The sequence below is a fragment of the Pinus tabuliformis genome, chromosome J, assembly GCF_031772625.1.
Source record: "Pinus tabuliformis cultivar Carrire ecotype Pingquan chromosome J, CPIR1, whole genome shotgun sequence".
NCBI lineage: Eukaryota > Viridiplantae > Streptophyta > Pinopsida > Pinales > Pinaceae > Pinus > Pinus tabuliformis.
In genome coordinates this window covers 1,376,039,570-1,376,111,658 of record NC_142295.1, presented here as the reverse complement: position 1 = coordinate 1,376,111,658, position 72,089 = coordinate 1,376,039,570, and positions in this window count along the sequence as shown.

Here is a 72,089-nt window from a genome sequence, read left to right as displayed (position 1 = left end):
AGTTCCACTGCGAGATTTTTTGGCATAGCAATTTGTTTTGGTGTGTGAGCTAGGAATTGAGGCTGAGTGCTTCGGTAAAAAACTAATCGATCTTTGGGTTGTCCTTATGCAGATCTGTTATTCTCCGTATCTGTGCCTCCTTACCTGCCAAGATGATTTGATGTTCTATTTGAATTTGTTGGAACTCCTGTTGTAGCTTAGCCAATTGTATTTCTGCTTGTTGGTTGGTTTTGGCTTGCTATAGTTGCTGTTCTAGTGACAAAATTCTGTTTTCTTTTTCTTTAAGCAACAATTGTACTTCTGTTGCTTTGTTAATGGTTGCCGTAGCGTATGCACCTACGAACTGCGAGAGCCAGGTGAGGTTGGATGATGGGTCGGTGGATGAGTCTTTCCAGAGGACATCCATCAGCTCATTTTCTGGAGTGGTAGCAGTTGTAGATTCCAATTTTCTTTTCTTTCTTTGTCTCTTAACAACGACCTTGTGCTGTGGGCTATAAAATACATCAAGAAGGGGAATTTCTTCTATTCTTAAAACAATCTCAGAGGTGGGGGTAACAGGAATGTGTTCTATTTCTTGAGTATTCACAGTTCCCCCTGTTATAATTTATGGAGTTGTTTCTTGATGTTGTAGAGTCGATAATATGCCATTATTATTGTCACTTGTGAACGTTTATTTCACCCATTTCTACCATTCTTCATCATGCCATTTATTATAATTTATCATTTAAATCCATTTTATTAATTATTTTTATTTATTCTCCTTTATTTCTAATAAATTGATTATTATGCATTATTTTACCAATGATAGTTCTGATAAGTTGGTTGTAACCTTATTTACCATTTTTAGCCTCCAAAGTAACTTCCAGATTGAAGATTTGATTTTTAAATCAGCCAACTTAGAAATTTGCTGGTTTAAGGAGTGACAGTTTTGCGGTTAATATTCTGAGCAAATGAAGACGAATTTGGAAAATCCGGAACATGGGTTTTGTCCAGAACGGGCCCAATTATCTTCATGAAGAACAGTTTTCCCAAATTCGGCTTTTACAGGGAGAAACGCGGGGTTCTTTGAGCACGATTTTCTGAGATTTGTTGTTGCGGCCGCCCTCCAAATCTTAGCTGCAAACCCAAATCCGCCTTGTTCTTGTTGATCAATGGGTTAGAATCAACCTAAATTTGTAAGAGAAATCATGATTGTAATTATCTATGCTCTGATCTTTCTCTATTTAATGAAACCAAAGATCAGAGGGCTGGGGAGACGACTGTTGTTGTAATTATAAGTTTCAGAACAACTTTGATCATGGAGACTTGTTGAGATCTGATTTTGTATACTTTTGTTAATGCAATCAATATAAAGGATTTGGTGTTCAATTCATCCCTGCATCTGAAGTAAGTTACGGCGGTGCCATTGGAAGCTACGGGCCCGGCTCCAACGGACACTTGTCGTTGTATTGTTATACGGTAAATTGTGTTTGGTTTGCTTATTTCTATTGTTTCAGCAATCTGATATATCTTTCATATGATAGATTATGCTTTATACTTAATATCTGAATCTGAATAAGTTCTTTAACTCATGTCTCTGTATTACGCGAAGTGAATCTATTTGAATTGCATCTATTTCCATAGCAAGATATTTGTATAAATGTTATCATCATTGGATTCATATAAAATAAGTATTTGCGAGGCTTGAAGACAATATTACTTTATTCAGAAACGTAATCATATCATTCAATACTTTCAGATTGCTATATTAATGTAAATCATGTACATACGGGAGATAGTTGTTGTTTCATAATTCATTAAGGATTGCTGTTCCATTTGATTGCTGTTGTTCCATTTGATTATTGATGTTCCATTTTACTGCTGTATCATTTATTGCTGTCCCATTTCCATTTCGCCGTTCCATTTTACTTTCTGCTAATTTATTTACTTGCTTTTATTGCTTTGGTGTGAGAGAAGGTCTAAAGCTGTAGTGAGTCAGCAAGCCGCTGCTTAGCTCCCAGATCTTTGGTCCATGCTCTAATTTCCATTCCATTTACTTGCATTTACTGTTTTAGTGTGGGAGGAGGATCAAGGCTGTCGTGAGACACAGCAGACGCTATTATGCTCCCAGATCCATGATCCATACTCTAATTCCTTTTCCTTCATCAATTTCTAGAGGAATGAGTTATTGCAACTGTATCCTCGATTGATGGTTATTTGAATGAATGATTTAGTTTAGAACATTTCAGTTTCTTGCTTTAGATTTTGTTTCCAGCTTTCATTTACTTTTGGGTTTTAAGCACTATACTGCGAAACATTACTCCTAAGTAAATAGCCGCCTCAGACAGAGTACACTCTTGAAATAAAAAGTCGTCCCTGGATTGATAATTAATGTGAGGCAATTAGGAGTTCACAAGACACCTTTTTATCGCTCCACATTTTGGCGCCGTTGCCGGGGAGAGTGTAGCTATTTCTAAAGAGTAGTGTGAATCTGATGAGTGCCTGTTAGGGAAGAGTTGGATTTTAAAAACGGAAGGTAAGAACCTGCATACAGAGCATGTAAAAGCCCTGCTCCACTGTCCGCTTTCCTAACAGATTTGCTCTTGCTTTATTGTGTAGAAGTAGATGTTTGAATTTTTGTGAATGACTAGAAAAAAATAGAAATTTTAAAAAAATGAATCACATGATCTCACGCAAGTGGTGATGTAAGCACCACCCATTTCACTAACCGATTGACAGGAACATTTGAAGAAGGAGACTCGAAGAAACACATGAAGAACATCTTCTATTATGGTAAGAAATGGCTCACGTTTCTACTTTTGAATTTCCTATCAAAGATCTAGGAGTGACACAAATGCACATAATTCCCCCATTTTTACCAAATTTTCATGGTTTAGCAAATGAAGATTCACATACATTTATGTTTGAGTTTGAAATACTTTGTAGAGGATATGATTATTGTACTAATGATCAAAGATTGAAAGTGTTTCCTCTTACTTTAAAAGGAGCAGCTCTCCGATGGTTCATGAGCCTAGGTGGGAATTGCATCCAATCATGGGAGGACATGAAGAACATATTCTTGAAGAAGTACCAAAACTATTGCAAAGCCAATGAAGATATTCTCGATATGATACAAGGGGAAGATGAAAGTTTGGAGGACTATGTAGATCGATTTCATTACAACCTTCAAAAATCAAAATATAAGCATTTGGAAAAAGAGATCTTAAAAACACTCCTCCTTAAAGGAATCAAAGATGAATTTTTAGAACTTTTAAATCTAATAGGAAAAGGTGATGTTTTTCAGTTATCATATGATGATGTTTGTGAGTTGTGCATAAGGTATTCAAGAGGAATCTCTAAGGCTGGTAAGAATTCTAGAGATGTTTTTTCTTTGTTTTCCAAATCTGCTACAAGAATAGGAGACATAAGAGCTGAAATCAATGTTTTATTTGAAAATTTTAAAGTTGATTTTATTAGCTCTCTAAATGAAAAATTGGATGTTTTGCAGGTTCATAAAAATCAAGAATTTGATGAAGTGTTTTTCACTCATGATCGAAAGGAGCATACCGTAGATGGCTACTCTTCCTCATCTAGGACGGAAGTATCATATCAAAGAGGTGAGGAAGCTATAACAAGGTCAAAACCATGGAAATCATGGCCTACAGGTATGGTTCAAAACACTTCTTCTCCATTCTCTTACTTGCATAATCCATCATGGAATACTAATGTGTTAGGGCAGCCATGTCAATCTCAATATAACCACCAGCAATTTTCTCTACAAGTTTGGCACGGTTCACCTTATGGTTGCATGACTACTCTCCCTCATCTTGTAGCACAAGCACATTCTCCATATTCTCCACCGGCTCTTTTGCAACATCCTACTTGCATATCAAATTTATCCACTCAACCCAACCAACCACATCATCACAATGCTCCATTCTTTACACATTTTCCTGCTCAACTAATTCCACACCCTCACCATAATAAACCAGTACAACATGCTTACAATGTTGAGCTGGAAAATTTACCCACCCTTCCCACCCATTCCACCCTTCCCACCCATTCTATCTCACATGTGTTATTAGAGAAAACCTACAATGAGATTCAGAATGTTTCAAATGCAAAAATTGTAGAAGATATGGAAAAAAATGAGGTTTCTTGTAGGATGCATCAACAAATTATTTTAAAAGACCAAGGACTTCATGATTTGATGGATATGAGAAATCAACAAAGTAATGCATACATTGAAGGTTGGTTTCACTCCATCACTTGTTTGCAACATTGCTCCATACTTCAACAATTTTTGACTCCATCTTTTCAAGGGAAGTTGGCTTCTCATACCCTAATTTTTATCAACATGTATTTTTCAAATTTGGGTATGTGCATACTAGAGGCCTTATTTCTAACATGGTTCCACTGGAAATACTCTTATACATAAACATAATCAATTCTCAAAGAAGAGTAGGATAGTGGAGAAAATAAAATAAATAACGAAATAAAACAAGCACATTTTTTTATTTTTTGTAAAAAACTAGGGTTTTTGTTGCAACATGCTATGCAAATCAACATCGGTGATAATTTTTTTATAATTTGTGTATGTGGATGAATCATAATTGAAATAATAAGTTCTACAAACACTCATTTTCATTTTTATCACCAATTTGAAAAAATGCTTGAATTTCATTTTTTTTGGCTTGCGGGCTTGATGAACTTTCTGGAAAAACAGTCGGGACAGTCATGTTTTGAGGGACCAAAAATGAATATTTTTAAAACTTGTTTCAATCCTAAGTAGCCCTTGATGTCTACTTTCCAATACAATTTGAATCACTCAATTTGGATTTGAAACGAAAAAGTTAGAGCCAAAACATTGACCGGATGTCTAGCGGGCAGCATAGGAACAGAGTTGGGACAGTCAGTTTTTGGAGGCCCAAATGAATGAATTTTTAAAACATGTTTCTATGGTAGGTTCCCCTATGAATCTAGTTTACAATGCAATTAGAATCACTCATTTTTGATATCGTATGGGGAAGTTATGATCAAAATACTGACTGTCTATCGTAAATCAGCACCCTTAAAACTATGTCTTTCCAGCTGTTCCTTAAAGTATTTGACCTATCAATTCTTCTTGTCTTCAAAACCTGTTTCTATTGGAGATCAATAAATGAATCTATCTTCATTTCCAATTTGAATCATTCGAATCCGACATCAAACGAAAAAGTTATGCTTGAAATATCAACTGTTGGTCTAAGCCGGGTAATCGAAAATGACTCTATTATGCAGGTTGTTCTAAACAAATTTGACATATCATATGATTGAATTTTTAAAACCTGTTTCTACTGGAGATAAACCTTTGATTTATCTCTCATTTGGCTTTGGAATCACTCAATTTGGACAAAAAATAAAGAAGTTGTGATTAAAACACTGCTGGTTAGTATGGTCGACCACTGCTCTCCCGCAGGTAACAAATAAATTTTACTTTGTTATTTTCTCTATGGATTTGTTATAACAGAGTAACTACTTGTTGTTTTTTGCATAATTCTTGGATTAGGGGAGCCCGATCACCTCTCTTTCTCCATGATTGAATGTTTTATTGCAGGTAGACACTCGTTTTTTACAGGTCCTGGGAAAATAAAGAAGGTCAATTTATGGACGAGTGATTTTTCAAAGAAATTTTTATAAAACAAAGGAATTGTATCCAAATCATTACCCAACGGATTCATAATAGAACAAATGAAGAATTGATTTCCATTTGAAGATTCATGTCATGTCTTTGCTGCCAAAACATTTTTCGAATAGATCATTTTTTTGACATAACATCATAGCTGTTGCAACTCAATTTATTTTACATATTGTTTTTAAATAAAATGTTGTTTTTTTCTAATTTCTTTTATATTTTGTGTTTCAGGTGTTGCTTCATTCAAAGTGCAACTCATCCTCAGCATCAATGCAGTGAACAGCTAATTCATTCTTTGCGTGTTTTTGCTATTTTTGCTGTTCCTTTTCGAAATGGAACAACATTTGTGTGATTTTGCTGTTCCTTTTCGAAATGGAACAGCACTTGCGTGTTTTTGCTGTTCCTTTTCGAAATGGAACAACACTTGCGTGTTTTTGCCGTTCCTTTTCGAAATGGAACAGCACTTGCGTGTTTTTGCCGTTCCTTTTCGAAATGGAACAACACTTGCGTGTTTTTGCCGTTCCTTTTCGAAATGGAACAACATTTGTGTGTTTTTGCCGTTCCTTTTCGAAATGGAACAACATTTGTGTGTTTTTGCCGTTCCTTTTCGAAATGGAACAGCATTTGTGTGTTTTTGTCGTTCCTTTTCGAAATGGAACAGCATTTGTGTGTTTTTGCCGTTCCTTTTCGAAATGGAATAGCATTTGTGTGTTTTTGCCGTTCCTTTTCGAAATGGAACAGCATTTGTGTGTTTTTGTCGTTCCTTTTCGAAATGGAACAGCATTTGTGTGTTTTTGCCGTTCCTTTTCGAAATGGAACAGCATTTGTGTGTTTTTGCCATTCCTTTTCAAAAAGGAACAGCACTTGCGTGTTTTTTTGCTGTTCCTTTGCGAAAAGGAACAGCACGTGCATGTTTTTGCTGTTCCTTTGCGAAAAGGAACAACACTTGTGTGTTTTTGCTCATCCTTTGCGAAAAGGAACAACATTTGAGTGTCTCTATTGTTCCTTTCTCAGAAGAAACAGCATTTGTGATTTTTCGAACGACATTTGCATTTTCACGTTTTTGTATGTATTTTTGTTTTCTTGGTGTGCATTTTCTTTGATGTTCCTTACACGAAACACCGCTTTGTGAGTGTTTTTGCTGTTCATTCAAAAGAGCAACACTTTGGGAATATTTTTGAGGGCAACCCTTTCCTTTCTCTTGTGGGATTATTCATAGTCAGCTCAACCACATTCTCCTGATTCTCTTTCATGGCATGAAGTACACTATTTTTATGAGGACAAGAATTATGGATTCTTTTGAAGCAAGTATTATCATTTACGTTATGATCTTTAACAGGACAACTCTTTGATGACAGTTTTTTTTTTTTCAAAAGAGACACAATTATTTATATACTACTTTACTGCATTGTTTTCTGTTGAACATGATATTGATTGATCATCTTAATACCATGTTGGTTCCATCATCCCTGGTTATAATCTTCTTTGTCTGTAATAAATGAGATTATGGGTATATTTCTCTCTATTGACATCTTCAACTTCTTTCGCCATCCCTGCTCTTATGGAGTACTGAGCCTCCCTCTTTTTATCATAAAAATGTGTAATAATAACAAAATTTTGTTCGCAGATGGAGGATAGGGGGTCTCATTACGAGCCAACCTACCATGTTCATAAGGTTGTAACAAAGTGACATTCCCATTATGGCCACCACACCAGGGTTATGATCCATTGGATAGCCAAATTATCCTTGGAACAGGAGGTCTCATCACGAGCCGACCTGATCACTTTTGCTACCTCCTAGTGAATGGCAGTGTGGTTATCTGGTTACCACGCCAGCACACTGATCTCTTCTGTAGAACAACACTAAAACTCTCGATTTATAAATTGAGGATCCTGGCTCATATGGGTTAAAAAGCAACCCTGCCGAGGCTATGGACGCCTGCTGGCAGCAGCGGCTCTGCTTATGGTATTGAATTTATATATTTTCGTCAATTATTATTATAATACCCTTTTCTTATTTTCTTTTTATCAGAGAAGTTATTTCCTTAACTTTTTCCCTGTTTGAACCTTTATGCATGAGAAATTGTTTTATGATCAATCACATCATTTTCAGCTAGAATACCGTCAGCAAAGCATCTTTTTAGCATATTGTTGTCCTTTTTCGTTTTGCATAAACTATCATCACTCCAAAGCGTCCTATCTCTTATTCATAACTATCTTTACACACTTTGCTCTCAAAACAACCATAACTTTCACCGTCCTATCATTGATAAGTGTACTCTGCCTCCCTTACTGATATATTGTTCATTCCATTGCCTTGCCGTCAGCACCACCCCTTTCATATGCTTTATGGTTATGGAACCCATTTTCCAATTGGAGGGGGGAATGTATGCATTATGGGATTGCATGCGATATGATTACTGCACTTTGCCATACCTCGTTGATTTGAGTTTTTCTAATTGCAATTTTGCATGCATCTTATCTGTTGCTATTCAAAGCTAACACTATGGATTCAAGAACATTGTATGCAAAATAGTGCTTTGTTTACAGGAGAACAACAAGTATGCAGGGGAAATTCTATTCGTAGCATGACCACACTATTGCACTTCACAGTAGAGGCTCGTGAACGTGAACAATTCTTCAGATATGATGTGCTTCTCTGGATTCCACCTTTTGCATCACTTTCAACACCAACTCTATCTACATCAGCTTCAACAACTGTCAGTCCATATATGTCATTCCACATTTTTTTTGGAGGTAAAACTTGAGGTAAAATCGCATAGTTTTCTAATTTATTATGAATTTAGGAGAATTTCATCAAAATCTATTTTGAGCATTATTTGTCATCTTTCATTCCACATCTTTACCACTTCCCCTTTTTTCAGCAGCATATCATTTCCGAGTATGGGGGAATGTTCCTTCATTTTTTCTGATCACCACGCCATTTATATCCTTTATCATCCATTGCTATTCTTATTCACTCTCAACACCTCCCTTATTCCTTGTTGTTTTACACCAAGCATAGAATTCAACAGCTGGTAGTGTTAGCTACCTATACCAATAGGTTTCATATTTCATGATTGGCAAGGGAAGGTCCAAATATGCTCCGCTTTGATCATGCAAAGATCACATATTTCCAAGGAAGTGCAAGGTGTGTAAATAGATTAATACATCCCAATTTTGATGGAGGGTCCAACAGTCTAATCTGGATCATTCCATGGTTTAAATTTGCAGTTGTAGATTAGAGAAGAAAGTCTGTCCAAACTGTTTAATCTTGGCAGACAAGTAGTTCAGGTAAGAAGAAAAGGCTCCCAACAGCTTAATCTGGGACCTTGGAAGAGATAAGGGTAGAAGTAGATAGCAAAAACAAAAGAAAAGCCAAAGAAAAGAAAAGGCAAGTAAGGGTTTGCAAGTCCAAGTGCACCCTTCAAGAAGAAATAAAAAATGCTAGGCTAGTAGATGGGTAAGTAGTTGAGGTTGCAGAAAGGTTATCTTTACCATTGCAAATGTGTTAACTATATTTACCAAAGCAAAGTCAATCAGTTGACAAGGTGTTCTTCTTCATCAAGTTGCAACAGAAAGCATGACTAACTTCCCTTTTCCCTTTTTCATGTCATTTACTAACATCCCCTCATCAGCTGAGATTCATGGAAAAATTATGGTTTCATAGTGGTTCTTAATCTTTTAGAAGCCACATTTCTTGTCTAAAATCTTTTCATTTTGATCTACTCCCTAAACTAAGTGAGTTTCAAGTAAACTTAGTGTTTTCTCCCTCCATTCACTTCCCCCATCCATATTAACTCTAACTCTACTATGTAAATCCCCTATATTGCCTTTCTCCTACTAGTATTAACACCATGGTGTATAAACCCCAAATTTTGTATAAATATCCCCCCCTTGGCATTATAGCCATATGCTCTCTAAAGGGATCAAATGACATCTGGTCATTGTGATAAGCCTAAGCCAAACCCCCTTTCCCCTTTACAAATCCATTTTTTCACTTTTAACCCCCATTTACACATAAAATATCCTAAAAAGCCTTGTTTATACCCTTACCCGCTTCAAATGGCTAAAAACATGGAAAACCCACTTTTTCCCTCTTACCCAAAGTCCAAAGGGCGGGCGCATTACCACAGAAAATTCGTGAAAACCCACCATACCAAAGTTTTCCGCCCATGCACAGATCCCCAGAATAATTATTAAAATAATCCCCGCCCCTCCCCTTACCTGTCGATCCCTTCGTCCTCCCGACGACCGTCCGATTAAAGAATTGAAGATCCAACGGCTCTCAAGGCATCAGATCCTTTCCGACGACCGTTGGTTACCCGCCTTATTCCCCTATCACATCAACCCTCCGATAGCCGTCCGATCATGCCCCCCCAGATCTGACGGCTATCACTGCATCGGAGCAGATCCTCTGTCCAGGCGATATCTTCCGACGGCCGTATTTTGGTTACGTCACGCGGCATCCACGCGTCCCCTCCACGGCTTATCGGAGGTACAACTGACACTTACCGCCACCGTACCGTAAGCGGTGCGATATGAAACCGCCTCCGGTTTCCGGTTTCCCTCATCCCACCTATATTACGTCGGCTCCCCGTCACCTCACGTCACTACCACCGATGCCGCCACGTCAACCTTTGCGCTCAACCATTGGCCGATCTGTCATGCCACTTCACCATCCCCGTAGACCAATCAGAACCCGCCACCTGGCCTGATGACGTCATGCTGACGTCATCCGACCCTGACCCCACCTATGACGTCATGCTGACGTCAGCACAAAAACGCGCCAAAATCGCCAAAATCCATATTTAGACCGAAAATTTCGCGTTTTTTGCTATTTTTGGCAAAAGCGACACTGTTTGCTCTGCATGCAATTTATGTATAAAACCTGCACCAGCCTGCTGAGGAAATTTCGAGACCGCCAGAGCGTCCATCACTCGCGCATTAGCAAGATTAAGCCGACCAAATTCACCAGGTATTCTTCATTTTCGCTCTGCAAGTCCATTTTTCCGTGAATTCCGGGTATAGCCTGTGAGCAGACTTTAAAATGCCAATTTCACCATTAAAACTCCACCGAACCAGCATTCATACCCACCCGGTGCATCCATTGCACTCCTATAAGGCCACATTGGACAAATTGAACTAAAATCTGTAGATGGTTCGCGCAGTCGTGAACCAGCTACCTTCAGTAACCAAATTCACCACAGTAGTCACTCTGCTCGGTCCTGCTACTGGTTTATTGGCTCAGAGCAGTATTTCAATTGCTGCAACCTTCCCATGCACTCTCTGTCCTCTACAATTCATATCTTTCATTGAAGAAAACCTGATTGTGTTGCTCTGCATAGCAACTCTACCCACAATCCTAGAAAATCCATGGACCCATCAGCCCCTCCTGTAATACTAAATGTTCAGCCTCTGAATGCCCCTCAAAGGAACTTGGAATGGCAAGCCCTAGCAGATATGGATTACCAAATTGCAGAAGAGAAGCTTATGAGCAGCAAATTCCACCTTCATCTGTTGAATGAATTAAAAGCCAAGCATGAAAATGGGACAGATATACTGGGCTTATGGGACTCTTTCCTTCCTATTTTTAAGCTCCCTCAGGTCAACCAGTTCCCTGAACTAATCCACCTCTGTGCTGAACAATATGATGTTTCTCAGCGAGCTGTTGTTGACCCATCTGGTGCAGTACTTTTCTATGTTACCCCTCAAGCTATCAGAGACATGCTTTGCTTCAACCCTCAGAAGAAGTTGGTTCCTTTATCACTGATAAATCTGATAAAACAAGGGGATAAACTCACAGATGCTCAAATTGCCAAATTCAATCAATTATACATCAAAACTAACATTCTAATGGCCCCTCCAATTATTCATGTATACCTCAATGAGCTGGGCAGAGACCTTGCAGATATGATTTCTCCCATCTTGGGATATAGTTCAATCGAGCATATTGATGCAACCGTGCTGGTAATGATGCTTATGTTTACTCCTGGCAAGTCACCAATCTGCTATGACTATGCCACCTACATATCAAACAAGATTCATGAGCAATTGACGAATTTAAGGAGAGATAGGGTGTTCAGATACACCTCCTACATTTACCATTTGATCTTGTATCATCAACATGAGAAGTTTCACTTTTCAATCAAAAGAATGGATGCCCAAGGCAACCCCAGATTAGTGGTCTACTGGTCATCTGTCTTCCACATTAGACCTGAGTCTCCATACACTTCCTGTGAATTCATGGATCTGTTCATCCATCCAGCTATGGCAATGCTGATGAGCTCACCTCCTCCGAGACTCACTGATGACATGCAGAGAATTCTTCAGCTGTTCAAAGTTTATAGCATTGGGGATTGGTACTTCTACCAAAACCACACTGTCATCAGGATATATGGGTGTGATCTACCTCCTTTCAAATTACCCAAGTATGTGCCTATGAGGCTATTTGCCCTAGAGTACTTTAGGCAATTTGGCAGAGTTGATGTGCTACATTTTTCAGGGAAAGGAAAAAAGGCACAGTTGAAGGTCAAAAGCCAACTTGGCCATCTCATCTATAACGAGAGGGAGCAAGGATGGAGGGAAGCAGATAGAATGCTTGAGTCCCTTGGCCTCCAAACAAGTTTCCCATGGACACCCTATGACCCTAATCATTTTATAACAATGAGGAGGCTCAAATATAAGTTGTCTGCCTATGATCATCATAGTATCCCTCACATTGAAAAATATGCTAATCAAGACAAATGGAGGAGAGGGACCCTAGAAGAGCCTGTATCACAAGAAGAGCTAAATCTGAGGGCAGTAAGGAATCTAAGAAAGATGGCTGACCTTGAAATTTGTTCACAGGTGAGCTCACTTCCAAGCACACAAATTGGAGCAGCTGCATCCTCCTCAACTGCCCAACAGCCAACTACAAAAGCTGTTGAAAACATATCAGAGAAGGGAAAAGAAAAGCAAATGGAGAAAGAGCCACAGCAGCTAGATAAAGAACAGCGGCAAGCAGAGCAGCAACAGCATCAACAACAGCAGGAAATGCAGCATGAAGAAGGGCAACATGACATACAGCAGCCCTTGCAGCAAGAGAGGGTGATTGATACTCCAACTTCCACTGAGCAACAGGCTCAGAACATAGTGCCTCCTAGACCAGAAGTCACCACTGATGCCTCGGTCCTCCAAACTCCTCAAAAGGAGGATACATTTGTTTTTAGGAAGAGGGATAGAGAAACTCCTCTCACTTCATCTATCAACCAGGGAGAGAAGAGACAAAGATTAAATGACTTTTCTGAGGATGATGCAGCAATAAGACAAGCATTGGGCATGGGCCCACCCAGCAGAGAAGCTTCAGCAAGTTCCTTCCAGCAGGAACAGGACAGGACTATGGGAGGGGAGGTCAGCTCCTCTAGCCAACAAAAAGAAGGACAAATAAGCATCAAACAACAATTTATAGACATCAAAAGGAGGAATGATCCTATCAAAGTACAGCTGTACAATCACCTGCTAAACATGGCTCCTACCAATCAGCAAAGACTTATGTCTGCTTTTGATGTAGGTGAAGGAAAAATGATTATGAGCCATTTTTTGCCCACAGCACTGCAACCCCAATCTGCCTCAGATTATCTCAGGACTAACCTGGAGGTCATGGCCAAAGACATACACCCAATGGACAAAATTGAACTGCACAAACAAACTGGTGAGATGGTGTATGCCTCCTTAGCAGATGAAACATTGGAAAATTATAAGCTAAAGAGTAGCCTCAGTGCCACAGCCTCTCAACTGGAATTGGAGAAGGCATCATCCCAGGCGAAAGACAACAGAATAAGGTCCCTGGAAGACATAATCATTGAAATTGGGCATAATCCCAAAGATATTTCAGGAATACAGGAAATCTTGAAATTGAGGGATGCTGACATGGCTGCCTTGAGGAAGAAAATCAAACTCCCAGCCACCATGCACCCTCAGACAAACGAAGTAGCCCAACAAAGGCAGGAGAAAGACACCACAGATTTGTTGATCTCCATTTATAAAGAGCTTGTTCAAGCACAAGAGAAGTTAGGAGAATCAGAGGCTGCAAAGGCAGCATTGCAAGCAGCATTAAAACGAAAAGAAGAGGGTCGGACCTCTCAGCCTCCTCCTCAAATCATAAATCTTGAGGAAACTGCTCCTATCACTGCTCCTCCTCCTCAACAGACTGAACAGACAGCAACATCTACTTCAGCAGTGCCAACAACTACAGAGCAGGCCCAAAGCCTAGATATGCAAAAGCTGAAGAATGAAATCCAAATCCTCGAAGCTCAAATGACAGAGTTAAATGAGACCAAGGATAAGTTGGCCAAGGTAAATGACAGACATGATAAATCAAAGAGAGAAGTGGCAGAAAAGGGCAGGGAAATCAAAGCCCTCAAAGACAAGATCAAAGAGCTAGAGAATGAGCTCAAGTTAGACAAGGTGGTGGCTGAGCTTAAAATAGTGCTGTGGGCTAACATTGGTCAATCTATCAATGTGCAATGGCCATATATTGAGACAATCCATGAGCAATTAGAGCTCATCCCAAAGGCACAGAAGGAGATTTACAGATCAAGAGCTTCATTGGGCAATATGCCTGAAGTGGCCACCAGAATGATCAATGTACTTAACCATAGAACAAGTTCTCAGTTGGCTACCATGGCAATTACAAGCAGAACTGAGACTATCCAAATGGTCAAAAGGGTTCTCACACTGAGAAACTTAGTGCAGACATTGGAGAGAAGAACCCAGGATATGCAGACTGAGGTGAACAAGTTTTTGGAAAGGTTTCAAGTGTTAGAAAGCAGAGGACTCCCTGGCTTACTGAACAGTGCAGGGAGATTGTTCACACATGACCAGTATGCTAAAAGGGTCAATACATTTGCCACTAGCCAGATCAGTGATAAGCCCAGCACCTCAGAGGAAACAGGGCCAGCCACAGGACAGTCTCTTTATGACAGAGTCGAGAATCTGTTTTTCATAATGAATGAGATCAATCACCTGTTTGGGGTGGCTCCCAATTTCTTCAAGTACACAGAGGCAGAGGAGACAATGGATGCTATTCTCAGGCATCAACTCCCTACGCAAGAATGGTGGGCAAACGCAATACAGAAGATTTTGTAAACAGGGAGTCACTTAACAATTTTGTTTCTTAAAAATATCAGCGGTCATGCAAAGCAAAGTTTAACAAAATCAACATGCACGATGGATTAAAGCTGAGCCAACTCAGCAGATGGATCAGCCAACAAAGCAGAGATAGAAGACTACAGCTGGCAGGGCCGAGAAAATATAGCGCAGCAAGAAGTAAAGGCGCATTTATCAGCATTAAAGCTAAGCGTTGCAACCGACTCAATGACCTCCAAAGGTCAAAATTATCCTCTGACAGACATAAAGGGCATTTATGCTGCATTTAAAGTTGCAATAACTTCTTCTCTACTTTCTGAACAGATTTATGAAGATATTTTCTCTCTCAGATGACTCAATGCCTGAGATATTTTGTATACGCATTCCTATAAAGCCCCCTTCGCAAGAGCTTGCAAAGGTTGTTGTTGATTTCCCCTGAAGAATTTCTTATGCTGTAATCCTTTCAGAAGTTAATAAAGAAAGGTGATGGAATTTCTCGGATTTCTGAGGTGTTGGATGCGTTCTGGTGTCTGTTGATAACTGCTGGATTCCTGTATATTTCACCATACAATAAGTCTCTGTATCTCTCTTTGTCAATTAGTTGTTTTGTTAAAATACATATATGTTATCTGATTTCAATACTAAACAACAAGGAAAAAGAATAACTTTCAGTATTTACTCACTGAGTACCCTGAGTTCAATCTGGGTTGTTTATGAATGTTTTCTTCAGCTGTAATCTAGATAAGTGTAATTTCTTAATTGCTGCACTTTCAGAATACACCTTTCACAATGGCCTTTGTCACAGGAATTCAAGCATTGCTCCTGTGCAGTGTGTTCACTTTCACTTCACCAACTTAATAGAAAATTCTTAATTGCTTTCTGTTGGTTGACATACATCACTATTTACGCTAATTTTGTTTGTCTAAAATACGCAATAGGCCCTGCAGTTTGAACACCACCAGCCAGCGTATCAAATCACTTCACAACTCCAGACTCCATTGCCCAATGGTATTACACTATCTAAACACTATATCATAAGACCTGAAAGAAATCCTTCAACCAAAACATAAACCAAAACTTGAGCATAATAGCTAGCCTAAAACACCATCATAACAGAGACAAATCATAAAGAGAGAGCCCTCTCTGATCACAGTTGGGCTAGAAGCTGTGATCCAAAGATTGGTTAGTGGTTACCCCGGCCGTATTCCCTTGGGAGTCATAGGGAACAACCTGGGTGTTAACATAATTGGCGACTCCGCTGGGGACTGCTTGAGTTTTTCAATTCCCATATATTTTCATAGCTACTATCAAGCCTGAAATCATCCAAGAGGCCTTTAATCTGTTTCTGCATCACATTAACAGCTTTAAGGAGGAGCTTGTTTAGGGAATCTTCATCTTAGCTCTGAGAATATATAGCCATTCTAAAATCTCCATTCAGTCCTTGAAGTTATAAAAACTTCCTACAAAATCCCAAAAACAAGTTGGAAGCTGGCTCCTAAGAAAAATCCACGGCACACTAGGGCAAATCCTGACCCTAATCCACCCATCATTGTTGATAATCCAAATACCATCCCTAGAAACATTAGGAGGCAGCAAAGGCAGGAGCAACCTGCTGATTTGACCTCAGAGTCAGATCATCCCAGCCTCATCCCTACTCCATGCAAGGTCCTTTTCCGGTCCACCCCTAGTTCCCCTAGCTCACCATCCACATCTCAAAGTCCCCCTCTCACATCTTCATCCACTGCTCATATCCCCTTGACCAACACTCTAGGTTCATCCTCACTTGTCACCCCTGTCATACCTGCTGTTCCTATTATCCCAGCCGCCCCTGTTAATCCTCTAAATCCTGTAAATATGGCTAACAGATATACGCCCTTGCAGATACCAGCTAATGCTGCAGCTTTACCTCAAGATTACCAAAGCAAAATCTCATATTTTGACTCCAATGGTTCTCTAATAGTTGTCCAGCATGCCAAGAAGATGCAAGACCATTTTGAGACCTATGAAATAGATGATGACAGTGTCCGAATGAGGATGTTTGTTCAAATCCTAACTGGGGATGTAAGAACTTGGTTTAGATCCCTGAATGCAAACTCCATTGTAACTCTTGATGAACTGTATCAAGCCTTTACTACCAGATGGGAGAAGAAGAAAGATCCCCTGCACATACTCGCTGAATATGAAACAATCAAGAGAGGTCCGCAAGATACCGTTCTGGAGTATTGTGCTAGATTCAACAATGTGTACAATGCAATACCACAAAACCTAAGACCTCCTCCTGATTTGGCCTTGTACAAATTCCCTGATGGATTTGATCCTGACATGGCATATCAGTTGAAGGAAAGAGAACCTGAAACCCTTGAAGACGCTCAAAAGGCTGCTGTCACAGTAGAGGCAAACCTGATTGCCAAAAGAAACAGGGCAAGGTTAGAAAAGAGAAGCATATACAAAGAAGAACCTACAGCCCTTGATCAAAAACTTGATGCAATACTTAATGGTATGAAGAGATTGGGTGATAGGGTAGAATCGGTTGAGAGAAAAACATCATGGGAAGCACCACAAAACAATCCTCCTAGGAATCCAAATTTTAGGAGAAATCCAAACCCAAACATTGGCAAGGCCAGTGCTAACCAAGACATAAGACCCCCTTTCCAAGAAAATTATGCAGAAACTTCCACATCAGCTGAGCCTAATGAAGATCCTGAGATTAATTTAATGGGTCTAGATGGTGGAAGTCAAGTTTTTTTAACACAAGAGGATCATGAGGATGATGAAATCAAACTATTCCAAACTAAATCAGGTGAATCCTTTGACTTCAAACAAGGCTATGACACTGCTGTTTATGAAGTCCATAAACAATACAAGCTGAGGAGCAGAACTGTAAATGTTAACCAGCCTGAAAAGAAAAAGGATAATCAGCAGCCCAAAAGAGTCACATGCACAGAACCTAATGACAAAATGACTTCACATACAGAAGAAGTGATTGTTGAAGAGATCACTGAGCCACTGTCCTTAAAACAGCAGTCTATGGTCACTCCCCCCTCTCATCCTTATTCAACTATTTCTCCTCAAGAAATGAGTAAAAAGGATAAGTCCCAAAATCAAGATAAAAACCAAGAAGAAGATTTGATGAATAAGGAGAGGACTGTCACCTATAACCCTAGGACCCAATCTGAAAAATCCTTTGATCTAGAAACCGAAATTGGCAAAATAAAGATAGCTATTCCTCTTGTGGAACTAGCCAAGCATGACATCTATAAACTACAGATCAAAAGGTCCCTTCAACTCACCAGCAACATAGATGATGTCAATGTGTTGGATGACACTCCAGAATTGTTATTTGGCCCAGAAGTGAATGGAAAAACAATAGTCACAAGGGTACTACCTTTTTATGTCAGCCTACATATTCATGACAAAATACTACACAATGCAATGTTTGATTCAGGTGCTTCTCACAACCTCATGCCAAAAGCAGTCATGGAAAGACTGAATTTGGACATAACAAGACCATACAAAGACCTGTTTTCCTTTGATTCCAGCCAAGTCAAGTGCCTAGGTCTCATAAAAGATTTATGTGTGTCTTTGGTTCAATACCCAAATAAGACAATCCTAATGGATGTGGTAGTTGCTGATATCCCACCTAAGTATGGGATGCTGTTATCTAGATCATGGGGAGCTAAACTCCAAGGTTCCCTATAATTAGACATGTCATATGCCACCATCTCTGTGTTTGGGCAACCAAAAAGACTGTATAGAGAAACACTAATGAAGTACATGGTCAGCAGTGAAGAAAAACCTCAAAATTTTCCTATATATGATGTTCATTCAGACATAGACTCATACATTCTCTTCAATGATACAACCACTCCCTTAAAAGGTGAAGTTGAAACCAAGGTATTCATACAGGAGGAAGATGCAAGTGAAAGTAGTATTACTCATGAAACAACAGTCAATCAAACACTTGTTAGTACTGCTGCCTTAATTGTCAAGAACATCCAATTAAATGATGAGACTGTCCTAGAAGACAAGCTAGAGAAAAAACCCCAATTGCTACTTACATTACCAGCCTATGAACAGATCATAAAACCTCCTCCCCAACAAGATATTTTATGGTTTCTTGAATTTGATGGCTCACTCAACAAATTAGGGGCAGGGGCCGGAGTTTGGATACACAATAAAGAAAATAGTCACGCAGAAGGCAGAGCCTACAGATTGAATTTCAGATGTACTAATAACATGGCTGAATATGAGGCTCTCTTACTAGGTCTCAAGTTAGTAAAGTCCCTACAAGCGATAAAAGTAACAATCCTAGGAGACTCAGACCTAGTCATCCAACAAGTAAAGGGAAATTTTGTCACCAATAATAAAAGATTGAGGTCTTATAGGTCTGCTGTTGCAGATGTACTAAACTCCTTCTTTGAATTCCAGATCACTAAGATTTCTAGGACCCACAATCTACATGCTCATAGTTTAGCCACCTTTGCAAGTACCTGCAAGCTGCCTTTCGAGCCCCGTCATTGTTTTACAGCTGAGATAAAACACAGACCATCTGTCCCAAACAATGTCAATGATTGGCAAGTGTTTGATGATGACAAGCAAATAAACAATTTCTTGACTTTGCAGCAAGAATTTTCAGGACTAAATATTGACAATGACAAAGCAAGTCAATCACGAATACTTGACAAAGCAAGTCAATCACAAATACAGTTTCAGGAGATTACTCACCCAATATCACCCAGGACAGCAAAACAAATGCTAAATCCAACTATTTTCGACAAGGACAGCATTCAGCAAATTCAATCAATCAATTGTGAGGAAGTGGCCAATGCTGAAACTGAAATCATAGAGCTAAAACACAACTTTCTACCAACAGGCCTAACTCCCCTAGAGGACATCTTTGATTCAAATGATATTCCTAGAAAACCAAAAATGCAACCCTTAAATGCAGCCATTGAAGAATACAACATAGGTACAATTGACAAACCCAAAATAATTAAATTGTCTACATCTTTACCTCCTGATCAAAAGCCAAAATACATTGACCTTTTTAAAGAGTTCCAGGATGTCTTTGCATGGAGTTATCAGGACCTAAAGTCCTATGACACCTCTGTTATCCAGCATACTATCCCTCTCAAGCCTGATCAAAAGCCCTTTAAACAAAAATTGAGGAGAATCAATCCTATGTTTCTCCCAGCCATGGAACAAGAAGTACAGAAAATGTTTAAGGCAGGCATAATAGCACCAATTAGATTCTCTGAATGGATCTCCAACTTAGTCCCTACAAGAAAGAAGACTGGTGAAATTAGGCTGTGTGTGGACTTAAGGAACCTGAACCAAGTATCTCTCAAAGACAACTATCCCTTACCTAAGATGGATCATATTCTCCAAAGAGTGGTAGGGGCCTCAAGGATCTCATTACTTGATGGATTCTCGGGTTTCAACCAAATCCTAGTACACCCTGATGATCAAGACAAAACTGCATTTACAACCCCATGGGGAACCTTCAAGTATGTTAAAATGCCTTTTGGGTTGAAGAATGCCGGGGCAACATTTCAAAGAGCAATGGACATTGCTTTCGCGAAGGAGATTCATGATTTCCTTGTCATTTATTTAGATGACCTCACACCTTTTTCCAAGTCTGACCAAGAACATTTGAAACATTTGAGACAGATCTTCCTAACATGTAGGAAATATGGAATTTCGTTGAATCCCAAAAAATCCCTGTTTGGTTTAGAGGAAGGTAAACTATTGGGCCATATCATCTCTAAAGATGGCATAAGAATTGATCCAGATAGGATACAAGCTATCCTACAAATGCCCCACCCAAGAAATATAAAAGAATTGCAAGGATTCTTGGGAAAAATCAACTTCTTAAGGAGATTTATCCCAAATCTGGCCGAGTTGATCAGATTGCTTAATAATATGCTAAAGAAGGATTCAAAGGTGAAATGGACAGTTGAAGCAAATCAAGCCTTTGAAGGTATAAAGCTGGCCCTCACTCAAACCCCAGTGTTGACCAATCCTCAGTTTGACAGAGAATTCATCATCTTCTCTTTTGCCTCCCAGCATACTATTGCTGCTGTTTTATTACAGAAAGATGACCAAGGAAATGAGAAGCCTATTGCCTTCTTCAGCAGGGCTCTTAGGGATGCACCTCTAAAATATCAAATCATGGAGAAACAAGCCTATGCTTTGGTTAAGGCCATTAAAGACTTTAGGATTTATATCCTTTACTCCCATGTTGTGGCTTATGTACCAAGTCCTATTGTCAAAGACATTCTCACCCAAGAAAACTTAGAGGGCAGAAGAGGAAAGTGGATTGCCAACATATTGGAATTTGATATTGAGATAAAACCAACTAAACTAATAAAAGGGCAAGGTTTGGCCAAGTTGATGACAGAAGCAAATTTCCAAGCCCTAGATATCAATCAGCTGGACAGTGAAATAGAGCTGGCGACTCCAAAGATCAATGTAGCCTTTGAACAATCTCTTTGGTACTCTGATATCTATTATGTCTTAGAAAACCTGTGTGCTCCCCCAGGACTGTCCAGAACTAAGTGTAGGTTCTTAAAAATGAAAACATCAAGATTTTGTGTAATGGATGGCAATTTGCTTTGGAAAAACCATGAAGGTATATTGCTGCACTGTTTAATTGAAAATGAAACTAACAAAATCATGGAAGAATTTCATGCAGGTGACTGCGGTGGACACTTGTACTGGAAGTCCACTGTGGATAAGACACTAAGGGCTGGATACTACTGGCCCACCCTGTTCTCTGATGTCAAGAAATTCACAACCTCATGTCATAAATGCCAAGTGTTTGAGGGGAAAAGAAAGCTACTGCCTCTTCCCTTAAAGCCCATTGCAACAGACAGACCTTTTCAACAATGGGGCTTGGATTTCATAGGCGAAATTCATCCCTCCTCTTCAGGACAACACAGATGGATTTTGACAGCCACAGACTACTTCACCAAGTGGATTGAAGCTGCCCCATGCAGACAAGCAAATGATTCAATAATCATTCAGTTTTTGGAGAACAACATACTGGCTAGATTTGACTGCCCTGACAAAATAATAACAGACAATGCTGCTGCTTTCAGATCCAGGAAAATGGTGAATTTCTGTCATAAATTTCATATTACTTTGGGCCATTCTACTGCATACTATCCCCAAGGAAATGGCCTTGCTGAATCATCAAATAAAAGCCTAGTGAACATCATAAAGAAGGTGTTGGAAGAAAATAAAAAGAATTGGCATAAGAAACTAGTCAATGCCTTATGGGCAGATAGACTAACAACCAAAAGATCAATTGGGACCAGCCCATATGAGTTGGTTTATGGATTAGAGGCCAAGTTCCCCTCATCCTTAGGAGTGCCTGTTATGAAGCTTCTTCAAGAAAGCCAAGCTGAGCCAAATGATATGCAAAGAAGGATAAATCAAATCATATGTCTGCAGCAAACCAGAGATCAAGTTTTCAGCAGAGTTCAGGTATTACAAGAAAAACTGAAGAAGGCTTTTGATAGAAGAACCAAAGCAGAAGATTTTAATGTTGGTGATAAAGTCCTCAAGTGGGATGCAAGAAGAGAAGAGAAAGGAAAACATGGAAAATTTGATTCCTTATGGAGAGGACCATTTGCTGTCCAAGCAGTACAAGGTAATAATACCTATTTCCTTAAGAGTCTCAATGAAACTGATTTGGATGAAGGTCCTGTCAATGGCAGGATGCTGAAGCACTATTTTGACTATTTCCCATGAGTGCAATCTGGGGTTCCCTTGTATATATGCAGATGTACATATTATTTTCTGTTTAGATTGTAAAAATGCAGTCTTCCAAGTTATTGATTGACCAGCAAAAGGTAAATAGAACCAAAAGTCTACCAAGAAGAGAAGCACAAAATTTGGCACTTCAAAGCAGCAAACTTCAAGAATGATTTGGGCAGCCATGGACCAAGGCAATCTGACCTACTGTCCTTGGTCTTTCAAATGAAAAACCATCCCCATGTGGAGCCACTGTTAGCTACCTATACCAATAGGTTTCATATTTCATGATTGGCAAGGGAAGGTCCAAATATGCTCCGCTTTGATCATGCAAAGATCACATATTTCCAAGGAAGTGCAAGGTGTGTAAATAGATTAATACATCCCAATTTTGATGGAGGGTCCAACAGTCTAATCTGGATCATTCCATGGTTTAAATTTGCAGTTGTAGATTAGAGAAGAAAGTCTGTCCAAACTGTTTAATCTTGGCAGACAAGTAGTCCAGGTAGAGAAGAAAAGGCTCCCAACAGCTTAATCTGGGACCTTGGAAGAGATAAGGGTAGAAGTAGATAGCAAAAACAAAAGAAAAGCCAAAGAAAAGAAAAGGCAAGTAAGGGTTTGCAAGTCCAAGTGCACCCTCCAAGAAGAAATAAAAAATGCTAGGCTAGTAGATGGGTAAGTAGTTGAGGTTGCAGAAAGGTTATCTTTACCATTGCAAATGTGTTAACTATATTTACCAAAGCAAAGTCAATCAGTTGACAAGGTGTTCTTCTTCATCAAGTTGCAACAGAAAGCATGACTAACTTCCCTTTTCCCTTTTTCATGTCATTTACTAACATCCCCTCATCAGCTGAGATTCATGGAAAAATTATGGTTTCATAGTGGTTCTTAATCTTTTAGAAGCCACATTTCTTGTCTAAAATCTTTTCATTTTGATCTACTCCCTAAACTAAGTGAGTTTCAAGTAAACTTAGTGTTTTCTCCCTCCATTCACTTCCCCCATCCATATTAACTCTAACTCTACTATGTAAATCCCCTATATTGCCTTTCCCCTACTAGTATTAACACCATGGTGTATAAACCCCAAATTTTGTATAAATATCCCCCCCTTGGCATTATAGCCATATGCTCTCTAAAGGGATCAAATGACATCTAGTCATTGTGATAAGCCTAAGCCAAACCCCCTTTCCCCTTTACAAATCCATTTTTTCACTTTTAACCCCCATTTACACATAAAATCTCCTAAAAAGCCTTGTTTATACCCTTACCCGCTTCAAATGGCTAAAAACATGGAAAACCCACTTTTTCCCTCTTACCCAAAGTCCAAAGGGCGGGCGCATTACCACAGAAAATTCGTGAAAACCCACCATACCAAAGTTTTCCGCCCATGCACAGATCCCCAGAATAATTATTAAAATAATCCCCGCCCCTCCCCTTACCTGTCGATCCCTTCGTCCTCCCGACGACCGTCCGATTAAAGAATTGAAGATCCAACGGCTCTCAAGGCATCGGATCCTTTCCGACGACCGTTGGTTACCCGCCTTATTCCCCTATCACATCAACCCTCCGATAGCCGTCCGATCATGCCCCCCCAGATCTGACGGCCATCACTGCATCGGAACAGATCCTTTGTCCGGGCGATATCTTCCGACGGCCGTATTTTGGTTACGTCACGCGGCATCCACGCGTCCCCTCCACGGCTTATCGGAGGTACAACTGACACTTACCGCCACCGTACCGTAAGTGGTGCGATATGAAACCGCCTCCGGTTTTCGGTTTCCCTCATCCCACCTATATTACGTCAGCTCCCCGTCACCTCACGTCACTACCACCGATGCCGCCACGTCAACCTTTACGCTCAACCATTGGCCGATCTGTCATGCCACTTCACCATCCCCGTGGACCAATCAGAACCCGCCACCTGGCCTGATGACGTCATGCTGACGTCATCCGACCCTGACCCCACCTATGATGTCATGCTGACGTCAGCACAAAAACGCGCCAAAATCGCCAAAATCCATATTTAGGCCGAAAATTTCGCGTTTTTTGCTATTTTTGGCAAAAGCGACATTGTTTGCTCTGCATGCAATTTACGTATAAAACCTGCACCATCCTGCTGAGGAAATTTCGAGACCGCCAGAGTGTCCATCACTCGTGCATTAGCAAGATTAAGCCGACCAAATTCACCAGGTATTCTTCATTTTCGCTCTGCAAGTCCATTTTTCCGTGAATTCCGGGTATAGCCTGTGAGCAGACTTTAAAACGCCAATTTCACCATTAAAACTCCACCGAACCAGCATTCATACCCAGGCGGTGCATCCATTGCACTCCTATAAGGCCACATTGGACAAATTGAACTAAAATCTGTAGATGGTTCGCGCAGTCGTGAACCAGCTACCTTCAGTAACCAAATTCACCACAGTAGTCACTCTGCTCGGTCCTGCTACTGGTTTATTGGCTCAGAGCAGTATTTCAATTGCTGCAACCTTCCCATGCACTCTCTGTCCTCTACAATTCATATCTTTCATTGAAGAAAACCTGATTGTGTTGCTCTGCATAGCAACTCTACCCACAATCCTAGAAAATCCATGGACCCATCAGCCCCTCCTGTAATACTAAATGTTCAGCCTCTGAATGCCCCTCAAAGGAACTTGGAATGGCAAGCCCTGGCAGATATGGATTACCAAATTGCAGAAGAGAAGCTTATGAGCAGCAAATTCCACCTTCATCTATTGAATGAATTAAAAGCCAAGCATGAAAATGGGACAGATATACTAGGCTTATGGGACTCTTTCCTTCCTATTTTTAAGCTCCCTCAGGTCAACCAGTTCCCTGAACTAATCCACCTCTGTGCTGAACAATATGATGTTTCTCAGCGAGCTGTTGTTGACCCATCTGGTGCAGTACTTTTCTATGTTACCCCTCAAGCTATCAGAGACATGCTTTGCTTCAACCCTCAGAAGAAGTTGGTTCCTTTATCACTGATAAATCTGATAAAACAAGGGGATAAACTCACAGATGCTCAAATTGCCAAATTCAATCAATTATACATCAAAACTAACATTCTAATGGCCCCTCCAATTCTTCATGTATACCTCAATGAGCTGGGCAGAGACCTTGCAGATATGATTTCTCCCATCTTGGGATATAGTTCAATCGAGCATATTGATGCAACCGTGCTGGTAATGATGCTTATGTTTACTCCTGGCAAGTCACCAATCTGCTATGACTATGCCACCTACATATCAGACAAGATTCATGAGCAATTGACAAATTTAAGGAGAGATAGGGTGTTCATATACACCTCCTACATTTACCATTTGATCTTGTATCATCAACATGAGAAGTTTCACTTTTCAATCAAAAGAATGGATGCCCAAGGCAACCCCAGATCAGTGGTCTACTGGTCATCTGTCTTCCACATTAGACCTGAGTCTCCATACACTTACTGTGAATTCATGGATCTGTTCATCCATCCAGCTATGGCAATGCTGATGAGCTCACCTCCTCCGAGACTCACTGATGACATGCAGAGAATTCTTCAGCTGTCCAAAGTTTATAGCATTGGGGATTGGTACTTCTACCAAAACCACACTGTCATCAGGATATATGGGTGTGATCTACCTCCTTTCAAATTACCCAAGTATGTGCCTATGAGGCTATTTGCCCTAGAGTACTTTAGGCAATTTGGCAGAGTTGATGTGCTACATTTTTCAGGGAAAGGCAAAAAGGCACAGTTGAAGGTCAAAAGCCAACTTGGCCATCTCATCTATAACGAGAGGGAGCAAGGATGGAGGGAAGCAGATAGAATGCTTGAGTCCCTTGGCCTCCAAACAAGTTTCCCATGGACACCCTATGACCCTAATCATTTTATAACAATGAGGAGGCTCAAATATAAGTTGTCTGCCTATGATCATCATAGTATCCCTCACATTGAAAAATATGCTAATCAAGACAAATGGAGGAGAGGGACCCTAGAAGAGCCTGTATCACAAGAAGAGCTAAATATGAGGGCAGTAAGGAATCTAAGAAAGATGGCTGACCTTGAAATTTGTTCACAGGTGAGCTCACTTCCAAGCACACAAATTGGAGCAGCTGCATCCTCCTCAACTGCCCAATAGCCAACTACAAAAGCTGTTGAAAACATATCAGAGAAGGGAAAAGAAAAGCAAATGGAGAAAGAGCCACAGCAGCTAGATAAAGAACAGCGGCAAGCAGAGCAGCAACAGCATCAACAACAGCAGGAAAGGTAGCATGAACAAGGGCAACATGACATGCAGCAGCCCTTGCAGCAAGAGAGGGTGATTGATACTCCAACTTCCACTGAGCAATAGGCTCAGAACATAGTGCCTCCTAGACCAGAAGTCACCACTGATGCCTCGGTCCTCCAAACTCCTCAAAAGGAGGATACATTTGTTTTTAGGAAGAGGGATAGAGAAACTCCTCTCACTTCATCTATCAACCAGGGAGAGAAGAGACAAAGATTAAATGACTTTTCTGAGGATGATGCAGCAATAAGACAAGCATTGGGCATGGGCCCACCCAGCAAAGAAGCTTCAGCAAGTTCCTTCCAGCAGGAACAGGACAGGACTATGGGAGGGGAGGTCAGCTCCTCCAGCCAACAAAAAGAAGGACAAATAAGCATCAAACAACAATTTATAGACATCAAAAGGAGGAATGATCCTATCAAAGTACAGCTGTACAATCACCTGCTAAACATGGCTCCTACCAATCAGCAAAGACTTATGTCTGCTTTTGATGTAGGTGAAGGCAAAATGATTATGAGCCATTTTTTGCCCACAGCACTGCAACCCCAATCTGCCTCAGATTATCTCAGGACTAACCTGGAGGTCATGGCCAAAGACATACACCCAATGGACAAAATTGAACTGCACAAACAAACTGGTGAGATGGTGTATGCCTCCTTAGCAGATGAAACATTGGAAAATTATAAGCTAAAGAGTAGCCTCAGTGCCACAGCCTCTCAACTGGAATTGGAGAAGGCATCATCCCAGGCGAAGGACAACAGAATAAGGTCCCTGGAAGACATAATCGTTGAAATTGGGCATAATCCCAAAGATATTTCAGGAATACAGGAAATCTTAAAATTGAGGGATGCTGATATGGCTGCCTTGAGGAAGAAAATCAAACTCCTAGCCACCATGCACCCTCAGACAAACGAAGTAGCCCAACAAAGGCAGGAGAAAGACACCACAGATTTGTTGATCTCCATTTATAAAGAGCTTGTTCAAGCACAAGAGAAGTTAGGAGAATCAGAGGCTGCAAAGGCAGCATTGCAAGCAGCATTAAAACAAAAAGAAGAGGGTCAGACCTCTCAGCCTCCTCCTCAAATCATAAATCTTGAGGAAACTGCTCCTATCACTGCTCCTCCTCCTCAACAGACTGAACAGACAGCAACATCTACTTCAGCAGTGCCAACAACTACAGAGCAGGCCCAAAGCCTAGATATGCAAAAGCTGAAGAATGAAATCCAAATCCTGGAAGCTCAAATGACAGAGTTAAATGAGACCAAGGATAAGTTGGCCAAGGTAAATGACATACATGATAAATCAAAGAGAGAAGTGGCAGAAAAGGGCAGGGAAATCAAAGCCCTCAAAGACAAGATCAAAGAGCTAGAGAATGAGCTCAAGTTAGACAAGGTGGTGGCTGAGCTTAAAATAGTGTTGTGGGCTAACATTGGTCAATCTATCAATGTGCAATGGCCATATATTGAGACAATCCATGAGCAATTAGAGCTCATCCCAAAGGCACAGAAGGAGATTTACAGATCAAGAGCTTCATTGGGCAATATGCCTGAAGTGGCCACCAAAATGATCAATGTACTTAACCATAGAACAAGTTCTCAGTTGGCTACCATGGCAATTACAAGCAGAACTGAGACTATCCAAATGGTCAAAAGGGTTCTCACACTGAGAAACTTAGTGCAGACATTGGAGAGAAGAACCCAGGATATGCAGACTGAGGTGAACAAGTTTTTGGAAAAGTTTCAAGTGTTAGAAAGCAGAGGACTCCCTGGCTTACTGAACAGCGCAGGGAGATTGTTCACACATGACCAGTATGCTAAAAGGGTCAATACATTTGCCACTAGCCAGATCAGTGATAAGCCCAACACCTCAGAGGAAACAGGGCCAGCCACAGGACAGTCTCTTTACGATAGAGTCGAGAATCTGTTTTTCATAATGAATGAGATCAATCACCTGTTTGGGGTGGCTCCCAATTTCTTCAAGTACACAGAGGCAGAGGAGACAATGGATTCTATTCTCAGGCATCAACTCCCTACGCAAGAATGGTGGACAAACGCAATACAGAAGATTTTGTAAACAGGGAGTCACTTAACAATTTTGTTTCTTAAAAATATCAGCGGTCATGCAAAGCAAAGTTTAACAAAATCAGCGTGCACGATGGATTAAAGCTGAGCCAACTCAGCAGATGGATCAGCCAACAAAGCAGAGATAGAAGACTACAGCTGGCAGGGCCGAGAAAATATAGCGCAGCAAGAAGTAAAGGCGCATTTATCAGCATTAAAGCTAAGCGTTGCAACCGACTCAATGACCTCCAAAGGTCAAAATTATCCTCTGACAGACAGAAAGGGCATTTATGCTGCATTTAAAGTTGCAATAACTTCTTCTCTACTTTCTGAACAGATTTATGAAGATATTTTCTCTCTCAGATGACTCAATGCCTGAGATATTTTGTATACGCATTCCTATAAAGCCCCCTTCGCAAGAGCTTGCAAAGGTTGTTGTTGATTTCTCCCGAAGAAGTTCTTATGCTGTAATCCATTCAGAAGTTAATAAAGAAAGGTGATGGAATTTCTCGGATTTCTGAGGTGTTGGATGCGTTCTGGTGTCTGTTGATAACTGCTGGATTCCTGTGTATTTCACCATATAATAAGTCTCTGTATCTCTCTCTGTCAATTAGTTGTTTTGTTAAAATCCATATATGTTATCTGATTTCAATACTAAACAACAAGGAAAAAGAATAACTTTCAGGATTTACTCACTGAGTACCCTGAGTTCAATCTGGGTTGTTTATGAATGTTTTCTTCAGCTGTAATCTAGATAAGTGTAATTTCTTAATTGCTGCACTTTCAGAATACACCTTTCACAGTGGCCTTTGTTACAGGAATTCAAGCATTGCTCCTGTGCAGTGTGTTCACTTTCACCTCACCAACTTAATAGAAAATTCTTAATTGCTTTCTGTTGGTTGACATACATCACTATTTACGCTAATTTTGTTTGTCTAAAATACGCAATAGGCCCTGCAGTTTGAACACCACCAGCCAGCGTATCAAATCACTTCACAACTCCAGACTCCATTGCCCAATGGTATTACACTATCTAAACACTATATCATAAGACCTGAAAGAAATCCTTCAACCAAAACATAAACCAAAACTTGAGCATAATAGCTAGCCTAAAACACCATCATAACAGAGACAAATCATAAAGAGAGAGCCCTCTCTGATCACAGTTGGGCTAGAAGCTGTGATCCAAAGATTGGTTAGTGGTTACCCCGGCCGTATTCCCTTGGGAGTCATAGGGAACAACCTGGGTGTTAACAGGTAGCAACCACCTCTATTTGTTTTCTAGCATCGCATGAGGACATGCTAATTTTTCAGCGAGGGGGAGGAATTGCTATGCATGTTGGATATTTTCTACTTTCTTCCTTATTTAAGGCATACAATTTCATTTTTTGATTTCCACATATTTTTAAAACTATGAACCCAATTCTTGTAATTTTTGGAAAACACATACCTATCATTAATACAAACCCACACAATTTCAAGAAATAGTGGTTCATAAAATTTCGGAAATCATGCACTCTCACCTACAGCCATTTTGTTTATATCTCATGATCCATGCATCAAAACAATCTGATTTTTGGATCATAAAGGCATTCATATATTATAAATTTACTTGCCAAATTTCAACAAAAGCTGGTTTGTAAGTTTTTGAGAAAATGGTTCATGAAGTTTGCTGTTACATATCATATTTTGTTGCAACTTCATATATACATATAATTGAATGTCAATGTAAAAATTGTTATGCCTTCATCAAGATCACCAAAAGTAAATATTCATTAATTAAGGAAGAATTCATTTGTTCTATCCATTTCATGAGCTGAGATGAACACATTTTTTTATTGCTTGGTTAACACATGGGTTTTTGTCTTTGGGTTGCATGAGGACATGCAATATATTCAGTTTTCGTTGCATGAGGACATGCAACATATTGAGTGTGGGGGTGTGTAGAGTCGATAATATGCCATTATTATTGTCACTTGTGAACGTTTATTTCACCCATTTCTACCATTCTTCATCATGCCATTTATTATAATTTATCATTTAAATCCATTTTATTAATTATTTTTATTTATTCTCCTTTATTTCTAATAAATTGATTATTATGCATTATTTTACCAATGATAGTTCTGATAAGTTGGTTGTAACCTTATTTACCATTTTTAGCCTCCAAAGTAACTTCCAGATTGAAGATTTGATTTTTAAATCAGCCAACTCAGAAATTCGCTGGTTTAAGGAGTGACAGTTTTGTGGTTAAGATTCTGAGCAAATGAAGACGAATTTGGAAAATCCGGAACATGGGTTTTGTCCAGAACGGGCCCAGTTATCTTCATAAAGAACAGTTTTCCCAAATTCGGCTTGTACAGGGAGAAATGCGGGGTTCTTTGAGCACAATTTTCTGAGATTTGTTGTTGCAGCCGCCCTCCAAATCTTAGCTGCAAACCCAAATCCGCCTTGTTCTTGTTGATCAATGGGTTAGAATCAACCTAAATTTGTAAGAGAAATCATGATTGTAATTATCTATGCTCTGATCTTTCTCTATTTAATGAAACCAAAGATCAGAGGGCTGGGGAGACGACTGTTGTTGTAATTATAAGTTTCAGAACAACTTTGATCATGGAGTCTTGTTGAGATCTGATTTTGTATACTTTTGTTAATGCAATCAATATAAAGGATTTGGTGTTCAATTCATCCCTGCATCTGAAGTAAGTTACGGCGGTGCCATTGGAAGCTACGGGCCCAACTCCAACGGACACTTGCCGTTGTATTGTTATACGGTAAATTGTGTTTGGTTTGCTTATTTCTATTGTTTCAGCAATCTAATATATCTTTCATATGATAGATTATGCTTTATACTTAATATCTGAATCTGAATAAGTTCTTTAACTCATGTCTCTGTATTACGCGAAGTGAATCTATTTGAATTGCATCTATTTCCATAGCAAGATATTTGTATAAATGTTATCATCATTGGATTCATATAAAATAAGTATTTGCGAGGCTTGAAGACAATATTACTTTATTCAGAAATGTAATCATATCATTCAATACTTTCAGATTGCTATATTAATGTAAATCATGTACATACGGGTGATAGTTGTTGTTTCGTAATTCATTAAGGATTGTTGTTCCATTTGATTGCTGTTGTTCCATTTGATTATTGTTGTTCCATTTTACTACTGTATCATTTATTGCTGTCCCATTTCCATTTCGCCGTTCCGTTTTACTTTCTGCTGATTTATTTACTTGCCTTTATTGCTTTGGTGTGAGAGAAGGTCTAAAGCTGTAGTGAGTCAGCAAGCCGCTGCTTAGCTCCCAGATCTTTGGTCCATGCTCTAATTTCCATTCCATTTACTTGCATTTACTGTTTTAGTGTGGGAGGAGGATCAAGGCTGTCGTGAGACACAGCAGACACTATTATGCTCCCAGATCCATGATCCATACTCTAATTCCTTTTCCTTCATCAATTTCTAGAGGAATGAGTTATTGCAACTGTATCCTCAATTGATGGTTATTTGAATGAATGATTTAGTTTAGAACATTTCAGTTTCTTGCTTTAGATTTTGTTTCCAGCTTTCATTTACTTTTGGGTTTTAAGCACTATACTGCGAAACATTACTCCTAAGTAAATAGCTGCCTCAGACAGAGTACACTCTTGAAATAAAAAGTCGTCCCTGGATTGATAATTAATGTGAGGTAATTAGGAGTTCACAAGACACCTTTTTATCGCTCCACAGATGTGTCATTCGTGTCTCTGGTGCTTGTTCCTCTGTTTTGAGTCTTTTGTTGAAATTATCCCACTCGTCTTCCAAATTAATTACCTGAGGATTTATCAGCTATATAGAGGGAGTATGGGTTTCAGTCTTCTTGATGGTCAAAGTCTGTTCATCTATATTTGCTGCAGACTCGGTTGTATCCTTGATTGATTCCCTGCTCCTACTTCTCCTATTTTCTGATGACTTCTTGGATCCCTTTCTAGAATTGGTTTTAGATTTTTCCTTAGAGTCACCATCTATGCTTACACTCGGAGTGGGCTCCCTTATTGGTTCAATTAACAATTGGTCCAATGGGACCTTTGATAATCTCTTTTCTTTGTAGCTATAAAATGTTTCAAGACCCTCTCGATCAAAAAGTATTTGTGCCATATGCTTCACTTCTCTGAAGGTATTCTTCTGTAAGAAAACATCATCAAATGGGTCCTTCTCATGGCTGAATATTTTTACTTTGACCATAGTGGTAAAATCCTTGACAATACCGAATGGGTCGTATTGTCTTCCGGGGAACTTAGGTAATCATAGAGACAACATATTATCTACTTCCCTAAATGCATGTCTAAGGTCATATAATGCAAAAGCTCCACATGACACAAGAAATTGGGGCCAAATTTCCTTCTTTGACTCCTTCAATGCTTTGCTCATCCCTCCTTCACTGCATGCTTGATAGGCTATCTCTCTAGCCATTAATTTATCTAGGACATAGAAAGGGAGAACATGGGGAGAGGCGACGCTACCAAATACTCTGATATATGTAAATGTCTCTTCCCCGAACCATCAGGCTACTGGGAGGATGTCTATCTCAGCTTCTTGGGAGAATCTCAGGGCATATCGGTTATTAATTCATTTATGGATAGGAAGAATAACCCCATGACAAATCTTGAAAAAATGTGGTTCAAAATTGGATTCCCACACGTCTTTGTGGTGGATGTGAATCGGAAGTGGATCTTGAATAGTCCACCTCCATACCATAAGAGGGAATTTAGAACCAAAACAAATAACATCCATTACATAAGCAAACATGAAAAATGGAGGGTAAACCCTTGAAGCAATACTCCTTTTCCCTCTATAATTTCTTTAGCTAAATTATCAAACAGGATTTGTGCCCAATCTATCATTGTTGCATTAATGGCTACATCTATTAAGGGAAACCATTCTGAGGAGAATTTGTTACTCTCGGGTTTTCCAAATAGTCTACAGAGAATAGCCACAACAAAACAGAAATGGGAACAAACAAATGCAATGGTGTACATACAATTTTTGTCTTTCTTGATTCTTTCTTCATTATTTGACCAATTTTTTGTGAAATCCATTGGGTCTTCATTTTATTTGACTAATTTCTCAACAAGTTGCCTGTTGTAGGTAACTTGTGGCTCCGGTAGGTGGTACATAAGCCTTAGGTTATCTGGAGTGAAAGATCATATAACTTCTTGGCCTCCTGTTTTGAATTCTCTGTTAGATATATCAGTGTCGTCAATGATTGACTTAACCATGTTGGTATAGGGGCTTATTTTCAGTTGCACGGCTATTTGGTGCAGAAATAAGCATGCAAGCTCAGTTATGGAAGCACCAGAGGAATCGTGCCCATCAACTATAATCGTTGTCTGAAGAATCCTTGGTTGTTCTTCCTCCAGTAACTGATACATAGCCTCCCATGTAGACGTCCCTGCTTCCTTATTACATGTAGTATCCATGAACAAAGGAGTCATTTCTGACTTCTCAGAGGCGTTTTCTTTCCCTTTCTTCACCATTGTTTTCGACATCCTATTTTGCGGCTTTTCCTTGAAAGTTTCAAGAGGAACAATTTATTGTATAAAAATGATACTGAACGTAGGAATGAATCAATGAAGAAAACCAGTAAAGGTGATAAAGGTGTTTTGTTAAAATCACGTAAGAAGATATCAAATCACTCTAAATGACCTTTCACACATAAACACAGTTACTTCTTCATAAATGCCCACTAATGATCCATTATCTTTTAACTTGAATGTCCATAAATATTCACATCATAAATCGGGAAACACTCTCCTAGGGTGGTGAGCCTTTAAACTGCGATAACAACAATTTTACGATTTGCAAAGCAATATCGTAGATCGCTATATCTCATAATTTGTTTTCGTTTAACTTACCACTTTTGAAGTTTGTGTGAAATGCGAGATGTGAGAAACAAGTGTCATCACTTGCCGGGCTTCTTTTTAATGAATAATGGACCTCCGCATGTGTTGGTGGAAATATTAAGAGGTGGGTCCAAGACGTGATCGCATTTCGCAATATCAGTTTATGATAGGTTGAGGCTTGTGTCATATGATTAAAATGCGATGCGAGAAGGCTATTATACCATCACAATTTCGCAAATCGTGATCCTTCGGGGTAGCCTCTTAAGAGAAGTCTTTTATAAATAGTGATGTTGCAATGCGATACTTTAACTTTTTTAAAGAAGCTTTTAAGGACTTTCTAACATTATGACCGTTTTGCGAATATAGATTTGCTTTTCGATTGTTTCATCGTGTATCATGGTGGGTTAGAAAGGTATCATTTGTGATGCATTTCATGCTAAATACAAAAAAGTAGCATTTAATGGTTTTATAGGTTTTGTTTGATATCTTTATTTATTCTAAAAGTAAAAGAAATACCTACATTCTAGGATTGATTTTTTTGGGTATATACATTTTTTAAAAGGGTCCCCATTTATTAAAGTAATATTTTACTCCTAACATTAATAAATGGGGGGTTGTTGACAAGCACAACAGGACGAACGCCGAAAATTGCATCACCTGGCTAAATATTATCTTATCATTAGAGATACTCTATATTGTCAAGGGATTGAATCAATCCTTAGATGTTGTTTAACCTTAGAAGAAGCTAAATCAATTTTGAATGACTTCCGCAGTGGATCTTGTGGAGGTCATCTATCTGGGCTTGCTACAACCCAAAATATCTTGTATGCATGCTATTTTGCGCCCTCGATTTTCAAAGATTGTATTGAAGCAATCAATACATGCCATTCTTGTCAAGTTATACTCTAAAAATACGCATGCATACATCTCCAAGTTTTCGTGTTATCACTGTCGGTCAATTTACCAAGTGGGGTATTGATTTTACTACTTGTAGAATGTTAAATTCCATCTCTCAAATTAGTTGTCCAACTTGTTCCAGACACCTCAATTCTCGAAGAATGCCTCATTCATTTTGGATAATCTCGATGAGTAGCATTGGGATACAACCATAATGAACAAAGCTCATAATAAAAGAGTAAAAGCCTAGTATGACAAGACTGTATGACATAGGTTTTTCTCTGAAGGTGACCTTGTTTTGGTCTATGACCAAGGCAAAGACATCTTAGGGGCAGGAAAGTATAAACGTATGTGGTACGGTCCTTATATTGTTAAAAAGGTCTTAAAAACGGTGTGTATGAATTGGTTGATTTTGAGGGAAACGTGCTATAGGAGCCCAAAAATGGGCTCTATCTCAAGAAGTATTATGCCTAGGCTCTTTCCTAACAGTTTATTTATTTTGTAAATATTGTACATAGTATTTTATATCTGTCTATGGGTCTAATGGTGATGGTAATAATTTTTACCTTCCTTACTAGGTTTTGATGGGTGAGCATGGCATAGACCCAATTTAGAGGGGGTTCGACTTAGGCCTAGTGCATGCAGTACTCTTTCTTGTGGTACTCTTTCAGGATACCTAAACCATCTAGTGCTCGGTATTGGTAACTGATAACCAAGAATTTAAAGACTCAAATTCTCAAGTAGGATGAAGGTACTTAGTGACCAAATCTAGGGAATCCTTTCCTTATAGGTGACGTTGAAGGCAGCACTTGAGGCTCATTATGATTACCTTGGTTAATTCCTCAGCTACTGGAAGGCATCACCAGTTCTTTTGGGATGTTGCCCCAGGACCCATCAGAGGTTATCTTCGTAAGGCCCAATTACTTTTAAGATTAGACAAGATGATTAGATCTTCATAAGACTCTTTATCATACGCAACAAATAAAAACCCTTTTTTTGTTTGCTTGGTCACATTGTTTAATTAAAGGAAAATAAACCTTTTATATTTTCACTTTGCTTTATGTATGTGATCCAATTGCATTGATATTTATCTCCTTCCATCACCAAAAATAAAGTAGCGCACACTCTAAATTGACACCATAGGGGACCGCACAACTCCCCATTGATCTAGGCATTTTTTAAACCTCCCCCCATTGCCAGGAGGTGTACCAGGATTCACACCTCTTAGGGGGAGAGGACATCACTCAGTGACCATTACAGGATCTTCCTTTATTGGTGCAAATTTTCTTGGAACTCCTCCTCAGAAAAGTACACCCTTCACCACTCTTGAAGGATCCCCACATGCTACCCCTTTTGGGAGCACACACACTTCTCCTCCGAACAATCCTTGAGATACCCATAAGGGTAATTCTCCCATGACATCCCCATAGAGAAATCCATTTCATTTAGCTATCTAGAATCATTTAGAAATGGCAAGTAATTCACAGATCTAATTCCTAGCTTGGTTAAATCTCCCAGATTTATGTAAGCTCACAAATGACCTGATCAAACATGGCCAAAATTTTCCAACTATGCCCATATAGCTCTATTTGGATATTCTAAATTTAGAGGGAAAGAAGGTCGAAGACCTAGCGAACCACGTCATGAAGTTTCACCTGTGGTGTTCCTCTAATAGTATCACATAAGATACTATTAGAGTACATCTATTTCAACACACCCTTACTCTTAAGGGAATAAGTTCCCTAGGGCTTTGGGTCAGAGCCCTAGTAGATCAGGAGTAATCTACAACAAGAAACAAGAATTCAACTCAGGGAACATGCTTAAACAAACTAACTATGCGAGGATGAAAATACCCGGATATCCTTCGTTTGGGTAGTTCCAGCCAGGGTTCAAACCCTCTGCAACTCTTAATGATCTTCGAACTTGCAAATCAACTAATTCGAATACACATAGCAACATATAGATAAAGCACTTTAGTGAAATCAACTTTATATCATATAAGTAGATGGTTAGTTATACATTGAAATAGTCATTCATATATAAACCATAACAATAACATCAGATGCATAAACAAAGTCGACATCAGGAACAAGACAATGTTTCTTTTTATTGTAGAAAACTATAATAAAGATGGAAAGAGTTCACCTGAGTCTTCCTCTTCTGGCTCCAAGTGGAACCGTCCTCTAGGTCCGTCCAGTCCTAGTCTTCAACAACCTCCTTCCATAACCAATACCATGATATCTCCAACAAGTGAAAGAATATCAACGCTCAAGGAAGCAAGGGTTTCCTGAACTTGGAGAAGCATTTGAAGCACAGGGATACTTCAGACTTGGTTAGGGGATAATCTCAGTATAGTAATTCTATCATTTCTCTCCTCCTTAAGGCCTTCCCATAGTAGTCTTTTTATACTTCACCCAATTAGTTTTTTAGTTGGGGAAACAGTTGGGAACAGTTGGGCCATAGGCACTAGGAGGTAATCAACAGGTAAAACCCATGATCTCCACCCACAGTTAAGGAAATTTAATTTTTTTAAGTGTTTTAACACATATACGTGGGTTTGGTATTGACTAACTCACGTGTACATGCTTTTAACAAAGGGAAAAGTAGCGTACAGGGAGTAAAACTCTGTTTTCAAAATATTTGGACCATGTCTGGAAGGAGGGGTTGCCCTAGGCCATAAACCAAGCATCATAAATACCAAGGGTGATATTTGGAGCTATAACAGATGCCCCCTAATATATGAGGTTAGAAGGGGTACATGATGGCTGAAATGTATTAAGTATATGGAAAGGAAACCTATCAAAAACTGAGAAGGACTTCACCAGATTTTAGCTTGCCAAGTCAACAAAAGAAGATTAGAAAGAAACAACTATATGAGGCAGGCATACCCATGCTCAGAGAAAGTAAAGCATGTCCACATATTGAGTACAAGCAGATCCATTATGTATACAAGTATAAAGAACTGAAAGTACATAATGGATCATTTGATCATGATCGAACAAGTACATGTCTGAATATCACATATAAGAAGATGATCAATGAAGCTAAAAGATGAAGTTGACCACTGATGTCAAAAACTGATCCCATTAGTACCAAATGAACATGATGGAGTAAGATGATACTACATCACAACTCGGATGCTAGCATATAGGATGTCTTTGTGAAGGACTGCAAAATATAATGTGGAATGGTGTCAACTAGCAGCAATAGGAGAGACTGACAAGTGAACCAAAGAATTCTGATGCAACCCGAGGTCTTCACCGACCGCCATGATACATCTCTACATAATGGGAATAAATGATTTGAAGTCAGCCATGTGAGAAATCGTTTGATTACTGGTAATTGATGTATACTTGTTATAGACATTTTTGTGCCTTACAACTATAAGCATGAAATGTCCATAATCTAAGGGATCCAAAGTCCCTAAACATGTTGTTCCTACCCCTAGAGGAACAAGGCTAACAAATCACAACAATTCACAGAAGTTCTCCACCAGAAACTGCTCAAAAACAAGTCAATTCAGGATCAATTCAGAGGCTCCACTAGCTATCTGCGCTGAAATGCAGAGATTACACTGGCTAGGTGCACTGCAACATAGGTAGAAGCACTACCAGGGTGCGCTGAGCGGGAAGTGACAAATGGAAAGTTCATTCAACGAGGTGGAAAAGACCCTGGAAGCTTCTAGAATCTTCTCCAATGACACTTGCCTCAATGAATTCGACTAGTGATGAGTAAGAGGCTCTTAGTCTCCAAGTGGAAGCAAGAACTGACAGAGGGATAGGACACTAGAAAGATCTCAAGCTGACTCATCCTCTCTCCAAACATCTATATATGGATCTCTCTTCCATGAGGTCCAGGAGGCTGGAATTTTGTTGTTGCAAAGAATTGCTGTTGGTTTGAGACTGGAATCATTGGGTGCTTAGTGCTTTGAAGGGAGGTGAAGATAGGAATTTCATTTGCTGGGAAGGAGATGCTGGATTGGAACTCTCTTGGTTTTATCTCCTCCTGAACCTTGTTATTCATCAATAAAGCTATCTTGGTTTCTCCTATATACTGATGTATCTTTGATGTATGATTGCATTAGTATGTTTAGTTTATTTCTAATCCTGAACTAGTTATGAATATGAATCTATGTCTTTGTGTAGTGTTCTCTTCTTGTGATCTTGCAGGGACCTGTTGAAGCTAGGCGAGCGAGAAGGCAAGTAGCTGGGAACTCTCAAAGAGAAGAGAAACCGGATCGAGGGACAAACGGAAGACACCGGTTAGTCCATCCATCTCTCTTCATTCTTAATTCATAAAGGAAGAATACTAGAATAGCTGTGTCTGTTTGTTGCTAAGGCACTGTCACACCTTAGGTGGATAGGATCGACCTGCATAGGCATTTTTCCCCACAACAAATTGGCGACTCCACTGGGGAGATCTGTTTAGTCATTTCACTTGTGTCTCTATCATTGTTTGTTTCATAGACTCAACAGCAACAATCGAACTGCATCTGCTATTCTCAGATGCAAAGTAGACAGCTGCTGCTTTGATCCAATCACTGGATTTGTCTATGATCTGAACAATGGACTCACAAATGATTTGATGATCCTTTGTGATAGATCTTAGTCCTCCCTCAAAGCATCCCTTTGATTGTACCTTGCTTGTTGCTTTTATTTAGCCTGAAAGCGTAGATTAATCAGCAAACTGTGACCCAGAACCCAGTGAGGGATTCTCGTTTCTCCTTCAGCGCAGACTCTATGAAGAGGTTCTGCATTTCAATGCAGGTCCCGTGAAGGCTACCTACGCTGAATGTCAAAACCTCTGTGTTGAGGGTGCGTTGATCCAGTTAGGCCTTGTGCAACTGGGGTTCTCTGCTCTGTTTTTCCTTGTTTTGATCTCTGATTTTTGCAGCCTATAACCAGCATAGGTACCTGTCTGATAACTCCTTTTCTCTGCTTAAATTCTGCCTCCTTTTGTACAAAAAGACTGTGAGTGTTTTTATGTGTTTGTGGCATCATTTACAGTTTTCCTTTGCAAGAGTGAAATAATCATCCTGTAGCCCTTGATTCAGATCTGTTGATTGTGATCTTAGGAGAGAGTTCATTGGCTATTTACAGTTGATTATACATTTACTTTTGCTTTTGGTTTGAGTTTGTCTTTTTTAAGTGTCGAAACAAGTGTTCATTTCGAAAGTCGTAAAGTGTTGTATTCTCTTCTACCCTTTCTGATTTCGAAAAAGTAAACTTGTTTGTATTTGTCATTTAAAAGCAAATTCAAAGTTGTACAAAAAACTTTCTTTTTAGGCATCAATATTAAGAAAGCGGAAAACAAACACCTGCATTGTGCATTTGCATCTTGATAGTTTGCATGCTTGATTTAGGAAAAGTGCATTAAAGTGTGCTGATTGCTCTTTGAGAAAAGATGGTGTCTTTCTTTTCCCTTTGTAGCTAGGATTTTCATTGTTGAAAAGATATAAAAGCTTTCTTATCATCTTTAGACTGCATTTAGGAATTGTATCATACATCTCGTGGTGATCCAAAAAGGCAAACTTCTAAAAAGATCAACCTAAAATAAATTGAATGAACTTAACAACGCTTTGTAACTTAACGCACAACATAGAGGTCTAGGCTAGAGACGTGTTCCGGCGTCGTAAAGCCTGGTGACTGTCGATCTCGCTGATGGTGGGTGATTCCTCCTGAGGGACGATAGTGCCAGTACGGATTCTGCTCCCACGTACCGTCGAGTATATATTGGGAGACCCCTATAGGCATGAAACCTTTATCCTTAGGAAGCCGTGTCGGCCGCCCTACTGATCGCAATGCACTGAACACAGCATTCACGAAGATTGACCGCCCGTACCTTAAAAAGTATTTTGCGGTTTTGCGAAAAGTTTGGCACACCCTCTACCTAGAACTCCAGAGCAGTTCCTTTTGGCCTTTTTCAGACTCTATAACAGAAAAAGTCCATCCGAGCATTTGTCACTTCGGGCTCGTTAAAACATCGAAGGAGACTAGAGTCATCTTTAGCTTTTTCTCAACTCTTTAAAATTGAAAAAGCAAGTTGTGTCTAAAGTGTCGTTAAAATTTATTTTAAACAGAACAATCACCCCTTCTTCCTGCGTTGATCTTTAGGTTGAGAAAATGGAGCACACCAACCAAGGAATTCCCCTTGGTGGAAATCCTAGTCCCTTCTCCTCTTGGGGAGATGTTGGTGCACCCCATATGGCCACATTGTCGCTTCCAGGACTGACAATTGGCTTGCCGGTCTGGCTCTTTTCAACCAATGTCGTTCAGAACACCACTATTCCTGAACAGTCGAATCAACAGTTAGACCAGACCAGAGTTACCCACCAGCCTTCTACTTCATCTAATTTTTCCTCTCCTCCTTCCTCTTCGCTTGACGGAACTGGTAAAACGAAAAACCAAGTTCCTAAGGAGAAGAAGGAAAAGAAGAAGAAAGAGAAGAAGAAGAAGGAGCCAAAAGCGACTGGGGGCAAACAAGTGTCGTCTGACAAAAATCCACACACAGCACTGACTAGGCCTAAATCGCCATGTGTCATATGCAAGGGAGACCACTTCCACAGAGATTGTCCCTGCATCCCTCGAATACTAAGGGACTGGTCTCCCCGTTTGCACAATCCGGTAGCATCAACCTCTGATAGCCATGTTGAATGCATACCGTCAACTAGCGAAAGTGAAGTCCTTGGACAAAAAGGGAGAGCTAGATCCCCCTGTAGACTGTGCGAAGGCGACCATGCCATCCACCATTGTCCCTTCTTAGACGAAGCAAAAAGAGTTTTGGATGATCGTCCGGTTTCACCGTTACAACTTCCTCCTAGATATAAAAAACTCTTGCCAAGTCCTTCGTTAGTTGAAAATCCAGTTGGCCCGCTCAAGTGGTCAGCTGAAGCGCTGATCATTGAAGATGAACCAACTGAATCCATACTCGATGAAAGTCAAAAGGTCAAGACGACAGTTGACCCGGTCTTGCCTTCAGAGGATTTATCTTCGAATGATACAGTCACTGAAGAGGATAAAGATGACACCATCCAAATTCTCTTCATCAGCACAGACTCAGACGAGCACGGGGGCACTCCCCCCATTCCTTTATCGCAGGAAGGAAGTTCGTCAGAGCGATACCCGGCTGTTTACTCGGTCCCACCACCAAGCAACCTAGTTGTCTCCTTCGACTGGAACCAACTAGGCAAACCCCGTTTGTCAGCAAGCATACCATTCAGAATTATCGTCCAAATATACAGAATGGTGATGGCTGGCACCATCATTGACGAGGGGGCATCTGTGAGTATCCTTTCCTCTATTGCTTGGAAAGCTGTTGGTTCGCCAGCGCTTTTGCCTAAAACGAGAAATCTAACAGGCTTTGATAAAGGAACCAGTCGACCTTTAGGGATCCTCCCCAATGTGCCCATAACATTGAAAGGGAAGACCGTTCAAATGAACGTGATGGTCTTTCAAGGACCCTTGGATTATAACCTACTCCTTGGACGAGACTATATATATTGCATGGGAGCCATCGTCTCCTCACTCTTTAGAGTAATGTGTTTTCCGCATGAAGGAAGAGTGGTCAAGCTCGTGGACCAGCTTTCATTTCCCGGATCACGCATCGCAAATAGTCATATACCATCCCTAAATGGTCTCTTCACGCAAGAAATGTCTCAACCCACGGTCCGTCCTCCCAATGAGCGCAAGTAATTCAGAGGGATATGGCTAGAACCCAGGGGGCATGCGTCCTGGTCTGCTTCGGCAGGAAAACTTTGGGTATAAGGTAGGTTTCCGCGGGAGAATATGACTAGTCTGTACCCCGTCCGTCTTGGAAGAAGGGTTATTCTAGAATAAGATTCTTTTGTCAAAGTTATGTGTTTGGCGCTCGTTGTCACTCACCTTTTTCTATCTCGGTAGACACCGCCGAAGAAATGTTTTGTTTGAAAGATTAATGGAACAATCTTTGGGTAACTTGAAAGAGGTAGGCCTCTCCCGGTTAAACAAATGTTTTTCCTGCAAATTGAGGGGTAACCTTGAAACTCTATTTTATACCTGGGGGCATGCAAACCTTTTGAAGTGCAAGCAAGGGGCGGCTATTTATTTTTTTAAATTTTTAGGTCCTCCCTTTAAACCTGTACGTCTAACCCTTTAAACTCGTAGGATTAGTCGTTTCCGAACTTGCATAACGAAAGGATTCGGGGCAAAGCTTTTTAAGGTGCAAGCTCCATAAAAAATGGCATCTTAAATGAGACTTTCTTATCATATGACTAGAATTGAGCAGTTTTGGCACACAGTTCATGCTCGTTAAAAAATAAACGCAAGATCCGAGCAGTTTTAGCGCATAGTTCATGCTCGTTAAAAAATAAACATAAGACTGAGTAGTGTTTTTCTGCGTTTAAACTCGTTAAAAAATGAACTATCTTCCGGTAAATAACCACTGTGATCAGCCATTAAAGCCTTGGTCGTGTTTGCACCATCACCTCCACTTTTCCATTGGCCGATCGTTCACCTCCATATGATTGTTTACCCATTTTGAGGAACAGCTGCGAAGAGTGATTTCACTAGCCATCCTTGTGACACTGCCGTGATTGGAAAATTCCAACCCGTACCTGGAATCAGCTGCTAACCCGTTTTATCACTCGTTCCTCAAAAGACGAGTCTTCTTTAAGCTCTTTTCATCTGACTCGTAAAATATGAAAAGATTGCCGAGTTTTGGCCTTCCAGCTCGTTAAAGCGACCGGAAGTGCTATCCCTCCTCTAGATTTTAATCCTTTTGGACCTGAGGGATTATTGCACAAAAAGATCGAGCGCTTGTTTTGTTCGGCTCGTTAAAACTATCGAAAACTCATCCCTTCTGTATTGTTTTATACTTTTTCGGACTTAAGGGATTAGATGACGAAAAAGGACTTTCGGAGTTGACTTTACGTACCTTTTCAGACTGTCTAAAAATGAAAAGGACCGAGTTATCTTTGTCGTTAGACTCGTTAAAATCATTAAATAGTGACAAACTTGTCTTTAGACGAGAACGAGTTTCACTATCGCTAGGCTCGTTAAAACATAGTGATGGGCTTGCCCGAAGGGCAAGTTATAGAACAAGCATATGTTATCCTCCTCAAGCTTGAAAAAAAATAAAGAGGTACTGGTCAGCAATGACTGGGGAAAATTGGGAGAAACTCAAGAAAACTTTGATGGTAGCAAGTCGCTCTTGAACATGACACTTTTCCTCCGTACCACAATCGGGTTGGGTTGTTTCATTCACCGGTCACATCACCATGGTCTCACCATACCATCCATATTTGGGGTAATGCTACCGATCCATCGCATAAGTGTCGCCATATGTTCAAGAGAAGTCGTTCAGAGAAGTCAACCGTGTCCCATCCACTGCCGTACATTATCCTTCATCCTTTCATGACTGCCACCCTGAATCATATGTCCTCAGATCATTTTCACCTCCATCAAAATCATTAGCTCCGTTCCGTGTCATTGATGTGGGATTCATTAAGGCCCTCCTTTGACGGATCGCTTCTTGTCGACATCAGCTCATTATCCAAGAAGTTGATCTAGGAACACCCCCTTCAGTACTTTGAAGCTTGCATGCCTCAATGGCAAGTTTCTCACTTCCGGCGACAGGTATACATCAATGACCTTCGACTGAAAGATTTTGCATGGTGTTCGACGACAAGTCCTTTATTCACAACATGTGAATTGTACTGTAGTACCTTGAGGGTCATTATCATTATCGGTGATTCCTCTCGCGCTTGTTAACGGTTTACCTCATTGACCGGTAATCAAGCGATGTCTTTCCATGTTCGATTTTAGAACATTTCTCACATGGATCGACTTGTACTTAGAGTGAAGATCGAACGAGTTTGAAGACCCCGGATCTAGTTTCATCCATCCGGGCTGCGATATATATTCAGGAAAGATAAAGACATTGACATGTACATCATTGCAGCAGATAATCATCCTACCCAAAGGATGATAATTTCATCAAAATTATCAGTCTACCATCAGACGATTGTCTGTTCTATGTACAGAAAAATGAATTTATAAAGCTGAGCATGGGAATGCCCGCCTCAGCTAAATCATGAAAGTAGTATGAAAAATAATGTATTGTATTGTATCTTATTACAGGTCTCCTCCCAGCATTGGATGAACTTCGGATCCTCCTAATAAAGCATTTCACCCGATAAACGGCCTCATACTTTAGGGGGCAACTGTTATAGACATTTTTTTGCCTTACAGCTATAAGCATGAAATGTCCATAATCTAAGGGATCCAAAGTCCCTAAACATGTTGTTCCTACCCCTAGAGGAACAAGGCTAACAAATCACAGCAATTCACAGAAGTTCTCCACCAGAAACTGCTCAAAAACAAGTCAATTCAGGATCAATTTAGAGGCTTCACTAGCTGTCTGCGCTGAAATGCAGAGATTACACTGGCTAGGTGCACTGCAACGCAGGTAGAAGCACTACCAGGGTGCGCTGAGTGGGAAGTGACAAATGGCAAGTTCATTCAACGAGGTGGAAAAGACCCTGGAAGCTTCCAGAATCTACTCCAATGACACTTGCCTCAACGAATTCGACTAGTGATGAGTAAGAGGCTCTTAGTCTCCAAGTGGAAGCAAGAACTGACAGAGGGAGAGGACACTAGTCAGATCTCAAGCTGACTCATCCTCTCTCCAAACATCTATATATGGATCTCTCTTCCATGAGGTCCAGGAGGCTGGAATTTTGTTGTTGCAAAGAATTGCTGTTGGTTTGAGACTGGAATCATTGGGTGCTTAATGCTTTGAAGGGAGGTGAAGATAGGAATTTCATTTGCTGGGAAGGAGATGCTGGATTGGAACTCTCTTGGTTGTATCTCCTCCTGAACCTTGTTATTCATCAATAAAGCTATCTTGGTTTCTCCTATATACTGATGTATCTTTGATGTATGATTGCATTAGTATGTTTAGTTTATTTCTAATCCTGAACTAGTTATGAATATGAATCTATGTCTTTGTGTAGTGTTCTCTTCTTGTGATCTTGCAGGGACCTATTGAAGCTAGGTGAGAGAGAAGGCAAGTAGCTGGGAACTCTCAAAGAGAAGAGAAACCGGATCGAGGGACAAACGGAAGACACCGGTTAGTCCATCCATCTCTCTTCATTCTTAATTCATAAAGGAAGAATACTAGAATAGTTGTGTCTATTTGTTGCTAAAGCACTGTCACACCTTAGGTGGATAGGATCAACCTGCATAGGCATTTTTCCCCACAAGAATACCGTTAACAAAAGCGAGACTACTCACCAATAATGATAATGAGAGTCAAGGTACCCAGTAAAATCTAACAAGTGGGAATAAATGAGCTGAGATCAAGCACCTAGAAGAATCTATCGATTAGGGGACGATGATGGTTTCCCACTATCGATAGTGAAGGATCTACCACTGATGACTACAAACCCCAAGGTACTACCAAATGTACTCTAGATCTTTGCCCCAGAGCAATGAGTCATAGCCAATAGGAAAAGATCCGCTAGAAAGAAGGCATTAAGGAATCCTTCATAAATCTACTACGAGTGTAACTCGTAGGCCAATAATGTGGAAGGAATCAGATGAAAAACGATGTAGTAACCTGACCAAAGCACGTTTTCAGTGTACACAAGATGTAGCTAGCACACGATAGAAACCCTCTAAACCAACCAATAATGAAAGATGACACAGAGGCAAGGAATCCACCAATAGGGTCAAATGGAAACCAAGGCACTGCACGAATCCCAATGTGTGATAATGAAAGATGATGTCGAACACAAGGGAAACCACTCAGTCAAAGACCCATGATACTGATCGATGTTAAGCATAAGGTGACCTATCAATAATGAAAATAGGGCGAGGGTGCAGCTCTAGGCCTGTCCTCAGAGCAATATGTCATAGTTGATAAGGACAAGACCCACCAACAAGAAATCAATGGAGACCTTCTCAAATCGGCACGAGTAAAGGACCAATATAACTGATGTGATGAGAAACAAGACACTGACAACCAGGGATGGCTGACTGAAAAATAGGTCAAGAGACACCACAGAGAGGCCGACTCAATCTTACATCCCTTGAACAAAAGCACGACTCAATGATGACTATGTGGCAGCATATCATAAATCTATATAAGTTCGTCGTGCAGGAGGCACAAACGAACTCGCCATATGATTGGAAGAGATAACCAATTGGAGGAGAACTAACTCAATAACAAGGTTAAGGCATACCTAAGTCAAACTAAATCCTGCCCAAATGGAGGAGAGACTTTCTTTTGAGTGCTTTGTTCAAGGGCAACACAACTGACTCCAGCTGCCAACAATATATGGAAATGTTGTCCCGTTCCCACTCTTTTTGGAATATATAATTTTTTTTGTCTTTTTCTTTAAGCTGGAAAAAGAATAAAAGAATGCTATAGTACAGTGGAAAGAACGAGTGTTAGTGAAATAGATGATCTAGTTCCTGGGATGGGAACAATCCTATGCTCAATGCAGGGAGGTAAAGCTAGTCAAGGACACTCAAAGGGATGCTCCTTCCATGGGTCTAAGGGTGTGTCAAGTTGCAGAAGCTAAGGGATTACAAGTTTGAGTTTGTAGAAGACATGGTCAAAAAGTGGCTTAAACATGAGTCCAAGTGAAGCCGGCTCAAGGCCAAAAGTTGCAAATGGTCAAAATGCAATGTAGTAGTACAACTCAACACAAAGGAGCCTCTAGGGTATAAGGCCAGAACGAAGTGAAGAAGCAAAGAGGAATGAGTCTTCAATGCACAAGTCATGGTGGGACTAGAGAGGAATCCTGAGCCTACTCAATAAAACAGCATGGACAACCAATGTCAGTGAGGTGCTAAGTATGATGCCCATGTAAAGGATGGCTCTACCATTATGTCATGATTTAAAAATTGGTGAGTAAACATGGTTTACTAACCATAACATGATGGGATCGACCCTATGGCAACTGTATCGACAAATGGAGGCTAGTATGCAAAATGCAACAGAAAAAAGGTTTCCCTAACATATATGCCAGTAAGTAAATGATACCTGCCATGACAGCTCAGTAGTCATGGAACCGATGTGAAATTTCCCAAGAAGCATCCAAAATGTCCTGAAAAACAACCTATTCCCGACAATCCAAGCTCATAAGTTAAAAGATTCATGAGACGAAAAAAATCAATTTTTGAAAAAATTTGACATTTTCAAAGCTTATAAAATGACTATTTGACTCACCATTTGTACCATTTGTGTTGAGAGAAAAAGTTATGGTGAAAAAAGGAGCAAACTTTCCCCCCAAAGTATTGGACCATTCAAATTGGATTAAAATCATCAGGTAACCCCCAATTCTAGCTTGCATTACTTTATGATTGTTTTTAGAAATTTTAATTGAGATTTGATTGTAGTAATTTATGTTAAAAATTTCAACACGACGTATATGCAATTTGGATATTATAAACCCGCATACATGCAGGCCCTACATGCAAATGTGTATGAAAGGGACCCACGTATACGTGGTTTGAAATTTAAAAACAAAAATCTAACGGTTGAAATTAAATTTTCTTTCAGGATGACAATCACATGGAGAGAGAGGGAGCATACTACTATTGATAATGAAGTTATGAATGATCAGTAGGCCTTAAATGCATTGAGGGGATGTGGCTTATTGAAATTTTTCAAAAATGCCAAATATGAAGGCCAATACCCACTTGCTTGAAATGTTAATCCATTATTGGAGTATCGAAGATGATGCATTTATGATTGATAAAATTCCGTTTAGGATAGAGGTAGAGGATATTTACTTTATCACTGGTCTCTCTTAGAGAGGAGAAGTTGTACATTCGACTGGTCGGACATGACATAGTCTTTCAGTGGAAGATTATGTACATATACACTATCCTGGGCATCCAAAGAAAATTGGAAGCCAAATTCCAATAAAACATATGGAGACCTTGTCCCTGAGGATCTTACTGTTCACCATAGCCAGGATAAACGGATCAACCTCATTGCACGAAGCGTCACGACTATACATGAGCTTGATCGTGAAGTGTCTCAATACTATTTTTGATTGGTGTACACCTCTTCTTACCAATATGAAGAGCCAGTTGTCCTCCATTCAAAAAGGATAGACCAAAAATTTTGGATATGGGACTATTTTGTGCTCCTTCTTCGAGAAGGTTCCTAGGCTATGTCCCAGAGTATCAGTTTCTATCAGTAGCCCACGAGATCGTCTAATGGGTAGGTGGGCCAAGCTGATGAAACACCTTAGAGGTGGGGACATGCCGAGGACTGCTTTGGATGATGAGTTCCTCTCCTAGTGGGAAGAACAAATCAAAGCTATGGACAACTATCCCTATGCTGGCACGGATTTCAGAAGAGATCTGGACTTGGTGCTGCCACCAAATGCCACATGGGGAGAGATAGGTAACCATTAAGTTTTATAAATTTTAAGATTTTTTGTTTTTTAAATATGAAAAATGAACTTTAGAAATATTTTTGATGGGATTAAAATACTGACATAATGATCATGTTCCAGATGTGGGTCTGGTATGACCAAACGGATTTCCGCAGCATATGCGTCAGAGAAGAGGTGCCAGAGAGGCAACTACTGAGACAGAGAGGGTCTTATACATAGCCCAAAGAAACTTGGTGAGATTGACTCACCAGGTACCAATGGTGGCCATAGAATATCTACCTGAGGAGATGCAGCGCCATGTGGTAGGAGTACCACGACACTGGGTTCACATTCTTTGGTGTGTGGCCAACACAATGGTCACCTTCTTAGCCACTCATCCTAAGCTGGGTCATAGATAGACTGGACATGATTATGGGCATTTAGTCCCGATTTTGTATATTATTTTTTGAGTCACTTTTTGTACACACGGGTGGTTTATGATATATATATACAGTTCCAAATTTTTTATGTTTGTTTTTATCTTGGTGAATGAATGATATGCCAATCTAATGCTTGATTAGCGATAGAATCTAATAATGAATTGTCAAATCGTGGAATATGCAAATAAGTAATAAAAACAATTGATCTTTGCAACACTCTCACTCTCAAAAATTGGTGATATAAATAAGGATCCTGAACCCGATAAATGTTATTCAATTGTGACACTACGAGCTGTGAGTCAAGATACACTACCAACGAATCAATTCCATAAGAAATAGCTTCGGATAGTAAATTAATGATGATAGTATATTCAGAAATATTATTTGACACAGAACCAATGCATACTCCCCTTGACACCATCAAATGACCAGTTGGATAATAAATCACCCAAGTTACGAAAGCGAGGTTTCGAGTGTGCCGACTAGCACGATCGACGAATCCAAAATAGACCAAGTCATCCATCAACACCTACCAAAGCATATAAAAAAGGTGTCGATATCACAAAAGCTCCTAATAGAATATGTACGAAAATACAAAATATACAAAGAAGCCATTTTCTCGGCCATAACCTAAGCAAAGTACTTCTTGAGGTAGAGCCCATTAGGGGGCTCCCCCGACTAGTTCCTAGAGATGCTTACAGGTATAGTTTTTGAACCAATCAATATATGACCTTTGGCAGATAAATGTGTTGGAGCTAAAGGGTTTGACACTGTACAAACATTTCTAGTAAGTAGATTGGAGGACCTAGATTCGAATTCATGAAAAGGAGGATGAAGATATGAATGTTGATGTAAATCTTCCAATGGTCGATCTACAATTGTCATTGCTTCGAAAATTTCTTCGTCAGATGGAAAAACTATATCTAAGCAATCCATAGCAGAAGTAGAGTCAAGCGTCCAAGCTGGAGCCACATCACCATCTAACTCCTCCTCTGAAAAAGGAGTAGGATGGTCATCTACAAAGTTATTGATAAATTCATATCTAAGTTCTGCTACAGACATAGGAGATGCCATTCCACCCACCTGCCCCTCATCTGATGTGGTCGTAGATGAAGGTAAGGTTCTAGGATCCAAAAAATAATGAGTTTGAGAAAACTCTTTCTGTAAAGGTTCCTTGGAGGATGAAATCATATCGATTCTAGCTGAAGGAGGGGGGAGATCAAATACACCCATCAAGGAAGAGTACATCCCTACTCCTAGATTCTCGATAGGTTGACAGGGTTTATCCACCAATGGAATAGTAGAATCTGAAGTTGCACAAGGGTCAACTGGAGAATAATCCAATTGATCAACTTTAACAATTCTCCCCTCATGAGGAAAACAAAGGATGCGAATCAGAGTCGAAACTATGGCATTCATTTAATAAATCCAATTCCATCCTAAGAGGAGATTGTAATCAAGTTTTGCATCAGCGATTTATACTTCAACATTAATGATCTTTCCTCCAACACATATAAGAAAAGCCGAGATAATTCCATGTGGCCTATGAGAATGACCATCAAATGCTACTAAGAGAGTCAATGAAGGAACGACTGAAGTTGATCCAATTTCCTTCAAACATGACATAGACATTACACACGTGGAAGCTCCCTCATCTATAACTGTCTGAAAAAATATTGGTTTTCTAGTAAGTAGACTTTATCTGGAAAGCCATATGATGAGGGAGTCTCTTTTTGACATTGAGCATATCAAAAGTGTGCGCTAAAGAATTTTTTGGATCTACTACCCCTATTGCCGAAAGAAAAGCACTTCTTTGAGAAGGACATGACTAGAGTACCTCTAAAGCAGACATAGTGCAAGGAATTTGAGCCAGATCTTCCGCAATGGAATATTTTTGGGCTGCCCAAGCATTTGGGTTAATCATCGTGTGCTTGGTGGAACCTTTCAGTATCTGAGGCATAGACTCAACAGAGGGTCACTCAATATGAAGTGGATCCGTAGTTTTGGGAATATATTTATCCTTAGATGTTTCCGCTTCACCATAATCCCATGATCGTGTAGCCACATTGACATTAGAACTCATCATGAAAACATTTGAGGAATTTTCCCCTTCCTAGTTACCCCCTGCAGAGGTACTAGGATTTGAGTTCACGCCAGCAAGTAGCTACTACCCCTGGGGGAAAGGGTTAGTTAAGACAGCTTGGGAACTAGAAGACCCTTGTTGCACTAACAAGCATTGAGCATCTTGAATTTTCAAGCAGAGATGAGTCAAATGATCTCCACTGCATAACTTTCATGGAAATTTAAATTTCTTCCTAAACTCATTTCTACCCTCATTGACACCATCGTCGGGCTTGTTCGCATTACTCTTCCCATCCTGATTCTTCTTTTTACCTCATCGCTTCTTCTTCCCATCAGAATTTTGATTTCTTTTCGGTTAGAAGCCTGAACAACATTTACGGAAGAAGGTTGGGAAGGTGTAGGAGTAGACAGTGCAGCTTGATTGGAAGAAGCAGTTTGTAAAGACAACTGCTACAATTGGCTCAAAAGGTTCACTGCATTTTCATCAATCGATCCAACAATACCATCAGTATGTGGGCTTGGCTTCGGTTTTGCTATATCAACTGTGGGTCTAGGAGCATCAGGCAAGATTTTCTGAAGAGTCCCAGACTGAGAATATATCAGTTTAAACTACTGGGTGCGAAAGATAGCTTGCTCTTCTAAATAAATGTTGAACATAGAAACATCCTTGGATATCTAGGGTTGTAACGATTTTAAAAACCATTCGAGATGGAATTGAGGTGGAATTTTGGCTTTGATGAGCCTCTTTCTTTGTCTCCATTCTTGGATATGATTAGAAATGTGAGTAGCAGTGTCCTGATGAAAATTGGTTAGAAGTTCAATTCCGGATTTGTAACAGACATGCAACTGAAAATGGTTTAATAAAATGTTAGCCAAATCAGTGAAATACATAAAGGTGTCCATTGGCAACTCTATATACCACTTGGCCACATTCCCAGTTAAGGTGCACTGAAATAATCTCAACCTGATCGAATCATCAATCAGGGAGTTAGATGAACACCATAAATGGAATGTGGTTACATGGTCGCCCGGGTCTTCACCACTCTTCCCTTCGAATTTTGGGATATCCAATGGAAGTTTGGCTGGGACCAGAGTCCAAGCCTGATTGTATCTGATTAGATCATTCATCAGCTTAATCAAGTTTGGGAGATTGAACGTGGACAGAAATGGAAGTCATGGAGGACCTTGGGAATTCCACCCAGATTGAGCGGGGTTCCCAAAAGTCAGAAAAGAATGACCTAGATTTTGGGAGGCACTAGGTTGCCCAAAGTAACTGGTAGAACCTACTAAACCCAAAAGTGACACTTGTGGTCTAGCAAACCTCGGATTTTGACCAACTCCAGCTGAAAAACCTCAGTAACTGGCAAAGTTTCCCCCTAACAAATTATTGTAAGGAGCTGACAGACCATGGTAAGGGTTCCAATCATTAGCTAAGGGTGGAAAAATTTGAAATGAATTCACTGAAGAATATGACACAATCTCTTGTTGGCTGAAAAACAGATTCCCAGCTCCTGTCCCACTAACCACAAGGTTAGTCCAACTTTGAAAGGGATTGCTGCCTTGACTCATGAAAGGAAAAGGCATAGAGTCTACCGTCAGATTGGAATGTTGTATATGACCACTTACAAAAGGGAAACCCTGAAAAGAAGTTGATCCAATCATCATGGATGTGGAGGCGGTTGATGGTATATTCAATGGAGCTTAAGGAATACCTTGAGAGGGCATTCCAAAAGGGAAAAATCCAAAACTGGATGCATTGGCTTGAGAACTTCCACTCGTCGATGGAATGGAAGTAGATGCAAATAAGGATGTGCTAGCAGTAGGTGCAAATAAGGTTGTAGAGGGGATGGAAATAGTTCCTCCCCCTTTCACTAACATGGGAGTCTGCATACTCACAACACTCGTGGTGGATGCAATGCTTCTAGCAGTGGTCATCGAAGGGATAGATGTGTGTGGACCTAGGCTTGAAGGCTTGTGTGTTGGAGTTCTAACGTATAAAAATACTTCTGGGTGACTAGAAGGGAGAGGAGAATTCGAAGCTAGAATTAACTCTGAGAGCTATTCTACCCTAATATTATCCCAATATAATCTTCTGAATGGAAGAGAACTTGAGAAAGAACTGGTGTGTTCCTCTCTAGCTTTGTAGTTGTACCAGGTATACCTTGTACACTAATGCCCCCAAGCGAAGGATCAATCTCCAGTGTGCCAGCTCCCACTGGTTGAAAGCCACTGGCAGAATCACTCCTACGCCTTCTAGGAAAAGGCTCTAGACTCGCAGGTGAAAGCCCATGAAGTCTCTGGGACCATCTAAGTGATCGGTCAGCCACTTTGAATTATTTTAATAACATCTACTTAAATACTCAAGAAAATTAAAAGCTAGGCCGACTAGGAGCACAGAACACACACTAAAAATGTCCCTAAAGAATTCAGCAGTCAAACAAATTCCAAGTATTTCCACTCTGGGTGATTAGGACCAGACACCAAAATACAAGAAAGTGAATAATAATGGCCTTCCAAAAATAAATTGAGGTAATTACGCCCCAAGTGTACTAGCGAAGTTATTAGAGGTAGTTACACTGACCTCCAAATAATGGCCTTTGCCGATGCAAGCCCCCAAGCTTTGCAAGGGTGCCCTCCAGAAGTACCATTGAACGTGATGCAATGTCAACATGAGGTGCCATAGGATTCCCCTCTGCAGCCACCTATGTAGATGCCTAGGATAGCCAACTAAAGATACCAACTCGTATCAGAAGCCGGGCGGAACAGTCGTGAGGTACGATCTGACAAGTAAGAGAGGGTGTATATCTCGTCCTTATCTTCAAAAACCCTCGTGCATAACTCCCAGTCACGGAGCTTTCCCGGTCTCCCTAACACTATTGGATTTCACTCTTTATTCGGACTTCTATGTTTTACAATTTAGAATGGCCTTGGAGAGTTTACTCTCTTCTTGCCTAATCCAAGGCCCTAAATAACCTAAAACTTGTTGGTGTATGTGATTGACAATATAAAATGTTCTATTTTATTTTATTAAGCGCTTGATTTTAAGTGGTTGTTATTTTAATTCAAGGGACAATATGGAAATGAAACCAATGGTGTTTTTTATGACGCAAAAGAAATTAATGAAAAACTAACTTATATGCAATGCACTTGTTTGTTCTTCGATGAAAAGAAACTTCTACTTGGGTTCTAAGAAACTTCTATAAAGAAAAAACTTTTTCCTTTTCTTTTCTTATAGTAGACTTCACACTCACAAAAACTAAAAGACTATTGATGCTTTAATAATGCAAAACTACCCTAATGCAAGGTGTACATGATAATGCAAAATTCTAGATTACTCTAAAAAGAGATGAAAGCAATTGTTTAAAACTTTTTAATAAGCCAACTTAAATGATTGAAGAGAATTCAAGTTTCACATACAAATTTTCCTCCAAATAAGCAAGGCAAATCTTGAAAAATCACAATTCACTTTCACAAAACCAAAGAAACCAAAATTAAATTCGCCAAAAGAAAGTAAAAACAATGTTTTTGAAGAACTTTTCTTTTTCAAGAAGCAATAAAAACAACTTTTCAAAATCACTCAAAATGCTACCAAAGACTCGAAGACCAAAAGCAAAGCACAAGGAAACTTTGTAAGTTACAAATTCAACACGAATGAGAACTTGAACAAAATAGGTGTTTTAACTTTCACTGAATGATCCAAACACAACAAAAAGAGCTCGGAGAAAATGATCAAGAAATCAGGAAAGACACTTTAGAATTCAACAACAAGAAACTTTTAAAAATAAAGAAAAAAATTATGGCCACAAAAATGAAGGGAAGAAAAGCAAGTAGACCAATAATGAAGTTTGACACAAAGATCGAAAACAATCTTCTATCTTGGAAGACCAGAACAATCAAGAACCTCTATAAGAAGCCTTGTGTGTTCAAACACAAATCATAAAACTCACTCAAAAGCAAATCGAGGCCAAAAAAATTTCAAAGCAGGACAGAATTCGAAACAGTAAGCTCATTGAACAATTAAAATTTGAAGACAGAAACTAACCTGCGTGTACATGCTTTTAACACAGGGAAAAGTAGCGTACAGGGAGTAAAACACTGTTTTTAAAATATTTGGACCAATTCTGGAAGGAGGGGTTGCCCTAGGCCATAAACCAAGCATCACAAATACCAAGGGTGATATTTGGAGCTATAACACTTACAGCGCCCGTCGGGAAGTGGTATATAGACCAACCCTCCACGTCTTACAGAACGTTTAGCTCATTAGCTATTGATTTCCTTAATTTCTTCCAAATCCCAATCCAACATGATTTGGGTTTGGAACTTCTAACCAACTTAAAACAAAAAAAGCTACACACATCTCAGACCATATCCATGAATGGTGGAAATGTCATAGCTTGTGCAAAACTGACTTTGAAGATAAATTCCTCCTGGACATTTTCTTGAGATCCTTCACCTCTAAAATCTCTAAAGATGTGGCTAAAACATTCCCACAAAGTGGGGAAGAAGACATTAGTAAAGCCCAACAACTAGAGTTGATCTATAACTATTCTGGGTACATTTACCACATGCTTCTAGATGCCACGCGTCTGCAGTCTTATCGAGAAATATCAGGCACATCCAATACTATTGATGGACTAATTGGGGCCCTATCCCAAAGACATCACAACGATAGTTTCCAATACCCTATTTATCCAGCTAATGGCCAATTTTATGATGTTGCACCACCATTGCAAAATATTAGGTATTATAATGATGAAATTGCACCTATGTAGAATATAGCCAATAGGGTTAAGCAACATTGGCCCCCGCAAGGAGGCTCATATCATCCCCCTCAAGGAAATCAATACTCCTTCTGGAGTACAGATAAGATGTCTTCTCCCCTAAACCAGTACGTTAACCAGTGACAAGAGAACCAATATTCTCCTTTACCAACACTGCAATAGAATATCCCGCCAAAGAAAATTAATGCATGGGTGAATCTAGTGCAACCATCTCTCACTTCACCTCATCAATTAGAAGAACAACAAAATTTGGTTAATCCTTCTAACGATGCTAGGAAAAAACCTAAAAAAAAGGCGAAAGGGAGAACCCAAGTAGGGAGGCAGCAATCAACATCGACCCCCAAGGGCACGAGGAAGGGATAACCCAAACCAAAACCAAAACCAGGATACGACCAATACTAACTCATAGAAATAGGGCAAGAACACTAGTCTCTGGAATAATCATGCATGCACTATCTGCAGGGAGTTCGACCATTATACCCATACTGTCCTCAACTTCCTGATTTGAAAAGTATACAAGACAGTAGGGGTTAAAGTGGCCATCTAACTATAGCCATGCAGGAACCATTCCCCCATCAAGGAATTGTTAACACAAAACAACAAACTTCTCAAACTCACCCATCTGGAGGGAACCTCAAAAATTTTCTTAACCATGATATCTTCATGACAGGAGAGGAAATCCTCTTACAAATGAGGAATTGAACTTATGAGACTCCCTTGGAGCCCAATCTTTCCACCTCGTCTATGGCCATACCTACAGGACCCTTGACCATCATGCGAACTTCAATAGATGTCATGCCTAAAATGGTTAAAGGACCTTTATGGTGTGTAAGGCCCAATTCAAAGGCTGCCCATAATTACAACATATTTAATGACTTAACTCAATCACCATCATTTATTTCAGTACTTCAGACGTGCCCCACCAAGTGGAAAACCCTACCTTCCATTTTAGGTGCCAACGACCCATCCGATTCTCACCTCATGGTATTTGACTTGGACAAAGCTACTCCATGGTTGCCTTTAGCCATTGATTTCCAAATATTTGTCTCATTCTAGGATATCAATATCCATCGTTGCATCATCGAGAAAGGGGCTTCCACATGCATCATGTCCAAATCTATTTGGAAAAAATTAGGGTCCCCTGAACTTAAGCCTTCTGACATAATGCTCAGAGCATAGGACCAATGCCCTTCTGCTCCCATCGGTCTATACCCTAGCGTGTGAGTTAAATTGGCTGGAAAAATTGTGTTAATAGACATTGAAGTACCCGACACCAAGTTGGATTACAATATCTGACTAGGCCAAAGCTATATGTACAAAATGCTTGCAGTCGCTTCATCGGTGTTTAGAGTCATGATGTTCCCCCATGATGGGAAGGTCATTACCATTAGTCAACTCAAGTACTATGAGAAGAAAACTTCACCCACACCAGATGGCATTTTTCCCTTAGTATCCCAAGAGGTGGTCACTACTTACACTCATCTCAGCCTAGGCCAGTTTAAGTTGTCAAACCTCCTATGAACATTACCAGGAGAGCATCTGGTAATACAAGAGCTTGTCCCAAATACTAGAGCACCAATTTTCATGATGACTTCATAAAACACCTCCCAAACACTGGAATTAGTTCCAAACACCTCATCCCATGTAGTTGAAGAAGTTACGCCTTTACCTCCCACAATTACGCAAACACCCTTATTGTGCCCCCCACCCGGGTTTGCCTCACACCAAGCCATGACAACCCTCACATTCCCAAATATGACTCTCACAATACCAGTTTGGTACCTAATCTCCATGGCTGTGTCAGTTGAATCAAGACACATGTAGGAAGGGAGCTTCCCTATACCTCCATTTCAGAACAACCCTACTCAAAATTGTCTAGCACCTACCACAATTGGAGCTACCAGAAAAGAAAAACAAAATGGTAAAAAGGGAGAAATTTCCAACTCCTCCAAACCCATGCAACCCTGTGCGTTATCTGAGGAATTCAGGCACCCAATTCATATATGCCCTGAAATAGATGAGTTAAAAACAATCATGAATGCCTCTAAAACATCGAAAACCTTAGCTCCACCAAAAGGAGCGAAAGTCATACCCTTGCATAACAAGGAAGTATGCACCAACCATGCGTGTGCCATATGCGATAAATACAGAAACTACAATCATAATTGTCCCAATATCCTTGAAATATAAGAGACACTAAAAGGTCTCATCCAAGCCAACAACAAAGAGCCCATAACACCAACTCCACCTTCACAAAATGATAAATTTTAAAACAACTTCTACATATAGGAAGAGGCATCATCTAGCTCCACACTTGCCTACAACACACGAAGGTAGAATAAGCCATATTTTCACCCCTCTACTTTACCATGTGCTATATGTGATGACCCTACCCATCCGGTAGACTGGTGCCCAGAATTATGGACATGCTACCAAGTTCGCCCCACCACCCAGGAGGACCAAAGAAGAAAATATAGGTATCGATACCATATATGCACTATATGTAAGGAGAAACATCACAAAGGAGGTGCCATCACCTTCCTCAATTCCACAAAATAGTGAATTTCATATGTAACTTTGTAAAGGGAAAGCCATATCTACTAGACTCGGATACAAAATCCATAGAACCCATTCCCCCACTCAACGAAGAAGGATCCCTAGATGTCCTATGTGTTTCTGAGGAGAAAAGATTGCTAGGCCCCTACCATTTCACTTCCTTTAACCATCGTCATTCTAGACCAGGCCAAAAGCAACTAAAAACTACATGGCAAATAAATTCTCCCATTACATGTGCATTATGCGACAAACCGAATCATTTTATCAATAAATGCTGAAAACTAAGTAGATTCAATGATATCTTCCACTTAGTAGCCCACATCCCCTATAATCACCTCTCAAAACAACAAAAAAAATTGCGCGATTTCATTGCCGCATATGCTCTCAATTCCATCACACAAGGAATTGTCAGTACCTTACACGCTTTTGTGCAGTAAGAGCAGCACTAAAACCAATACATACAAATAGGCCACGCCATAACAAGACCTCACCCTAGAGACAAGTACCTCAACAAGATATCCTATCTCACAATAACAAGAACTCACCCTAGAGATGGATACCTCCACAAGATATACTGTCTCACAATGACAATGAAGAATCAACATCCCACACCATGAGCAACACCACCTCTAATACAATCTATGCGGTTAGCTCCGAACCAGTTCAGAGAAACCCTTCCCATGGAACAACTAAAGTTGAAAACCCTTTGGAAGGGTCCATACATCATCAAGCATTGGCTCTGCAAGGGGGAATACATACTATCATAGCCCAATGAGACTTGCCTAAAAAATCTCGTTAATGGTCTCTACCTCAAAAAATGTCATCCATAAAATGTTAGAGTAAGTATGTATGTACAATGACCTATTGTTTATGATGATCACCTCATCATAGATGTATTCTAAAAATCATGCTCTCATCTCATGTCAACAGATGGATCTTCTTCAGCTTATGATTATGGGTTCCCTAACAACGCATCTCGATGGTTGCAAAATCTCGTTGATACAACATGGACTATAAACTCTCCTCGTCGAACACCTTGTCTCTTCAATGGACTTTGTACCGGGTCAACCACCAACAATCAAGAAGAATATGATGATGTCATAGGCCTCTTGGATGATTCCCATCACCTACATGTATTCCTTGATTCCCAACTTGTAGTATCCCAGTTAAATATGACATTCTAAGACAGTGATCCATGCCTTTTTTGCAAATATCTGCATGCAAAAGGTTTAGATAGACTTTTTGATCAAATCAAATTTACATATATACTTAGAGATCAAAATCATATAGCTAATCACATCTCTAATCAAATCCTATACTGGAATGCATCACATATATATAACCATCAAGATATATAAAAACATCAACATAAGATACATCTAGAAACACAAATGAAAAAATAAACCAAGAAGTATGGACATATATATCACATCATGAGAGCCGCCAAAAATAGCCTCATATATGCATCAAAAAATATATATGAGTACAAAAATCACTGGCCATGACCAAGAAAGATAAGTCACCAAAAATATAATGGAGCATCCTCATAAATGGGTGCTTTTCTTGGTACATATATCATTTCGACCAAAAAATAAAAATTACATAACCAGCCTCCCTAGAGCCCTGGTGGCACCATCTATGCATTAGGATCCAAGATGGGACCTGCTGTAGCTAATGCATAGAAATATGATGCAAAGTTGTCTAATGCTCCCACTCCTGTGACATCATCGTCTCAACCATAACCTCTCAAAGGTGAGCCCATCCCTCAAAGGGCACACCTCCGATCAATGCCTCCACTCATCTCTAGGAGTCATAATACCATTATAGCTCCACCTCTATAGCATCTTGTCACACCTCAGCCATCCCATCACAATGCACCATTCTGAGGAACAACCAGTGGTCTCAGTACCCATGGTATCAGAGGAACAAGCACATCCCCCACAACTCCCATATGTCTCAGGTCATGGCCAACCAGAAAGGCCAGTGGATGTCCCCATGTTCCCACATCTACAAGTAAACAAAGCATAGTGTCAATCTCATTGTAAATCATAAATACAGGAGAAAAACATATGTATACAAATGTAGAAGTAACAAGCATATACGTGATCATCCCCAGGTAGCACCTTGAGGAATCCCCATCTCTGGATCTCCCCGGAAGTCAAACCCATGGTATGGGTAGTCCAATATTAGTTGGGGGTTGGACCTGAACCAATTTTGTACCACATCAGTCCAGTACTGACCCACCTCTCCTCCACCCTCCCACAACATCACCCATCCCCAATGACGCATGCGATGCTCCTAAGGAGGTCCCACTTGTACTACAAGAATGGGGCGAAGCATAACCACCCTCTCATAGATTATGTTGCAAAGGAGATTCCTGTAACCAAAACTCTTCAACGTCAATCATTGAACCTAGGTAAGCTGTGACATCATCCGTTACTGCACTAGTCAGGCCTAGTCAAAGAATGCCCCTGCCTAATGTTGCTGCAAAACTGAAATATGTGGCCCCAAGCACTGGTTGGGGGATGCCGGCCCCATGAGTCTAATGATCATAGCTAGACTACTTGCTCAGCTAGACCCTCCACCATTATGATCCTCATGCAACCATCTAAAATAGGGTCTGAATGTAGTGTCCATCAGCCCAAAACCTCATTCCAACATCCCCTCATAGAAGGGGATAAGGAAGCACCTCCCCTCATAGCATCAACTCGATAATGAAGTAGATGTCAACCTCCACTAGTATCGGGAGGTTTGTATAGCTGATAACCATCACCTAGCAATCTGAATCCCAAAAACCAACCAGCTATCAAAGGAACCTATCTTATGACCTCATCAAGGGGTTCTGAAGAAACTTCGGGAACACCCATTGCACTAGATGTTGCCTTGCACCAACATCCTACAGCACAACATTCAGGAGAGGAGCCCAGTCTCGCTCTATCCAAAACACCCTACCACCAAGGATGCTACAATTCAGAAAGGAGAACCACTTAGGTCTTGAAAAAATCAAAATGGGGGAAAAAAGCTAGTTCCCCCCCCCACCCACTACGCGCCTGTTTCCTAAACAGGCGTATGGTGTGTGCACCTATTCTTCAAAACAATGGATGGTGCACATTCATGTATCCCATATAGGTGCGTGCTTGACACAAATATTCTTGGGAAATTTGCAATGAGCCCCAACAAGGTTCATCGTGAAAACCCATAACTTAGACAAATGTAACGCGTGTCTGAGTACCCCTTTCACACAGGGTCTTCACGTATAACTCCTATTATGTGCGAAGATTGTGTGGCTCAGGGATATTTTCCCATGCAGACCTCAATATTGACCCTAAAAATCCATACAAGGGACCCCTATATGGCCTACCTAACCTAGCAGACTGAAAATCATAAAGGTTAGGGCTCAAGCTCTTACCTGTCTCTGACGGTGTGAACCCCAAGTGCACAGGATGACCGCAATGGCAAGAAATGCTCTAGGAAAGCTCTCTAACCTCCACAACTTAGTAATGCAAATGATTGATTTTACGACCTCATGGCTATATCTATTGCCTTTTTAACCATCTCTTCGGGTACATAATAGAAGCATGGGATCTCTGTTGACAAAACCGAAAGAGACACGAATTAGATCAGTGCCACAACATCTTCATCATGGAACCCTACATTCCCGAAAACATAAAAAATCATTTTTTCAGACTATCGTACATGTCACTTCTCTAGCTCTCTAAGTCCATAAAATTAATTACATATGTATGTCTTGAATGATGCTTTCACTTTGGGTTTTGGTTGTATCCATTGCAGGAATATAACAAATAGTCAGCTTCAACCAACACCTCGACAAGTGAAATAGAGCAGGTATCATTCTCCACTCAGCATCATAGGCTTCCCCCTAAAAATATTTTCATATCCTAACATCATTTCTCCAAAATTTTCCATAAGGTCCAACATCTCAACCATGTTTATCACCATCTCACACTTGTACATGATAAACATTCATGTCGGTCGATAGAAAAACCGGCCCTCCATGGCTCCCTTCATCATTGTAGATCCTTCTTCACATAAAGGAGCCATGACCACTCACTTCGGCCTAGGGACCATCTCACATTAATATCTGAAAGTTTAGCCTCCTTATGGGACATTCATTACGCATTCACCCTGTTTTCCTGGGCCCTCTCACAATACTAAGCAGGTACACCTGCGCATCCTACATTTGGCCTATCGTTCATCCACGTCACATAACCCATTTGTACCACTTCACCCAACCACCTAACACGGAGACCAACCAATGGGGCCCCCACCCTCAATAGATACATTACACCTTCACACAAGTTACTATCATGACGGGGCATCCGTCTTTGTGCCTATACATCCAAACCAACTCCTATTCTTTTGGCAAGTGTACAAAGATTGTTTGAAAAGAAATTAAAAAATCTCCCATCCACATTTGATTTTTACAATTCATATCTCTTGCCCTCCTATAGTCTCTAATCACCTTTGGTCACAGCTCATTAGCAAATCACCCCTATTTTTCACATCTGTCAAAAAATCACTTACACCCATCCTGGAAATCTTACCGACTCTCGGATCATTAGAAAGCATGCTTTTGACCATCGTCATTTGCATATCAAGCTTTGACCTTATAATAGCTATCAATATTGGCCAATATCGATAGCCCTTGCTATCATGACTATCTGACCCAAGTTATTACAATCTGTTCATATCTCACATGATTTCCCTACTCACCATGTCGGGCCGATGACACCCCTTTCCTGTCAACTTCAACAAATATATTCCAGGAAAGAGGTAGTACCTTGGATACTCCCTCCCTTAATAGGGATATCCTTGGGTAGCACATTGGGAATCATTATTGGTAAGTGATGTCAACAATTCCCTTGACATTCGACACCAACTCACTCATTCATGTCAAGGTGGTGTCGTACTTAGTTACTGTTGCACCTCATTCATATAGTTGAAGACCCCTGCATCATTAAGAACCTCATTCAACAGTGCTTATATCATGAGGTGGGGGAGGTACCTACCACCAAATACCTATGCATACCACAACACCCATCAGTAAAGTGCTTCACCAAGATATGCACAGGAAAATGATATTTCGCCTATTTGAACAGAAAGCGCTGCTGAGGGCGTCAATAATTTTCATCATTAACTATTAGCATGTCAACAACCACCAAGTTCACTGGACACAAATCAGTTTTTGTCCGATTGTAATCAGTTTTGATTAGCCAGAATAACGAGCATAAGACATTCCCACCTCGTATAAACACACCATTATTATAGTTTTTTCACTAGAGCATGGGTATCATCCATACTCAATCAAGGGGTTTTCTCTCCTCGTCTCTTAAACAAGCTATCCTCTCTCTTAAATAGTTAATCAGAATCTCCATAGGAAATGAAAACATGATATATTTTGGCTATATGTTTTCTCCTAACCTCATACATCAGGGGGAAACTATTAACACTAAAAAATCATACACCTACTAGTACAATCTAGAAGACATTAAAAGTGTCTAGCAGAATGCACAGCTGGACATATTTCCAGCTGAATACATTATGAAGATTCAAAAATCAAAGGCTTTCCTAAGGTTCAAATTTTACAAAGGAAATCAATTAATTCTATGCGTATATTTCTTCGATAAATGTGCATGTGCGACATATCCTCAAAAATCCACGTGGTTGCAGAAAAGGTGATTTAGCAGTTCGAGACCACTCTACACACTTAGAGCCAATTTTTTGATACGAGATCGACCTAGTACAACCGAATTCGAGTCACCTTGGAGAATTGCAGCACTCAATGGAATACTCTTGTCCAACTCATGTGTGTTTATCATACATGTACGAAGAGAGGGAGGAGTGATTCAAAAACTCTATATAAATAGGCCATGGGAGAGCCAAAATGAAGATACATTGTTATGCTAGAAAAATTGCTTGTAATAAAACCACCATTTCGTTGTTGAAACCAAGGAAGTAAAGAGCACTAGCATGTTGGCCAAATTGCTTCTAAGCAACCCAACATCTTAGTGGGTGAAGATGAATCCACCCTTTGGAGAGTATTCACACTTCTTTGAGAGAGAGGAGAAACTTGCAAAGAGATTGAGGAAAGGAAACCGCCTTGTTGAGGATCTTTGAGCTCCCTAGATCAAAGAATTCTCTTCAAGTGTTTGAAATTATAATTGTATTCCACATCTACAACCAACAATCAATAAAGGGAGACTTTTCCATATATTATTGATGTGTTTTCTCCATTTGAGAATTGTTTTGTTCATGCACCTCTTTGTTTAAGTTTATGTTTATGTATCCATTGTTTCCACTATTTATAATGTTTTGTTTTTTTAAGTCTGTCCACTAACAACACCAATTTTGACTATGATCCTTTGCAGGTAATAATCCATTGCTAAGGGGTTGTTTTTTGGTACACTTGTGCTCCAAAAAAAATCCAACAACTCGTCTATATTCTTCTGGAGGGAATTTCCCTCATTGATATTTGCAAGCTTCTACAAGATTAGTAAGGTCTTTGGAGTTGCTTGAATTGCCTCCAACTACTGATGCTTCTGTTGAATATACTCTTGTAGTTTTAGCACATTTGGATCTTCCTATAGCAAAGTCAAAATCTGTAAGCTCTCATCCAATAGCTTCCCACAATTTGCCACTACTGTGAACATGCCGACCATTGTAGGCTTCTGGTCAGCTTCCCTTTGCTCTCACACTTCCTTTGGTGTGGTTAGTTGTAGCTTCATCTATAGCTCGTTGATATTCATCTCATATGTAAATTTCACATCCGCAATCTTATCCTTGTATCCTTTTATTGCAAGGCTAAGCTTTGCAACCTTATCCTCCACTGGTTCCTCTTCTTGGACCTCAATGTTCAAAATCTCATGGAAAGTTATTTTGATCACCTCCTTCATATTTTGTTGCTATTGTACTGCCTAATGCCTCTCCTGGGCTTCCTAGTCAAGCTTCTACTTTAGCAAAACTTTCTCTCTCTCTACCTGAATGTTTTATTGCAAAGTAAGTTGTTCATGCTGCTTCACCTCATCTATGATATCTAGATGCAACTTGTGTAATCTCTGAAGTGGCACTGATACGGTGTTCATGTTCACATACCTCCACTCTTTGGTCTGCTGCTGTACCTTGGCGAAGTCAAACTACAGGGCTCTGGCAGGTATCAGCGCTATCTGGGCTACAAATGTAGGCTCTACTGGTCTTTCCCCTCCAAGCTTCTCGTTTGCCTGCACTGGCTATCTGACTGTCTGTGCTAATGTATTCAGTTTTGCAATGAGCTCCACGGCACTTGTTAGAAGTGTGGTGTAGCAATCCTCTAGCTTGTTCCATGATTCTACCATTTCTTTTTTAATTCTATCCCCAATCTGGTCCAATTCCCCATCAGTGAGTACCAATGGTGTTATGTCCTTTGTCTTGTCTGCCTTCTGCTTATTTTTTCTTCTTGTGGTAGCTTCAACATCTTTCTTCCTCTTTTATGCGATAGCTAGGTCTATATTTGTCTTGTCAAACTCTCTTTTATGCTCATCACCTTCAGGAGGATCTTGGTGATGCTCGTCATATTGTTCCTCTTATTCTAACTCTTGTTCATCCTTATCCTTCCCACTCGCTTCCCCGAACTATGTTGTGTCCTCCTCTGTTGGAGTATCCTCTGTTTGTGTCTCCAATGTAGTGATCCACTCGGCAGGCCACTATTGTATTTGTGTTAGAAGATCATCTTCTGTCACTAAATATGGTAGGGGATGACGTGTCTTCCTTATGTACTATGAGCCTGTATGTAAATTCTGTCGAAGTTAGCCTTAAACTTCGTGATAGAACTATGAAAGGCGAGAGTTCTGGTTCACCAACATGTGTAAGTCCATATGGTATAAAACGAAAAAGATTTTTTATACCGTGCTCATGCCGGATCAGCGGTATACCATAGCGAGGCATATGATGTAGCTTCACAAACATCCAAGGTTGCTAGAGGGAATTTCAAATCTTCCAGCTTTCTCCATTTAAGAATCACAATTATCAAAATTAACTGTGCATAGTGAAATGAAGTACCTTTATGCTGAGCCTCGTAAATATCTTCCAAATAATCTTGGCATAGATATGTGATCGAGTTGTACTGAACTCCATTAGCACATTGCACACCTAATGAAACCACTAGCGTAGGGACTTCATTAGCCTGACACTTCCTCATGATTTTTCCAGCCAATATATGTGTTGCGAAGCAAACTCCCTGTTCATTGATCAAGTTGACATCATAACCTCGCTTACCTTTCATCAGTCCAAACTTCTTCTACATGTTGATTGCTATGCTCTATCCTGATCTTTCCAAATGAACTCTTCTGTAGGATTCAACCCTTGATAAGGCAGTCTTGTGATTCTCCATATTAATATTAGGTTGATAGGGATCCTCTTCCCCATCCACATGCATCCATCATGCACTCGCACGAGCAGTTGTCTCACATGAGTTGTGCTTCCTGGATTTCTGCCAAAGTGAAACACATTCAACATATTAAATAAGCCCAACTGTACCATTCCAGCCGCCCATTGTTGTGGTTCTAACCTTGTCACATCACTCTCTCTGTAGTATACTTATTTTAAATACATGCATAGTGTGAACTGCAGATATTTCTTTCTTTCATTGAAATCATTATCTGCAAATGTCAACTATGGAATCTTTCCAAGGTTTTCTCGAGTAAATCAGATTGACTCTAGCAACAAAGGTGTGAAGGTGCCATACTTTGCATCATTTTACTTTGTCACTAGTTTTGCATCTAGTTTTCTTAGCAAAATATACAGTGGGAGAAGCGACGGAAATGTTGTGCCATCCATTTCCATTTTCACTTGCTCTGCTTCTCCCTCACTATCTCTCACATGTTTGGGCTCTTTCTAAGGCTCAACGAGTCTCTTTTCCCACTTCTTCTTCATTCTCTCCTCTTTGGTCATTTTCTTTTGCGGAGATCTCTGCTACATGCATGGTGATGTTGTTGTGGGTGGTGATGATGCTGCAGGCATACCAAATGATGCTTCAATGACTCTAGCTAAGTCCTTCTCACCAAATATATGAATAAATTATTTAGGCATGAGGGAATTTGTTAGAGCTACAAGAAACTCTCCTAGGTTGTAGCTTGGAGATGCCTGGTAGCATATAAATTCAACTTATTTTTTGCAATGGATGAATGGAATGAATGATGCTTGTCCAAGCCAGATAACCACTTCTACTTTGTTTCACTCTAGACATGCATGAACACCCCCAGACTACAAGGCTTTAGACCACCAACTACTCACAGTTCAGAGATTGGGTGAATATGGAGAATATTGGCCACACTAGCAGATGCACAAGACCATGTGATGCCCAGCGGCAACCAGTGAAGAAGCCTACAAATCTAATCTACTAATGCAAAGACAGGATGACAGCTCTCTTGCAATAAATAGAAAGAAACCTGGACTACCTATTCAATGATGCATACAAGATTTTAACACAGAGATAAGATGATAGCTATTCTAATGCTAAACATCAAGAGCTCAAGAATACAACAAATCAGTCACAACTTGGAATAGAAGAAAATGGAAAGTGAGTAGTTAATAGCAAAAAAAGCTTGTATTAGCTAAAAGACGAGACACTGCAAGTGACAAAATATCTACAGTCTCCAGAAGTTGAACCTTACACCAAATTCCAACCTATCAACCCTGATTACATCTTGTTTCTGGGTATTTATAGATTTTACATTACAGGGCCTTAGGCCATTTTAGGTATGGAGAGGTCATAATTGACCACCTACTACATTTAACTGCCTAATGGAGTCTCTGAGTGTGTTTTCTTGTTGTAGTGGATGAATCCAATCTGCTTAGGTGTTCTATTGTCCTATTAGGTAGTTGGAGTGTTCGTAATAGTGGGGTTCCATAATTGATAAATGCAGTTATTGGGTTGTGCTTGTCTTTTTTCTCCTTGGCAATACTGTCTATTTAAGCATGGTTGTTGAGGATTTACTGTGACCGGTACTGGCAAGCTGGTTGCGTTCCTCCTTTGGACAAACAGAGTGGTCAAAATACGTGGAGTGCATGGGTGAATGAACAGTCAAGATGATAGGGAGGGATGGCTGTCGGATCGGGAGAATAGACGACAGAGATGGCTCGATGGAGTCTATCAGACGAGGTGGGAGCGGGATGAATTTGGGCTGTTAGATCTTAGGTGGATAGATCGAATGGTGATCAAGAGGTGAAGATACGCAATCGTTATCGAGCAGGAGCGGTTTAGTTGGGAAAATAAAGGAATGGAGGTGGCGGAGATAAAACGGAGTAGAAGGAAAAAGGGAAGATGACCATTATGAGCTTTCTTTTGAGCAAAACCAAGAAGATCAAGCTCATCTCTAACCCTTGAAAATCCTCGTTATATAGCAGAGCTAACACTGGCTCCTTCTGGGGAGGATATCCTCCCTGTGAGGTCTCAAGAACTGTAGACCATTGCCTTTCCTATAGATCAACAAAATTTCCTAGTTTTCCATTGGGCATGGAGTCTAATTAAGTCTATACTAAAATCTAATAAATCAACATATTTACAACATTAAGGCCTGAAGACCTTAAACAATGTAAATTTTCAAAAACCACCCATTAACTGGGCCATCAAAAACTGTTTCTCCTTCCACACTTTGCAACATGAAAATGTTGTTCCCCTAGATCTGAGTGATGATAAAAGGTCCAATCCACAGAGCGTCAACCTTTCAATGATTTCCTTTCTTTTCCTTCAGTGCATCCCACTTAAGAACCAGGTCTCCAACTTGAAAACTGTCTATCTTTGCCTTTCTGTCAAAGGCTTCCTTGATTCTCTTTTGCTGTGTTGCAGACCTTTCAACTAATTGATCTCTGATTTGATGCACTTCAGCAGGGCACTAATCCTTTTTGCCATGTCACCTTCTTCATTCTGATCTTCCTGCAAAAACTTTTCCATAGGGAGGGTTAATTGAACTGGGAATACAACCTCAGTGCCATATACCAGCTTGAATGGATAATTCCCTATAGATTTCTTGGTGGTTACCCTATCAGCCCACAATGCAAACTTCAGCTTAGAATCTCAGTTCTTCTTGTTTTCGTCCAACAAATTTTTGATTATCCTTGTCCTCTTGTTGGAAGATTATGCTAGGCCATTACCTTCAGGGTAATATGAGGTGGAATGAACTAGCTTAGTGCCCATTGAGTCACACATGTCCACCAACTCTTTTGCCCTGAAGGCTGCTGCATTGTCTGTAACTAATTTGTGTGGTCAACCAAACCTAGTGAAAATGTTTTTAGTTAAGAACATCATGACCACATGGTGACAGCTTTCCTAGTAGGGATGGCCTCAATCCATTTAGTGAAGTAGTCAGTGGCTACTAGGATCCATCTGTGCTGGCCACTCGAATGTGGATTGATTTTTCCTATGAAATCCAAACCCCACTACTGGAAAGGGCCATTGGCATGTATTGGCTTCAAGGGCAAGGATTTCAACTGTTGTTTTCCTTCGAATCTCTGGCACCTGTCACAAGATTTTACAAATGAAAATACATCAGAAAACAAGGTGGGCCAATAATACCCAGCTCTGAGAATCTTGTGGGTTGTGGTTTTCCAATAGTGATGTTCTCCACATATGTTGGAATGAAACTGGCGCATGACCTCCATGGATTGTTCTTTTTTCAGACACCTTAAAAGGATTCCAGATGGATCCCTCCAATACAACAAGCCTTCGTTAATGTGATATTTGGCTTCTCTGAGCTTAATAGTCATGGCTTGGCTTGAACTAAGGCCTAGAGGAACTTTTAGATTCAGCAAAAATTGGGCTATTATAGAATACCATTCACAAGAAGCTAGTAGTTCTGCCCTGGTTCAACTGTTGTTTCTTTTGTCTATCCATCCTCTGAATTTGTTCTTATCCAATTCATGTCCACCATCCTGCAATTCTCTTTAGCCATTAGTTTGGCAAGGCCTTGACCTTTGATAAGCTTGGTAGGCTTCAATTCTATGTTGAACTCAATAAGTTTGGCAATCCATTTAGCGCTCCTTCCATCAATGTCTGACTGTGTTAGGACATCTTTCACTGAAGTAGAGGGCACATATGCAATTACCTTGGAGTGCAGAATGTATATTATGAAAGCCTTTAAAGATTTGATAAAAGCATAGTCTTGTTTTTCAATGATATCATATCTTAATTCAGCATCCCTTAATGTTTTGCTG